The sequence below is a fragment of the Nicotiana attenuata genome, unplaced genomic scaffold (assembly GCF_001879085.1).
Source record: "Nicotiana attenuata strain UT unplaced genomic scaffold, NIATTr2, whole genome shotgun sequence".
NCBI lineage: Eukaryota > Viridiplantae > Streptophyta > Magnoliopsida > Solanales > Solanaceae > Nicotiana > Nicotiana attenuata.
In genome coordinates, this window is record NW_017670316.1 from 591,815 (window position 1) to 656,845 (window position 65,031).

Here is a 65,031-nt window from a genome sequence, read left to right on the forward strand (position 1 = left end):
TTGCTAAGGTGTGTTGATGCAAAGAAAGCATCTAAACTGCTAGAAGAAATTCATGCCGGGACCTGCGGTCCACATATGAAGCGGTTTCGTCTTAGCCAAGAAGATACTCCGGGCAGCTGATTTTTGGATGACTATGGAGACGGACTGCATCCAGTATGTTCGAAAGTGCCACCGCTTTCAGATCCATGCAGACGTGATAAAAGTGCCTCCAAATGAGCTTAATGCAACAAGCTCGCCCTAGCCGTTCGCCGAATGGGGAATGGATGTTATTGGACCAATCGAACCTGCCGCATCAAATGGGCACAGGTTTATCCTAGTAGCAATTGATTATTTCACCAAATGGGTTGAAGTTGCATCGTACAGAGCAGTGACTAAGAATGTCGTGGCAGACTTCGTCCGTGACCGTATTGTTTGTCAATTCGGGATTCCAGAATCAATCATTACCGACAATGGCTCCAACCTCAACAGTGATTTGATGAAATCTATGTGTGAAACCTGCAAGATCAAACACAAGAATTGCACAGCTTACAGGCCTCAACTGAACGGAGCGGTAGAAGCCGCCAATAAGAACATCAAGAAGATACTGAGGAAGATGGTAGAAAAACATAAGCAGTGGCATGAGAAGCTATCATTTGCTTTGTTGGGGTATCGCACCACAGTCCGCACATCGACTAGTGCAACTCCTCATATGTTGGTTTATGGTACAGAGGCAGTCATTCCCGCCGAGGTAGAAATTCCCTCCCTAAGGATCATACAGGAAGCAGAGCTCGATGATGCAGAATGGGTAAAAAGTCGTTACGAGCAGTTGGCTCCTATAGATGGAAAGAGAATGAATGCAGTTTGCCATGGTCAACTTTATCAGAACAGAAGGACCAGAGCCTTCAACAAGAGAGTTAGACCAAGACGATTCACACCAGGGCAGCTGGTGTTAAAGAAGATTTTACCACATCAAGATCAAGCCAAAGGGAAGTTCTCTCCCAATTGGCAGGGTCCATACATGGTTCATCGGGTCGTGACAGGAGGAGCCCTCATACTTGCAGAAATGGACGGAGAAGTTTGGCCAAAGCCAATCAATGCAGATGCAGTCAAGCGATACTATGTGTAACCGTTTATGATTTCCTTATGTAATTTGAACTACGTCTATCCTGATTCCCATTTAAGAGGGGATACGTAGGCAGCCTTATGGGTTCGGTCACAATTCAATAAAAATTTTCATTTCCCCCGCAATTGGAAACTGGGGCAGAATTTTTAAGAGGACCCTCAAAATTCCGCAGTAGGAGAGGTTGCAATGTCCCGAACCACGTCACAGTCGTCGGTTCATCTAATAACTATTTCTTAAATATATATGTATGTCATATCTTTGACAAACTCATGTATGTTTATTGTCGGAATTTCTTTGTTTAGCAATGCTACCCCAAGGATACCCACAGTATCACCAAATCAGAGCCAAACAATCAAGCAAAGGCAGCGGGGTCACGAACTAACCATTCCCTTTACAAAACTCACGATTTTTCTTTGGATGCAGGCACCCAAGTCACAAGCTTATATATTACGCACTCCTACTGCTCAGGAATACGACTCTCGAAATTATCGCTATCCGCATACGATATCCCCAGTAGCTACAATATCACAATCAGCAACAACCTATCAGCCATCAGCTAAGAAATATTTTACTTTCATCTTTAGCATAAGGCTACTATTCTGCCTTCCGAGGTCAAGCGCTACCTCCATTTGCATTTCCCCAATTGCATAAGGCTACTGTTCTACCTTCCGAGGTCAAGCTCTACCTCAATTTGCATTTCCCGCATTGCATAAGGCTACTGTTCTGCCTTCCGTGGTTAAGCTCTACCTCCATTTGCATTTCTCGCATTGCATAAGGCTACTATTCTGCCTTTCGAGACTAAGCCCTGTCTCCACTTGCATTTCCTGCATTGCATAAGGCTACAATTCTGCCTTCCGAGACTAAGCTCCGTCTCCATCTGCATAGCTGAAACATCGCCACTTCATTTAAATCCTGTATCGGCTGAAAGGTCACCATTTTATTTACATTTTTTCGCATGGCTGAAATATCGCCAGTTCATTTAAATCCTACATCGGCTGAAAGATCGCCATTTTATTTACATTTTTTGCATGGCTGAAATATCGCCACTTCATTTAAATCCTGCATCGGCTGAAAGATCGCCATTTTATTTACATTTTTTCGCATGGCTGAAATATCACCACTTTATTTAAAATCCTGCATCGGTCGAAAGATCACCATTTTATTTACATTTTTCATGTTGCCACTCCATTTGAATCTTGCATCGGCTGAAAGATCGCGACCTTCTGCTTTCCATGGGCTGAAAAATCACCAAATTGTCCAAAGGCGTCATTGTTCGGAGGCACCATTTTCATAGCCCGAGAATGGCATGCCATGGCCTGAGGACCCCTTTTATCTTTTGCATATCATTATTCAAAGGCATCATTGTTCGGATACATCATTCTCATAGCCCGAGAACAACATTTCATAGCATGCGAGTCCTTTATTATATGCTTCATGCCCCAGGACATCATGGTCCGAGGACGTCATCCTAACCGTCCAAAGACAGCATTCATGGTCCAACGAGAACTTGCACCACGTTTAAATTTATGCACAATATATGTGCTCGTATTGTTTATTTGCAGGTAAACCAGCGAGCAACGGCCATCCCAGCAGGAGCGATCTCGCTCCGGTTCCCGCAGCCCTACTAAACTCATAACCACCACCCCAACCCGAATATCTCGTTCGTTCTTGAAAAATCTCCATCGGCATGTTCCGCTGACGGATCCGGAACTACATACGGCCTGATTCGTGTAAGACCAAAGATATGTAGGAAGCTCAGGAACCAGAGCACGGTCAATCGCTACAAACCATTCCGTTCGGTCATAATTGGCCATTATATCTTTACCCGATAACTCTTCCATCCTTCCCGGGTAAAGATGGGTAGCTGTTGATGCCCAATTTTTCCCTATATTTTTTTATATACGAAGCACTTTCAAAATAACGTATATATGCATATATAAGTATGCCTAAAAATTTTGGTATTTTTCCCAATTTTTTTAAGATTTTTAGAATCAAGTTATTGTCCATTTTAGCAGTACAAAATTAGTGATTATTCCCAAAAAATATCAACTTTGGTGAATAATTTATTTTATTCCCACCTTTATACCAAAATATAGTTAAGGTGATTTCTGCACATTTTTACAATTTTATTTGGTATTTTAAAAATTTAAATTGCATATAATTGCAATTCTAGCCTATTTTAAGTTCAATAGCATTTTAATTATAAAAATTGGTTCCAGCATTTTTAAATTAATATTTATGTGTTATTAAGTGACTTAGTACTATTAATTTGCTTTTAAAATCATTTTTACTATTTTTATAAAAAAAAGGGAAAACTGGCTATTTAACATTTAGCCTCATTTCTTTGCAATTACAGCCTATTTTACATTTCAATTATAGCCCTAAAATTGACCCAATCCTAACCCCAATTGGACCGGCCCAATTCCAATTTTACCCAACCCCTTAACCCATTCGTTTAACCCGCCTGGATTTTCTTTCAATCCAGGCCGTTGATCATTTTGATCAACGGCCAGGATCACCCCTTTCCATTTTAATTCACCAACCCCACGCTAATCACCCCATTTCATTTAGTCCGTCGCCCTTGAATACTCTCCACTCCCAAAATTCTCTCGAAGGAACCCTAACCGTCTCTGACCCTTTTCCACCGTAATCCATTCTCAGGCCATGGATGGTCCGTACCTACCCCCCTCCACCATTAGACCGTGGGTGTTCGAAGCTTTGAGGTCTGACCTCGATGATTCTCTTTCAGACCTTCTTAGATCTATGGTTCTATTGCCTCTCTGGCCATGCTCAGGCGTATTCAAGCATTAGGAGCCTATTTCCCACCTCATCCGACTCCAGATCGGAGTTTCTTCCAAGCCTTTCTCATTTCTAGGGTTTCTCCGAAATCCTAAGCTATTCGAGGTTTTTCTTTGTTTGTTTTCTTAGATGTGTCATATATTTGTGTTCTATTGGATTTTTTAAGTGTTTTCCCCATTCTTTTCTTTCAAAATTGTTTCTCTTCGATTTAGGGTTTCTGAAAGGTTTTCAAAATATCTTTCTGATTCTTTTCTTTATGTGTTTTTGTCTATATTATGCTCGTGTGTTTTCCTTCTCTACCACGCATGTGTTGTTCTTCTGTTTTCTTCCTACTATACACGATTCTTCTATATCTTTGTATTCTACTGTGCCTTTAGACTAGGCTCGCATGTTAATCTTTGTTATGTTCTTCTATCTTTTATTTGCTATATTTTCAGTATTTTTCTACTGTACGTGTTTCCTACTGAGTTCTTAAATTTTGTTTGCTTTACCTGACTTTGTTTGAGTTCTAAGCATGCTTCCTTTATTATTTCTTAAGTTTACATCACTTCTTCTTTCTGCTGAACTTGCTTAAATTTCGAAGCTTTTCTCAAACATGTTCTTTATGCTTTCAAACCTGCTATCATGTTTGTTGGTCTCTTATGAGTCTCTGAAAGAGATCTCTGAGTCTGTTTCAATGGCTTGCCTTCTCATCTCTGTGCCTGATTCAAGTGAAAACCCTAGAATTTGGGGGTTTCTTTGGCAAGTTCGATTTTGTGCTTAGACTGGGGTCCTACTTTGAAACCCTGAACTCTAAAACTCATTCTGAGTCTATAAATTGGACCTGAACCTTTTTTATGACTGTTTCCAGGATAGTCTTTTCTAATCAGCATGACAACTCCTTCTTGTTTGATATTTGTGTGCCTTATATATGAGAAATTCATCTTTCAGAAAAGGTTTTGCCAATTATGATTGATTCCGAATTCCTTTTAGTAAGGTTTGATTGACTGTTATTGATTTTCCTTAAGTAAAACCCTTTCCTCTCTTTTCCTAACTTGGTTCATTCGAAGAAAGCCTGCGATTTTGATTTTACTGACTGTTTGATTGATTTTCACAAACCGTGTACCAGTGGACTTTTTTCCTTAAATAAACTCCTATATATTTACCCTCTTTGTGTTACCTTAGAAAAGGTTTCAGTCAAATTCTTTCCTTAACTGTCGTTTACCCGTTTGAAATCAAAATCCCTTAACTAAAGGGAGACTTTATGTGATTGATTGTAAAACTATTTTCTTACCTTTTCTTACTTGCCTTCTGCACTATAAAAGGGGACTACCCTTCTGCACTTTCAGGGACACACGATTGAATACTCTTTAAGACAACTTCGAATTCAATACTTTTACACACCTTCAGCTTACGCTACTCACGTCACACTCTCAATTTCAATACTTTCACATTCTCATCTGAGTTTCTTCTGGCTGTTTGCTTGCAATTTGGGCTTTACTACTACTTTTTCTCAGCTTATTTCTGAAACTGGTTTGTCCTAATTTAGTTTCAGCCATCACACCAATGTGTTTATTTACAGCTTTTGCAATCCTGTTTACTTTACTCTCCATGCTCATTGATTGATCTGTATATTATTCTCTTTGCACCTATTTTCTGTTGTGAATCCTTATACCCCTATTCCCTCTATGTGTTCGAGTTAAGTTTCAGGCATGGCAGTATCCAAATTGCTGCTCATGTTTGGACCTGGTCCATTATGGATCCTAACTCCCAAACAAATGTGGCTAACAGGCTGGTCAGGGGTGTGCCAGCACTCCTAATTGCTGGGTATGACCACCAGCCTGCCATGGCCTTCCCAGAATCCCCTCTATTGCACTTACTCTCATTCCTAGTTTCTATGTTCTGCCCCCCTCCTATGATCCTTGCTTTGGGACCTTGAGTTCCCTCCGAACTTGGACATCTGAGGGCTGGCCCTTCCACACTGCACTTTCATCTATGAATATCATATAGAAATCTTGCTTATAGTTCTTCACTTATGCATGTCATATAGAAATCCTATCTATAGTTCTGCACTTATGCATTTCATATAGAAATCCTGCTTATAGTTCTGCACTTATGCAAGCCATATTGAAATCTTGTCTATAGTTCTGCACTTATGCATTTCATATAGAAATCCAGCTTATAGTTTTGCACTTATGCACATATAGGTACCATGCCTTTGAGGTTCTGCACTCATATAGATACCATGACTATATGCTTCTGCATTCTTGCATCGTATAGATAATCTACCTATAGGATCTTTTAAACTCTGCATTATGCATCTGTCGTTAGGCAAACGGTTGATAGGTTTAAAAAAACAAAATCGCATTATAAATACCATGCCTATAGGACTCTCGCGTTCCTATAAACGTTTTAAAATCAATCACGCCTAGAAAGCATGTCTATAATGGTAATCAACTGAATATGAATCAAGCCTAAAATCAACAATTTCGATACTCAACATCTGCAGAGTTTATGTTTGCTTTCTTTAAAAATCAGTATACTTCGCATTGCTAGATATCATGCCCATAGGTCTCACCTAGGCAAGCCATTAGGTAATTAATTAACTACACCAGTCTTTAATAATTACAACCAGCAGGCAAGCCTAATTTGGACTTCTTATTTGAAAATATGTGATAAATCAGCCACGCCTTAACGTTTAAGTTTAATTAAAGACCTAATCAGTATCTGAAAGACATGCTAAAACAATATGTTCTTTATGTTTTAAGGAGGTTTGTTTGAGCCTTGTTTGTTATGTGCTTCCCCATATTTGTCATGTATGTTTTGAATGTCGCCTTAGACTTTTGTCCTTTTTAAACTCTAAAAGCCAATTTTCCCTCCCCTTTAGGACTAGTAGTCCCTAATACCTCCGGGGCTGATAGGATTGGGACGGGTAATAGCATGCAATAAGTAACGAGACCATTCCGCGATTTAATACCTTAACAGGGTGGGTTTGGGTAGACATGTATATGATGACCACGCGATAACACCACGTGTATAAATGGTTACCGGGTGTTGTGTGGGGTCATCCGTGTTATTTATAAACCTAGGACCCCCCTCCCTCTTTACTTGTTTACTTCCTTTTTCCAGAATTTTAAAGCTGTTTAGTTTTAAGTTTCTTTAACTTCTTCTTTTACTTCAATCACTTGTACTTATTATGCAAAATCTCTCTCTTAATTGTCTGATTTTCATTACTGTTTCTCCTGAAACTTCCGCCTCTTTCACTTTTTTTCGAATTACTTGCATCAGTTATTTGACCCATTCTCCTTTACTTGTGTATCTTTCATTTTATAAAACTACCTTCTTCCAAATTTCAGCACTCTTTTAACCTCTTGTACTTCTTTTATTTGCAACCGTTATGTGAAAGTTACCTAGTATTTACTATGCTTGCTTGATTACTTCTTGTTTGTATTTAAAGTCACAATTGTAGCATGGCCGGGAACCACACTAGTGGATCTTGAGGGGTGCCTAACACCTTCCCCTCGAGATAATTTCAAGACCTTACCCAACCTCTAGTTTTCTAAATCAAATTCGTTTGTAGTGTCCTAATGCACTTAATCATTAGGTGGTGACTCTTCTAAATTGCAAACCCAATTCCCAAAAGGAAAAGAGTTGTCCGCCCAAATGTCATAAACCCGATTTTGCAAGCAAAAGGGGGCATCGACAGTTAGCCTTCACATTATTTTTGAAATGTTGCAGGCACAACAGTAGGCTATTGCTCAGTTGTAAAGTCACCAAAAAACTCCTAGCGCGGGAGCATCGGGGACAGCACTCCCAACCGAACAGGTAACGGAGAGATCAAGCAACAACGGGTCGATGGCCGATCCCGACATCGTAAAAATGCTCGAGGATCTCACCAGAAAGGATCAAATCGGGTGAGAAAAAGATATAGGCCAATGGCAAGAAGGTCAAGACCTACAATTCTAGGGTCGACCAAATTCCGGGCGCTCCCCCGATCCTAAAAAGTGTGGATTTGAAGAAGTTCATACAAAGGTTGTTCCTAGAGGAAGCGGCCCCAAAACCCATTCCAATGAAGTTCAGAATGCCAGAACTCCCGAAATACAACGGGACCTCAGACCCAGATAAGCACGTTACTGCTTACACTTGCGCAGTGAAGGGAAACGACATAAAGGACGACGAGATCGAGTCCGTCTTACTAAGGAAATTCGGGGAAACGCTCTCGAAGGGGGCCATGATGTGGTATCACAACCCAGCTCCTAACTCCATAGACTCATATGCAGTGCTGGCAGACTCCTTCATAAAGGCACACGTCAGTGCCATCAAAGTAGCTATAAGGAAATCTGACGTGTTCAAGATCAAGCAGAGGGAGGACGAAATGCTACGAGAGTTCGTATCTCACTTCCAAGTGGAACGAATAGAACTACCATTGTTCTCTGATGACTGGGCAATGCAGGCCTTCACTTAGGGGCTGAATGAATGAAGCTCAGTGGCTTCCAAGAAGTTAAAAGCATCTCTCGCTTATTGTTGTCATTCTTTAACCAGGGGGATGGCGACCCTTCCCCCTCTCCAGAGGAGCGCGACATAGCCTCGAAGGGCTCTTCGATGCCTGCAACAGCAAGTTTAATACGCATAAAGGGAAATGCCTCTCCGAATGAAGGAAGGGAGAGGAAAGAATAGCACAACACTCATCACAGGTCGAGTGGGTCGCCAACTTTTGGACCCAATCCGACAAACTAGGAACCTCGCCCGACGCCCATGAAACCGCTGTAGAAAAAGAAAAGAGGGCACGGTAACGAAACCAGTTTTCGCCATAGGCAAAACTGAGAAGGCACAAAATACACCACTTGCTTGTATAGTTCCATTACTCAAGGAATGACATAAGCTCCACAGGGATAATATCAGCGGTCCGTACTCGGATGAAGCGACTCACTCACTCCCGATCTCCATCTTCCTTATCATCAACAACGAAGGGCGTGGTCGATCGACATCGCAAGGTTAGCATACCTCGATGGTGAAAAGGCCGGTACATCCTAATAAGATGACTAAGCGTGAGTTCAAGCCTCGCCTTCCCCGCAAAAAATCTCATCATCAACACTGTTCGCCAAAACGACGGATAGATCTGCGCCAAGGTAACCCGATACTTTAAACAGAAGTCAAGCGTAACCCTATCAAGGGGCCCAGTGTGAAAGGATACGTGTACACATTTAAAAATCTATCATCACGATCCATGATGCCCTTATCCGGGGAAAATGTCTGTAACACCACTTTCTCCACCATCCACAGTCTTTTCTCACTGACTCAAGATTATGTTCTCCTATCAAAGAAGTAGTCTCCAAGGTATACTCTCGTTGGTCCTGAATGCCGGAGGCAGAGCTTTCCCCTCCCTGTCGGACTGACCCCAGCGTAGCAGCAATGGCTTTGGCAAATTAGGGAACTAAAGCGGGGATCTGTTCAAGTACGTTAGTACTGAAGTAATGAAAGACGTAATGCAAAAAAAAGAAGGGTAACTACTTAAAATGATGGGATCTCCGAAAGAGCAGAAACAACCCTATTTATATGTGGAAAAAACGGCAACGATCCGCCTACCTAAGAGGTCAACGACATCATAACAAGTCCTGAGGTGGTACCCGACCTCGAGGATCTCCAGCAAGAAGAAGTGAGGCTCCAAGAAGCCAATAACATCATCGCCAGTCCCGAGGTGGTACCCGACCTCGAGGATCTCCAGCAAGAAGAAGTCAGGCTCCAGGAAGACAATAACATCATCGCCAGTCCCGAGGCGGTACCCGACCCCAAGGACCTTCATCGAAAATAAGCCATGTTCTAAGAAGCCAATAGCGTCATTGTCAGTCCCGAGGTGGTACCCGACCTCGAGAACCTCCGTTAAAAGGAAGCTAGGCTCCATGGAAATAAGCATTGAAACTCCACCCGTATGGGCTTGGCCCCGGGGTACCATATGAGTTCGGACAAACCCTCTTCCAGGATCTATCTACAACACCTTAAGGCTATCTACACTATGTTCGAAGCAAGCTTCCAGGTGGTCCAGATTTGAATGAACCTCCGCTCGGGGACTGGCCTCGAAAGCTCAAGGGCAGTCCCTATCCACGGGCCTCCAAGCAAATTTCCCCTCAAAGGTTACCGCGGAGCCCAAGTGATAAATCACTATTTCAAGGCTTGAAGCGTTACTTTCATTCAACTCGAAGTAAGGGTCCCGAGACCCGAGTTTAGCGGTCCAATCCAGGCTCGATCTAAGGGAGCGCAAAGGGTTCCACAAGATGCCGTACAGTGAAAGGACATAAAAAACACTCGCTTCTGGGTTCGACATTGGCAGCAAGCGGTCGAGTCATACATTCAAAATTTTTGTAAACGTAAATAAAAGGGAATACAACAAGCATTGAAGGCAAAATTGAAGAAACTTCTTTGTATTCATAAAAAGAGATTTCGATTACAACAGCCCACGAGGGGTCCTTACATATGATTACAAAAGCCCACGAAGGGTCCTTACACAGAAACAAAGAAGCAAGAAGGTATACATATAGTAAAAGCCTAAGAGCCTAGCCTACTCTCAAAGGTGCATCCTCGGTAGCAACATCTTCGGATATCATCTCCTCGGGCATACGTCCTCAAAGACAATATCCTCCAAGCGCCATCCCCTCGGGAGTCTTATTTTCGATCCCCCAGAATGACATTTTCAAAAGGGGAGACGGTGAATAGGAAAGCAATGGAGAAGAGCAAAGTGACGCACAAAAGGCAGAAAGGGTGAAAAATCTCGCTAGTACGGATTTCGCAAGGCTACTACTGTAAATCCATTTCTTGGGACGTTGCCCCGGTGCGGGATGAAACAATTAGTAGATAGTACCACTTCACTCCACGGAAAGCAAAGGGAGTGAGGCGCCGCTTCGGGTAATCAGGGAGGTGAGCAGCGGTGTATAGTCCGAGCTCCCTCTTGAGCAGCAGTGTAGAGTCCAAATATTTCCCTGAGTCAGGAGAAATCGCCCCATGCTTCGTTGTCCCGAGCCAACGGCGAAAGCAACAACAAAAAAAACAACAACAACAACAACAACAAAATGACGTAATCTCGCTAGACTAGAGAAAGTCCAGGAGATAGGCCATGGCATGGCTGATAGAAATGCCGTCGTACAATCTTGAGGCCATGGGCCTCAAACATGGTGAACGACAATGGATAAGGATAGTAAGAAGAGAATAATGGATGTATACGGGAAGATACTTGGATGAAAGGTTGACCCTAGGAGGCTCCAATTTATAAAAAGGGATGCAGCGTAATTGACGGTGCCATTATCACCCTCGAAAGACGTAAAGACAGGCGCATTTAATGCATCCTTGGAAGCTGAACCGGCAGCGGCATTATGGCTTTAAAGAACGAGAAACCGTAACGCTTTGAATGATCTTGAGAAAGCGAAACAACAGGATGTTTTAGTAATCACGGAAGCTTGCGTCATCGGTACGATGTCATCACGCGAAGTCCGAAGAGTCAGAGGTCAAGATCGTTTCTTATCGCTCCTCTCTAAGAAATGCGGAGACTATCTATATACGGTGAAATCGGGGGGACCAATTTCTCGTCATCAAGGCACCTCAGAAGATCATCTCGAAGTCTCAAAACTACACGGCTATGATCGAGTTTCTTCCCCTGAGGTTCGTCGACGGCCGACCTTGGGATAATGTTGGACGCGACTACAATAGATATGGGGAGTTCCCAAAGTACACGGCTAGGACTGACAGAGCCTGCCAGTCTACTCTAAACCTGAATCATGACATCAGCTAGCTGTCCCATCCCCACTTCTTTGTCATTAATGTATTTTTTACGATGTTGGGATTCCCCTCCTACATAAAGAGGGTCTTTGACACTTTGTAAAGGCATGTTGCTTCAGTTATTCTACGCGAAATATAAAAGAACATTCTATTTTCTCTCTAACATACTCTCTTGATATTATTGCTTTTATTTACTATCTCTCCATTTGTTCATCATTTATTGCTTACCATTATCCATAAAGAGCCTTTGTTTATTATTTGATAAATGTTAGCCCTATCCCAACCACCTCCGATAGCCCAAAACCGAGCTCCGCAATCGACCTCGGGGCCCCCAAATGGACCAGCTCGAGGCCCCGATTGTCAGCCCATCGGTTCGATTATCACTCTATCCTCAACTCTTATTTCGTTTCTAAGTCTCAGACACATAGCATCAACTGCTTAACAACTAGCATAAAAATAGATCATGTATTTTTAGAGTGCCATCAACAAATTTAATTGTTATTACCATTTTCACGGTAAACAGCTGTACTGAACTCAACCAGCGTGCCTAACTCACGCTGTACAATCCTCTAGAAGTGCGATGTGAACTGTGTACCTAGATAAAAATGATAGACACGGGCACATAGTGAATACGAATAATCTCGCGGATGTAAATCTCAGTTAACCGCTCTAAAGAATAGGTAATTTCCACGGGAATTAAATGTGCCGACTTGGTCAACCTATCAGCAATGACCCATATCGTGTTGAACTTCTTCTGAGTCCGTAGGAGCCCAATAAATAAATCCGTAGTAATACGCTCCCACTTCCACTCAGGAATCTCTAGCCTCTGAAGCAAATCACCAGACCTCTGATGCTCGTACTTTACTTGTTGACTATTAAGACATCGAGATAAATATGCAACTTTATCCTTCTTCATCATCCTCCACCAATAATACTTCTGCAAGTCCTGATACATATTCGCGACACCCGTATGAATAGAATATCGGGAACTGTGGGCCTCCTCAAGAATCAATCATGAATCCTGTCCACATTGGGCACGCAAATACGACCCTGTATCCGCAGAAACCCATCACCTCTAACAGTAACCTGCTTGGCACCACCGTTCCGCACCGTGTCCTTAAGGAGAAGAAAATGTGGGTCATCATACTGACGCTCTCTAATGCGCTCAAACAAGGAAAATCGAGAAACTGTGCAAGCTAGAACACAACTGGGTTCTGAAATATCTAACCTCACGAACTGATTAGCCAAACCCTAAACATCTGATGCTAACGGCCTCTCCCCCATTGGAGTATTTGCAAGGCTTCCCATACTCATTGCCTTCCTACTCAAGGAATCGTCCACCACATTGGCCTCCCGGGATGATGCAAAATAGTGATATCATAGTCTTCAACAGCTCCAACCACCTCCTCTGCCTCAAGTTGAGATCTTTTTACTTGAAAAAAATACTGTAGACTACGATGATCCGTGAATACCTCTCACAACATGCTATAGAGATAGTGCCTCCAAATCTTCAGCGCATGAACAATGGCTGCTAACTCTAAGTCATGAACATGGTAATTCCTCTTATGAACCTTCAACTGTCGCGATGCTTATGAAATCACCTTTCCATCCACCATCTGTCATGCCCCAACCTCGGGAGGCGCAACCGGCGCTCGATCTAGTGAACCCAACCGAGGAAGCCTCATTACACACTTCCTACCCAACTCTTCATGAATAAGATAGCCATGTTTTCTCTTTATTTAAGCAGGGAAAGATGGTACATTCAACAATGTTAATTCATTTTATATTACTAACTTAAACTGTAGTTTAAGTTAGCTTCCGAAATTCCCATAAAGTTAAAATTCATAGATAACATGAATTTAGAATTACAACATGGTTCATGGACCCCTCAAACACCCGTACATAACCCAAACATGTGTCTACGGAGCCTCTAAGGATGTAAGAAAAGACAAGCATGACAGTGCCGGCAACAAGGCCCCGGCTATACCTCAAAAGTAGGAGTCTATAACAAAAGATGTGTAATCTAACCCCTTGAAAGAGAAAGGGCCTCACCATGACTTCGGAAGAAGGTACTCCGCTACTCACGTTCAACACTATCTGTAATGGAGCCACCTACATTCATTAAACAAGTGTAGCGTCCCCGGCTAAAAAGACGTTAGTACCATGGAATAGTACTAGTATGTATAGCTAAACTCCATCTAATTAGAAAGAACTATCAAACAAGAATAAAGAGGAATTCATATAGACAATCAGAGTTTTAAACAAGCACTATGTCAACAATATAAGGAGGTTTAAAAGATTTTCACATGGTTTCTGAAATTTTAGATTGTAGCATCCCACATTGTTGCATCATCATTCACTTAGCCACCGCTTCTTTGAGCAGAGTCCGATCACGGCCCGATCGGCTAGGCTGTCTCTCGGAGATGTTACCATTACTTCATTCATACCTTCCAGTTTCACTCATCAATATATTGCCACCACGTATATATATCATGGCGTCCGATCACGGCCCAATCGGCTAGGCCGCCTTATCGAGGCGTTTCCATTTTCCATCTCTCATCTCATACCAACCATTGTTTCCCATAAATCATTTCATAGGCACTCGGGGCCGCAGCTATCACATCATATGTTTGGCACTAGGCCATATCTCACATTGTTTCCAATTTCAATGATATATTCGCAATTTAGATAAATATGGGCTCACAATACCATTTAGGACTGTAAGCATATATGCGACTTCATATGGAATACACACATAAGCAGCTTCAAACTCAAATTTAAGGTGTAAGCATCTCAATACGTAATACATATCTTTTGCCCCTTTTCAAGTTATCAAGATAGCACATCAATCATGTTGAAACACATATTTCCCGCATACAAGGTTACATCACAAATTCATGTAAAGTATCAATCAATGCAAGTAACCAATTTCAGTCTTACCACATTTACACAAGCAACAATGGAGCTCAATTTCTAAAAGACGGGGTTTTAGCCATACATACCTCTACCGAGCTTTCCTTAATCCAATAATGTTCCGGAGTGTTCGCACTTCAATCTATTTGAGCAATGTAGCACAATTTAACTCATAATCAAGAAAAGATCATAATCTAATCTCTCTTGAGCATTTTATCAAGCGTCTAGTGTTCATTAAGGCTTTATTGTTCTTTTATGCAAGATTACACTAGCCCATCCTCCATGCCTCATCATTTATAATTACCCATATTCTTCAAGAACACATGCATGCGATGTAATCCCCTTTATCCCTATGAATTACCTCACTAATGACCCCCTTATAGCTATGTGTAAAAATAAGAGCTAAGGTGATGAAGTCTTACCTCTTGGAATGAAGTTTTAGGTCCTTCACTTGATTATCTTCAATGATTTAACAAGGATTCATGGAGTAATTTGATGGGAAATACTTTCCCTCTCTTAGACCTCTCTTTCTCACTCTAGAAGTGTCAGGAATTAAGCTCAAAATGAGCTATTGCCCAGGATATAACGACAGGTGTCGGGTTTAAAATTTAGAAAACTGGAGCCCCGACTCAGATCTGCGATCGCATTTGCGATCACAAAGCTGACATGCGGTCCGCAGAATGGACCGCAAAATACTCCCCAAAACCTGAAGACACTGTTTGGCTATGCGATGGAAATGCAGTCCGCATACCCGTTATGCGGTCGCATAATGCACCGCAAAACTGACCTTTACAAAAATCCCAAGGGGATTATGCGACGACTATGCAGTCCGCATATCGATTATGCGATCACATAATTGACCGCATAGTTGACCTCAAATTTTCCCAACACACTGACTCACTTTGCGGCAGATATGCGGTCCGCATACCTGATATGCGACCGCATTCTAGACCGCATAATTGCACTTTTTTGGAAAACTTTTATTCTTGGTTTTTAAATGCATAGATCAGTACAAAAGGGTCCGAACGGCGGCTCGCAAGCTCGCCGCGAAGAATTTTACACATTCCTAACACATATTACTAATTTGGCACTACGAGCTTTTGAGTTTGGAGTACAAGTTTTCACGGGGCCATACATCCTCCCCCACTTAAAATCATTCGTTCTCGAATGAGGATCAAGGTTAACATATTAGAAATTCTTTATAGAATCTTCTGCCTTTTACAACCTAAAACCTGTTAAAAGTCTCCAGATTTGGCTAACTCCCTAAATTTCCAAAAATTTTGCTAGAGTTTCGTTTGTATCTTGGCCTATCCACCTGCAGAGAGCCCCAGAATCACATCCTAACAACATATACATGTTCCATAAAATAACATGACTTGTACAACACCAACCATTGCCATATAGGCAACATATATAACCAAAATGGAACAATTTTTTTTCATAGCTTAAATCACAAGATAAGAGTTCGTAGGAATCAAATGCATAAAAGCTATTACATGACTATTCAAACAAATGTGGGTACTTCTTTTTCATTTCATCCCCGGCTTCCCAAGTGGCTTCCTCAACTTGCTGGTTCTGCCATAATACTTTCACGGATGCAATTTTCTTATTTCTCAATTTCCGAACTTGCCTATCAAGAATGGCAAATGGAACTTCATCATACGACAACTCTTCATTAACATCAATAGTCTTAACTAGCACAACAGTGGAGGGATCTCCCACTACCTTTCTCAACATAGACACATGAAAGACCGGGTGTACCAGTGATATCTCGGGTGGCAGCTTGAGCTTGTATGCCACCTGACCAATCCTCTGAATGATTCTATATGGTCCGACATACCTCGGACTCAATTTTCCCTTTTTCCCAAACCGCAGGTTACCCTTCATAGGGGAAACCTTCAAAAATACCCAAACATCTTCTTTGAACTCCAAATCTCTTCGACGAACATCCGAGTAAGACTTTTGGTGACTCTGAGCAGTTTTCGACCTTTCCATAATAATCTTGACTTTCTCCATGGCCCGATGCATAGGGTCCGACCCTATCAATTCCGCTTCTCCAACCTCGAACCACCCAATGGGAGACCTGCATCTCCTACCATACGATGCCTCAAAAGGTGCCATCTGGATACTAGCGTGAAAGCTGTTGTTGTAAGCAAATTCTATGAGTGGCAAATGGTCATCCCAACTACCCTTGAAATCAAGAGTACAAGCACGCAACATATCCTCAAGCGTCTGAATAGTCCGCTCTGCTTGCCTATCGGTTTGAGGATGAAAAGCTGTGCTAAGATTTACCTGTGTACCAAAGCCTTGCTGAAACTTCTTCCAAAAGTTGGCTGTGAACTGAGCCCCTCGATCTGAGATGATTGAGACTGGTGTGCCATGTAACCTAACTATTTCCTTGATATACAACTGAGCATACTGTTCCGCTGTGTCGGTAGCTTTAAATGGGAAGAAGTGCACTGATTTCGTGAGTCGATCCACGATTACCCAAATTGAGTCGAACTTGTACAGAGTGCCCGGCAACCCTACCACAAAATCCATGTTAATCATTTCCCATTTCCACATCGGAATTTCTATGCTTTGAGCCAATCCTCCGGGCCTTTGATGTTTGGCCTTCACTTGCTGATAGTTCGGACACTTCGCCACAAAGTCCGTCGCATCCCTCTGCATATTGTTCCACAAATAAATCTCCTTGAGATCATGATACATTTTCGTAGAACCTGGGTGCACGGAACACCTAGAAGTGTGAGCCTCTGCCATGATCCTTTCTCGAAGGCCGTCAATATTAGGAACACATAGGCGGTCTTGGTACCGTAGGGTACCATCGTTCATGACTAAGGAAAAAGTTGTGGTCTTATGTTTATGAATTCCCTCCTTCAGCTGTGCCAATAATGGATCGCTGAACTGCTTTTCTTTCACCTCCGCCATGAGCAACGATTCGGCTCTATTCAACACAATTATACCTCCTTTACTAGAGTCCGCAAGGCGAACTCCCAAACTAGCCAACTGGTGAACCTCTCTCGCCAACGGCCTCTGGTATGCCTCCATATGAGCTAAGCTCCCCATAGATTTTCGACTAAGAGCATCCGCTACAACATTAGCCTTTCCCGGGTGATAGAGAATATCGATGTCGTAGTCCTTGAGTAATTCTAACCATCTTCTCTGTCTCAGACTCAACTCCTTCTGCTTGAAAATATATTGAAGGATCTTGTGGTTTGTGAATACCTCCATATGGACCCCATATAGATAATGTCGCCAAATATTCAGCGCAAACACCACTGCCGCCAGCTCTAAGTCATGAGTTGGATAATTCTTTTCATGATTCTTGAGTTGCCTATAAGCGTAGGCTATAACCTTGCCGTGTTGCATTAACACACACCCAAGCCCGATCCTTGAAGCATCACAATACACCACAAACCTCTCTGTACCCTCTGGCAGGGCTAATACCGGTGCTGATGTCAACCTTGATTTTAATTCATGGAAACTCCTCTCACAAGCATCAGACCATTAGAATTTAACTGCTTTCTGCGTCAATTTGGTCAATGGAGAGGCAAGAGTTGAAAACCCCTCCACAAATCTCCTGTAGTACCCAGCCAAGCCCAAGAAACTGCGAATCTCTGTTGGAGTGGTAGGTCTAGGCCAATTTTTCACTGCAGCAACCTTTTGAGGATCAACCTTAATCCCTTCCCTGGAGACGACATGTCCCAAGAACGCGACAGATTCAATCCAAAATTCACATTTTGAAAATTTTGCATACAATTGATGTTGCTAAAGAGTCCGCAAAACTACCCTAAGATGGTCAGCATGGTGCTCCCGACTTTTGGAATACGCTAGAATATCGTCAATGAACACTATCACAAAGGAGTCCAGAAAAGGCTTGAAGACCCGATTCATAAGATCCATGAAAGCTGTCGGGGCATTTGTTAGCCCAAAAGACATCACCATAAATTCAAAGTGCCCATACCGAGCCCTGAAGGCTGTTCTTGGAATATCCTGCTCCTTTATCTTCAATTGATGATACCCGGACCACAAGTCAAACTTTGAGAAACACGTTTCACCTTGCAAGTGGTCAAACAAGTCATCTATTCTTGGCAGAGGGTATTTGTTTTTAATTGTGACCCTGTTGAGTTGGCGGTAGTCAATACACATCCGCAAAGACCCATCTTTCTTCCTTACAAATAAAACCGGTGCACCCCACGGTGACACACTTGGCCGCATGAAACCCTTTTCCAGCAAATCCTTCTATTGTTCCTTTAACTCTTTCAGTTCTATCGGTGCCATTCTGTAAGGTGGAATTGATATAGGCTGCGTGCCTGGCATCACATCGATCCCAAAATCAATCTCCTTGTCTGGTGGAATCCCAGGGAGCTCATCCGGAAAGACATCCGGAAATTCATTCACAACGGGTACAGACTCAAGGCTGAGCGCCTCGGCATTGATGTCCGTAACCCGAACTAAATGGTAGATACACCCCTTCTTGATCATCTTCGCGGCCTTAAGGTAGGAAATAAATCGACCTCCAGGCACTACATTATCTCCTTCCCATTCTATAACTGGATCATTAGGAAATTCAAGCCTCATAGTTCTAGTCCGACAATCAAGTTTGGCAAAGCATGAATAAAGCCAATCCCTTCCCATTATTACATAAAAGTCGACCATTCCTAACTCAATATGATCGGTCGTGGTATCCCTACCCCGAACCGTAACAACACAACCTCTATAGACTCGAGCAGCCGTGATAGACTCACCAACCGGAGTAGACACCAAAAATGGCTCATGATGCTGATCTAGTTCTATCCCAAATTCCATGGCAACAAAAGGGGTAACATAGGACAAGGTGGAACCGGGGTCAATAAGTGCATACACATCATGAGATTGAACAGTCAGAATACCTGTAACAACATCTGGAGAAGCCTCGGCAGTCTGGCGACCACTTATAGCATAAAATTGGCTGGGTCCTCCTGAACTCTGCGCACCACCCCTAGCTGCACCACGCCCTGCGGGTGCTGGGGCACCTCGAGCTGGAGAAGGGGCTGAAGATGTGGCAGCTACTGGACTGGATGGTTGTGCCGTGCCCCTACCCGCTCCCTGGCAGGATACACGACAATGTCTCTGAATATGACCCCTCATCCCACATCCATAACATACAGGTAACTCCAAATAGCAAGTCCCTAAGTGCATCTTCCCGCACCTGGGGCATGGGGACCTCTGCTGCTGCTGGGACCTCTCTCCTAACCGACCCTGCTGATGGGATCCCCTGCTGCCCTGACCGGGCCTGAAACAACTCCATTGCTGCTGCTGGCTGGGCCTTGATGGCGGTGCACTGGCTGAAGACAGAACAAAAGACTGGGATGGCCCTGATAACCCTCCCCGAAAAGCTGATCTTTCCCCGCTTAGAGACTCGCCCATATTACCCGCAGACCTGGTCTTTCTGACCCTCTCTCTCCATTCTATTCTTCAGTTTGCGATTCTCTATGGCCTGAGCAACTGCTACCATCTTCCCATGATTTATGTCAGAATTTAGTGCAATTGTAGAAGCCTCATTAATAGTCAAAGGATTAAGGCCTTGAACCAACCGGCGCACCCTAGCCTCCATTGTGGGCAACATGTGAATAACATATTTGGACAGGCGGGCAAACTCCATATAATACTCCCATACACTTTTGCTACCCTACTTCAGATTCTCAAACTCAGCTGCACGGTCTGCCCTTGTCTCGGTAGGCAGGAAATGGTCTATAATTGCGTCGGCAAACTCGCCCCACCTTGCCGGAGGGCTCCCCTCCTCACAGAAATCTTCCCATAATTCAAACCACGAATAGGCTGCCCCATTCAGACGGTAAGCACCTAACTCCACTCCCTCTGTCTCAGTCGCACGCATAACCCTGAGGGTCTTGTGCATCTCATCAATAAAATCCTAAGGGTCCTTTTCTGGATTGGCACCCGTAAACACTGGATGGTTTAACTGAAGAAATCTGTTTACCCTAGAACTGGTGGAATCCCCTTGCTGGCTAGATGAACTGGGTACAACATTTGACCTCTAGGCCTGAGAGGCAACTAGCTGGGTCAGCATCTGGATAGCTCCCCTAAGATCCCCATCGGAAATACGAGAATCAGAAACTAGGGCTGGAGGCGGGACAGAGGTATCAACAGGGGGAATAGTAGCATCCCCCGCAGGTGCAGGAGCTGGGTGTTCTGCTTTGGAATAGAAGGATCGGGCAGAGCGATAGTAGGGCGGCAACCCTTACCCACAGTATCAAGCAACGATTTATCGGCCACTCCTGAGGTGGCATTGGTTCCTTGGCCAATTTTTGCATTCTTCTTAGGCGCCATTTACTGAAAGATAGAGCAATGTACTAGTTAGAGGAAAAAATAGTATCACAATTTCCGCACGATACGGAGTACCAAAGAAGGGTTTTATTCCGAATCCCCAAATAGCCTCCAACTTATAGATGTGGTCGACTTCACACCGATAACAAGGACTCTACTAGACACGGCTCAGTGACATCATAGGACACTTTAAAGCCTTAGGCTCTAATACCAAGTCTGTCACGCCCCAACCTCGGGAGACGCAATCGGCGCTCGATCGAGTGAACCCAACCGAGCAAGCCTCATCACACACTTCCTACCCAACTCTTCATGAATAAGATAGCCATGTTTCCTCTTTATTTAAGCATTGGAAAGGTGGTACATTCAACAATGTTAATTCATTTTATATTACAAACTTAAACCGTAGTTAAAGTTAGCTTCCAAAATTCCCATAAAGATACAATTCATAGATAACATGAGTTTAAAATTACAACATGGTTCATGGACCCCTCAAACACCCGTACATAACCCAAACATGTGTCTACGGAGCCTCTAAGGATGTAAGAAAAGACAAGCATGACAGTGCCGGCAACAAGGCCCCGGCTATACCTCAAAAGTAGGAGTCTATAACAAAAGATGTTTAATCTAACCCCTTGAAGGAGAAAGGGGCTCACCAAGACTTCAGAATAAGGTACTCCGCTACACACGATCATCACTATCTGCAATGGAGCCACCTACCTTCATTAAACAAATGTAGTGTCCCGGGCAAAAGGGACGTTAGTACCATGGAATAGTACTAGTATGTATAACTAAACTGCATCTAATAGAAAGAACTATCAAACAAGAATAAAGAGGAATTCATATAGACAATCAGAGTTTCAAACAAGCACCATGTCAACAATATAAGGAGGTTTACAAGATTTTCACATGGTTTCTGAAATTTTAGATTGTAGCATCCCACACTGTTGCAACATCATTCACTTTGCCACCGCTTCTTTGAGCGGAGTCCGATCACGGCCCGATCGGCTAGGCCGTCTCCCGGAGACGTTACCATTTTCTCATTCATACTTTCCAGTTTCACACATCAATACATTGCCACCACGTATATATATATATATATATATATATATATATATATATATATATATATATATATATATATATATATATATATATANCACCACGTATATATATATATATATCATGGCGTCCGATCACGGCCCGATCGGCTAGGCCGCCTTACCGAGGCGTTTCCATTTTCCATCTATCATCCCATATCAACCTTTGTTTCCCATAAATCATTTCATAGGCACTTGGGGCCGCAGCTATCCCATCATATGTTTGGCACTAGGCCATATCTCACATTGTTTCCAATTTCAATGATAGATTCGCAATTTAGATAAATATGGGCATAGAATAGCATTTAGGACTGTAAGCATAGATGCGACTTCACATGGATAACACAACATATGCAGCTTCAAACTCAAATTTAAGGTCTAAGCATCTCAATACGTAATTCATATCTTTTGCCCCTTTTCAAGTTATCAATATAGCACATCAATCATGTTGAAACACATCTTTCCCGCATACAAGGTTACATCACAAATTCATGTAAAGTATCAATCAATGCAAGAACCCAAATTTCAGTCTTACCACATTTACATAAGCAACAATGGAGCTCAATTTCTAAAAGACGGGGTTTTAGCCATACATACCTCCGAGCTTTCCTTAATCCTATAATGTTCCGTAGTGTTCGCACTTCAGTCTATTTAAGCAATGTAGCATGATTTAACTCATAATCAAGAAAAAATCATAATCTAAGCTCTCTTGAGCATTTTATCGAACGTCTAGTGTTCATTAAGGCTTTATTGTTCTTTTATGCAAGATTACACTAGCCCATCCTCCATGCCTCTTCATTTATAATTACCCATATTCTTCAAAAACACATGCATGCGATGTAATCCCCTTTACCCCCATGAATTACCTCACTAATGACCCCCTTATAGCTATGTGTAAAAATAAGAGCTATGGTGATGATGTCTTACCTCTTGGAATGAAGTTTTAGGTCCTTCACTTGATTATCTTCAATGATTTAACAAGGATTCATGGAGTAATTTCATGGATAATACTTTCCCTCTCTTAGACCTCTCTCTCTCACTCTAGAAGTGTCAGGAATTAAGCTCAAAATGAGCTATTGCACAGGATATAACGATAGGGGGTCGGGTCTAAAATTTAGAAAACTGGAGGCCCGACTCAGATCTGCGTTCTCAAAGCTGACATGCGGTCGGCAAAATGGACCGCAAAATACTCCCCAAAACCTGAAGACACTATTTGGGTATGCGACAGAAATGCGGTCCGCATACCCGTTATGGGGTCGCATAATGCACCGCAAAACTGACCTTTACAAAAATCCTAAGGGGATTATGCGACGATAATGCGGTCCGCATATAGATTATGCGATCGCATAATTGACCGCATAGTTGACCTCAAATTTGCCCAACACACTGAGTCACTTTGCGGCAGATATGCGGTCCGCATACCTGATATGCGACCGCATTCTAGACCGCATAATTGCACTTTTCTGGAAAACTTTGATTCTTGATTTTTAAATGCATAGATCAGTACAAAAGGGTCCGAACGGCGGCTCACAAGCTCGGCGCAAAGAATTTTACACATTCCTAACACATATTCCTAATTTGGCACTATGAGCTTTTGAGTTTCGAGTACAAGTTTTCACGGGGCCTTACACCATTAATTCTGCACAAATTCCAATACGAGATGCATCACAATATAGGATCCTAAAACTATGGGCAACACCAACACTGTCTCCGTAGTCAAAGAGGTCTTGAGCTTCTAAAAGCTCAACTCAGACTCATCCAACCATCTGAATGGGGTACCCTTTTATGTCAATCTAGTCAATAGGTATGCTATGAATGAAAACCCCTCCATGAACCGTTGATAATAACCCACTAAACCTAGGAAACTTCGGATCTCTATAGCTGAAGTAGGCCTAGGACAGTTCTGAACTACCTCAATCTTCTTAGGATCCACCTTTATTCCATATACAGATACACCATGCCCCAAAAAGGCGACTGAATCTAACTAATTAATATAGTCGCAAAATGATCCAAATAGGGCTTGAACTCCCAGTTTATCAAATCCGTAAATGCTACTGGGGCATTTGTCAACCCAAGTAACACCACTAGCAACTCATAATGCACATACCGACTCTAAAAAGCTGTCTTAGGGATATCCGATGCCCTAATCTTCAACTAATGGTAGCCAAACCTCAAATGGATCTTTAAAAACACCTTGGCACTCTGAAGATGATCAAATAAGTCATCAATCCTCGGCAACGGATACTTGTTCTTGATAGTGACTTTGTTTAACTGCCGATAGTCCATACACATCCTCATCAAGCCATCTTTCTTCTTCACAGAAAACATGGGTGTACCCTAGGGCGAGATACCGGGTCTAATGAATCCCTTATCAAGCAAATCTTGCAACTGCTCCTTTAACTCCGGTGGGTCCATACGTGACACGACCCAAACGTATGGGCCGCGACGGGCACCCGGTACCTTACTTAACCGAGTAACAATGTAACGTATCTTTCATATCATTCTATCACAGGTAAATGAACCAGAGTAAAACATGAGGGTATACAAACTTATATATTCAATATACTGTCCTATAAGACCAAAATGATCACTTGTACAGTAAACATAGGCCGACAAGGCTATACAATCTTTCACGTACACGACATATGTCTACAAGCCTCTAAGAGTACATAAATGTCATAAAGGTCAGGATAGGGCCCTGTCATTCTAATAAATATATGTCCTAATCATACTGATCAAATAAGCAACTCTGGATCAAATGGAGCACACCAACACCTTCTGCTAAGCTGATAGCCTACTTGGAGGACTCACATCCTATCTATCGGGACCTGCGGATATGAAACACAGCGTCCCTAAGCAAAAGGGACATCAGTACGAATGATGAACCGAGTATGTAAGGCACATAAATAAGTATATAAAAGACATGGAAGAAACATGGAGTAAATGGCTTAACTTGTAAGTCTGGATAACTCTATCAATCATGAAATACTTATAGTGTGATGCATATGCGTATTAATGTCTTGTCGTGCATAGGTACATGTGTTCATAACATCATCAAGCCTCTAAGGGCATCTCATCAAATCATCTCGACCACTGTGGGCAAAATCATCAACGTATACCAGCTGATCAGGTGGTGGTGCGTATATAACGCCGTAACCTTTTTCCATATCCCATATATTATATATATATATATATATATATATATATATATATATATATATATATATATATATAAATATAAATGCGTGTAACGCCATCTGGTCATGGGTCAATGTACATGTATAAATGAATGCAATACATGAGATGTACGTCAATAAAATCTCTCGGAATGTCATAAGACCATTATGCCTTTGAAAAATATAACGAAATAAACTTTTTTCAACTTATTTATTTTTCTGAGACCCATGAACAGAAGATGTAATAATAAGACACATGGGAATTGAAGAACATTTGCTCATTTCGTTTGTATAGTATGGATCATGCAAAAAGGAAAGAAGGGATAGCCTTAACATACCTGAGCCGGTTCTCTTGACAATCCCTCTAATATACGTCAATTGCGACGACATGTAATCGGCAGGATCGGAGTAGGGAAAAATCCGTATGATATTCTTGAGAAAGAATGCACCTTACTCCCTTAAAATTTTAACACCTCACATTGCTAAGATGCTTAAGAGATCTTATTTTGAATTTTCGTTTCAATAACATCACGTTATTAAGATGCAAACTTTTGTTTTAATTTGCTGGAACCTTCATCAACATCTCACTTAATAACTTAGGAAGATCTCTTATATTCTGTGGGTTGTGGGCCCCAAATATGAATGACTTGGCCACCAATAATTCCTCCAATTTTGCCACCTTTCAATGTGACTTAAGAGTCACTTAAATGATCATATGTTGCTGCCACGTTGGGGCTTCTTAAGACTATCCACTCATTTTCTTAATTAATTTGATAATTCCTCACTAATCCAATAATTACCCAATTATCCACATAATTAATAATTATCTCAAACTACTTAAAATACTACTTACTTTTAACACACTTTATACACCTTACTATCATAGTCATGTGGTACCTTGTATGGTACTAGTCCATAAATACCGGTTATTATAGCTCGGACCGTATTTTATCTCAAAACGACAAACTTCGACGAAAGTCATTTTCTTCGATTTGCTTACCCTGTCACCTTCATGAATTTATTTGAAACAACATAATACTTATAATTTCCAAATAATCTCATCCTTGAACTGATGTCAATTATCTTACGACAAATTCAATGTATCATACTATAGGGTGTAATATCATTGTAATATAGTATTGCGGGGCATAACATCGACGTAATACTGTAGGGAATAACATCATTCCCCCCTTATTCGTCCTTGAATGTTGACTGATGCACTTATCATTCTCATAACCCATTGCTCTTGCGAATACTTTAGTATTCTCTTTTCCATTTAGGCAACTGATCTTTGAGTAAATCCAAAGGCCAAGGCATTACCCCCTTTAGGCCTCTTTCTCACACCATGACTTGTGGTCGGAATCATTCCAATCCCGTAACTGTTGCTACCTTCTATCATGCAGTCTGTGTGACTTTGACCTTGTAAGCGCGCCTATGTGACTCTTCTTTCCTATTTCCTCTGATCTTTAGCCATTATTGAAGTTCTTCGCTCGGTACCTTGTCGAACTTACAAATATTGCTATGTCTTATTTCATAGACCTAGTTATCCATCCGCATTATTTTACTGCATCTAGGCAGGTCATACTGTACCATAACTCTTACTTAGATTTATCGTTACTGAGGTTTGCTTCCAAACTCCAGGTTACTCTTTCGCTGCTTATCATATACTAGCGAGGGTATGCCCGGGCTAAGCCCGGGCCCCACGGCTAGAGTGAAGCTTGATGTTAACAGATCCATTGGAATTATCAAACGAATGACGGAAGTAGTAACTACATGTAACATTTTGCTGGTGTTGTTACTGAAGATAACATAGATTCGAGATGCATGTAACATTCTGCTGGTGTTGTTAATGAAGATAACATAGATTCTTTTCTCCATTTTCAGCGGCCTGCTAGGATCAATTCGTGAACTTCACAGAAGAAGACAATAGAAATTATACACATTGTGAGGTTTCCTTCCTGAATTAATAAGCATGGCGTAAACCTGAGAGCACAAAAAGTGGTAAGGTTGCATCCAACTTGTCGTTTCCCTGAAAATTCATAAATGATGTCCACATGAAAGTGTCTTGATCTCAAGGAAGAACAACTTTACAAGAAAATACAACGGAATAATCAATAACGTAGAAGAAATAACACCCTTCAAATTGCAGAAGATAGAATCTAAAGCACTATGTCTGTAATATGCAGGGAGACAGATCTGTTCTCATACACCAACACCTAACAAGGAATTAGGGGAGGGTTTATGAAACTTGAACAATAAACAAGTAAAAAAATAATGATCTAACCATATAGATATATAGTTAAAGAACAAGTTGGTAACCCGAGATAATTAATATTGATGACAAATAAAGCATGCACGTCGGCAATAGAAAAGACGAAAACTTACTCTTTGAGATAGAAGCATACTGTAACCTGGTAGACTTGATCAATTTGGACTGAAGTCTACAACTTCGTTATGAATGTTTTCCAGTCATAAATATTATTGACAAAACCAGAGATACTAAAAAAAGCTTATCAGAGAAATGCACAAGCAAGTCATACATATTAACAACAGTAAATAAAAACTCAAGAGTTGGGTACATGTTGGAAGAATTTGTGTAAAGGGTATAAGATTCTGCCCTTCTGTTAACAGGTTTGTCAAGTACAGACTACAAGAAATTAAAACGCCAAAAAATAATATAATTTGCTGAAGAATCAATCTTGCATAAAGGTTTTAAACTTAAGTTTCAAAAAGAAAAGAATGCAAGCTCTTGGTTTGTCCTAATATGAAGAGTAACAACTCTAGCAAGTGAGAAATTCAAGTTATAAACAACCAAAGCAGATAGGACTGTAGCTGCAACTTCTTCCCCTCATACTTTCGCTTGTCTGCAATCTCAGACATTACAGTAACCAAAACTCACAGGAATAATAAAACAAGGAGCAAAATACAATTTTTTCTTCTTCAGAATAGGACTAATCTGAGGCAAAATGAACAAAATGCAAGTACTGATGAAGTTACCTTGAGACAGTGGTAAAGTAAAGACATGGCTAAACAGATTGTAGACTAAGTGTCAACCTATCTATCTGACAATTGTATCAGTTGTAACTCTAAAATTTTTATTAGTTAATATTTATTTACAGAATTTGGAGTTATAGAGATGCAATACTGAAGCTAAAATTACCTGTAACCTTTTTTGGATGTGCATTTTTTTGGGCCTTTTGCAACACATTCTGGAGGCATATCCATGAAGACCTGGGAAGTGATAAGAAAGGAAATAGTTAAATAATAGAAATGACTTTTCCTTTGAATCTAAATGCAAAAAACTTCAAAAAAATACACAAAACTTGTATTTCCCTCAAATGAGCTCTTAAGTTGCGACTTCCAATTCTGCCTGAATCTATGCACTCTTCACGTTTATAATCAAGTTGAGAATAAAAAAATAAAATTAAGATTAAATCATGAGAAATGCGGAAAAGGTAGTTTGATAGATTTCATATTCACTTCCCAAAGGTTCATTTTCAGACTAACTTTTTCGATCAGGATTTTAACATTTTATATGTAATATTTTTGGCACAGTGAACACAATCAAGCTTAGCATCGCCAGAGAAGAGCAAAAGAGGCGGACCAAGGAAAAAAAGAAGTTGAGGAACTCCGAAAATTTTCTTAGAAAGAGCATATCGAAGACGGTGTGGTCCATTCGGCTACGCCTTGAATCTACCAGCCACCTTAAACTACCTAACCAATGCAAATAAAATAAAACATCAAGTAGTCTACCGGAAAATATAATTGCTCCCACTGTAACAGTTCTTTCTCAATTAGATGTGGTTGTATAGCACAAGCAACAGCACATATAGTAAATAGGTTACGTGGTCTAAACTACCAACATTATCAAATCATTTTATATCAAGGAGAGAGAATTTTTTTTAGAAAGTAGTCATAATATTTCTTGAACATTCAAAATAAAATACAAAGGCAGAGACAGTAAATACCTGTAACTTACTTCAAAATGTCGTCGATCGTTTACATCAAATCTAAAGTGTAGAGTTAGAGTAATATCTTTGTTTTGTAAGTCATAAGCATGTTACCTTTCTAGTATGTTGTAAAATTCATGAAAATGCTTTTCGAGTATCTTCATCGTAAACTACATTATATGTAGAGTGATCATCATGATTATCTGATGTAGGTGGTCAAATCAACAATCTAACACACTCTGAACTTTTAGCTCTCGATAATGCGACATAGAGTTGACTATGTGAAGAAACAGGCGCGTAAATAAATATCAACAAAATTTAATGTTTGACCCTATGCTTTATTTATAGTCATTGCAAAACATAGTCTTATCGGAAATTGTATTCTTTCGAATAGAACATGCACTTTTTCATCATTTGACGATACTAGTGGTATTCAAGGAATAAATACATGTGTGTCCTTAAACTCACCGCTGGCAATTTTAGCGCTTATGATATGCGTTTTGAAATTACAACATGTTAATCGTGTGCCGTTACATAGCCCTTCACAAGGATTTAGATTTCGCAGTAATATAACTTTTTTTAGAGTTAACTAATACAGAGGTAAGCCAGGGGGATTTAAATTATGCAAAAAATCTTCAAATTGACTTTGATCAGTGCGTTCAATAGTTTCATCAATAGCAACATATGTCTTTGATCTAAAAGGAAATTTAGCAATAAGCATATCATATAGTTCATCAACAAAGTCATTTTTTGTTGTTAAAATAACACGAGAAGTTGCTGAATATGAATCAGAAAAGAATATACTTACATTTGGATATGCGATGTTAAATAATTCATCTAACGATTCTTCTTCAAATGTAAAAGGAATAACTATAGAATCTGGAATTTCAATTTTGTTATCACAATTGACTTTTGCTGTTCCATTTCCAATTCTCATCAGATAGTTACATAAGGTAGGATCAGTTTTTGCATGCATATTTTCAGATAAATGTGATTTTTCAAGTCGATTCCAAATATTACAATATAACAAGCTTTCACGGATAAAGTCTTCCTTTTTTCTATTTCGAACTACGGGAAGGGTTTGTCTAAAATCACCTCCAAAAATGATGACTTTTCCACCAAATAGTTCATGTGTACCCATAATATCTTTCAAAAGCAAATGGAAGACTTCAATCATCTTACTCTTCATCATTGATACTTCATCCCATACAATTAGCTTTGCATCTCGAATTAAATATGCTAGCACACTTTGTTTGCTAATGTTACAACTGTAGTTTTGATCAATATCAACAGGGATTTTAAAACGTGAATGAGCAGTTCGTCCTCCAAAAAGGATAGAAGCTACAACACCTGAGCTTCTTGTTGCTAGCGCAATGAATCCTTTAGATTGCACGGTAGCTAACAAAGCACGATATAAAAAAGTTTTCCCCGTTCCTCCAGGACCGTCAATAAAGAAGTCTCCCCCTTTATTTGAAAATGTTCTGGCAATAATTACATTGTATGCTCTTCGTTGTTCAACGTTCAGTTTTTTTCTAACAATATGCATGCCTCAAACATAGTAATTGTTCTTTCCAAGTGAACTTCTCTTGCTTCTTTTCTTTCTCTAGAAGTCTAAATAATTTCAGAAATAATTTTGTACTCATTAACATTGTGTCCCGTCAAATGTAAAATCTCGTTAATATGGCTCAAAACTTTATGTTGAATATCTTTAACTCGAAGATCTGAAAGTCTTCTGACATCGCATCGTCAAACTTTTTCCATATGTCTCTTGGATTAGTAGGACAACAATGTACCAACAATGTGGCAAATAGGTGTCTTAGACTGCAAGGCATCTGATAGCTCACCGCCTCAGATATACATTCAATCAAATTTTTATCACAATATAATAATCTTCTTTTCTCTGCGGCCTCTCTAAATTTATCACAACATACTCCATTCACTGTTTGTATATCCTCATATGATTTAGGACCTCTTATATTCATTAATAATAATCTAAGATAATATCTTTCTCCTTCAGTAGGGTGACATGTTACCACACGTCCAATAGTACATTGTAGTTTGCGGCGACTCCACATTTTTTCACTTACTGACCACTCAAAGTGTTCTAGAAATTTTTTGTATAGAAAGTTAAGCTCAATAGCATCATCATTTGTTTCATTCATATAGAAAAATTCAGTTAGCATTGTTTTTCTAATCATTGGGTTGTTTACAACCGTGTCTATATTTGCAGTGCTTTTAAAAGAAATAAATTGTTGTCTTTCAAGATGTAACTGAAGATGGTAAGCACTTGGATTCATTTCACTTATAGAGAAACCAAATAAGCGCCACATAGCTTTAGGAGGTGACACCCATCTAGTTGATCGATATTCTTTTATTTCATCTATTTCTATAGTCGTGTCATGGTGTAGAAAAAATACAATTTTATCATGCCCTTTACAATTATATTTGTAGAGATACTTGACGACTTTGATATCCGAACATGTTTCAACATTCATGTGACAATTGAACTTACCAAGTAAATAGGGATTACAGGGAACAACCCAAGAATTGTCTAAAAAGTATCCTCTGACTTTTACCTTTTCTCCAGTATTTCTTCTCCTGTAAACTGGGTATGAGTTTATTTCCCTTTGACGTTTGATCAGAGTACTCTTTTGGACATTCAAATTTACAGCAATCTTTTTTTCATGCATAAATTAGTAGGATTTAGTTCTCCACATGGACCATGCATCATGTGTTGAAGAACAAGTGAATAAAGATCAAGTTCTGTATCTTCATTAGGTATTTTAGCATTGATGATATTATCATAAGAGTCAGCTATCAGCAATTTATATTTGTCAGTCAATATGATTAGAAAATGAGCATGCGGAAGATCTTGCTTTTGAAATTCCACGGTAAACATAAAAGCGACAACTTTTCCAAATATGCTTCGTGTTTCACTATGTACTTTTTTAGTTCTTCTACTTTGGCTCTAAATACTCTACTAATAAAGTCGGGTCTATTTTGAACTTCATCAGTTGACAGTAAATGTTCTTTTATTTCTGGCCAAGATGTGTTGCATGTCATAGTTAAAAACATATTAGATTTTTCAAATCGTTGCACTAATGCTATAGCATCCATATATCGTCGACGCATATCCCTTGGTCCACCAATAAATGTAACAGGGAGGAAATTTTGTCTTCCAATGTTAGCAGCTTACCTCTCACCAAATCGCAAAGCATCGCCAATTCTCTGTAACATATCGACTCTGAACAAATCTAGATTAAATGAGATAAAGTCTAATCTTTGTGTTTCAAGTTTTATATATTCATTTACAGAATATTGTTGAAATAATCTTCCTATGTGTAAAACATCATCTTCATCGTCATTTCTCATTTGAAGTTTAAAATAATAATACTCGCGAATAGAACAATTGTCTCTTTTTTGGTTTTTCTGTTGTAGGACATGCTCTTCCATTTGATATCCATCATTGAACAGATGTTCCTAATATTTGGTATGACTTCATTTTCACAAGAATAGTTTGTCCATGAATTCTAGTTGCAGGCATCATCTATTCAGTTTCACAATGCCATCCCCCTTGTCCATATGAAAATAATAATGGATACTATAAAGGATCATAACAACCATATAATAATTCACTAATTGTGACCTGTTACTATTAGTCTAAATTCGAATATGAGGTGCTCGAATAACATTACTACTATTAACCCATATTGCAGCAACTTCTGATGTAGTAGGGAGGTTATATACTCGTTGATCCAAGCCCGCATTACATTTAAGCGCAATATAGAAGCTTGGCAGGTTTGGAACACTAGTCAACGATCTTAAAAATATAGAATATGGATTATTTCGCAGCAACTCCATCAAATTTCAGACTATACTTTCATCAATCCTATCGGAACAAGTCATTCTGTTTGCTAGTTCATTATCATTGTCATAGAAGTATAATTGTAGATTTTTTGCATTTTGGTTCGCAGGGAATAGATCATCTATGAAATGATACATTTGTCCTTGAACTCTAAAAATATAAATACCATGATTTCTTCTCGCTAAATCTCTGTCCTAGCTCACACCAAGTGATATAAATGCAAAGATATTATTGTATGTTCTAATTATGTGTGAAAGCATTTAGATTCCTCAGTGTTTCCTACATATAGATTCTGCAATTCTGCGGGCATTTTGTGTGCAGTTAAGCTAACTAAACCAATGCTACAACAAAATGCAGGAGGTTCAAACTGAAATTTCTTAGCTCGACAGAACTTGCAACGTGAAATTAGTTTAGTGGGACGTTTCTAATCGAATTTGGCTAATGGCTATGTTGCCTGTTTTATTTTCCTTTGGACCTGCAGCTACCAGAAGGTCACAATGAATAAAAGGAAAGGCAAAGCCAGATTTGTAAGAAATAATACTGCAATATACACCGACCTTTATTCAGAATAGTAAAAGAATTCTGATTTCGTTCATTAGCCGTACCAGACGTTGACCCTAGCAGAAGATAATTTTAGGAAATATAATAAATATTTTCTCAATTGAAAAATTGTGAAAACTTTTTCCATAGAGGATTGTACTTGCGTAACTCAAATATTGAGTATGGACGGGCAGAACCTTTTGCCCTGTGAGGGCGGGATGCTAGCGTAGTGGCGTGATGCATGTTAGCTAATAATTGTAACAAAAAATGTGGCTAATGTCAAAGTAATCAAATAAGCTTGACGAAGTAAGCATATTTATGAGCACATGCATACGAACATGTAGAACATTCTACACGAAACTGGAAAACACACATGCTTAGTATTCTAACCTGTTTTAGATAAAAAGGACCATGCAACGGAATTTTTTCCTCGTAGTCGGCATTTTAGCAGCAGAGCCTGTTTTTCTGTGGATGCCATTTTTTTATACCTCTCACACCGTCTGAAATTCATTTCTTCATTTTGTTCTGCCGAGTAGGAAGAACTACTTTTGTTATGAGAATGCATCTACTTCAATGTAGTTTCTATCTCCCATTATGTGTACTTGAGACCATTTTAGAGACTAAATATTCTAAAGTATAAAAATAAGGAAATAACAGCATTAGAGTTGCTGGAGCAAATATAATACCCATTATAGATTGACCCAAATCTACTGCAAATTTTTCAAATTAGAGACCATGACTCACAATTGAAATTTTGAGAGAGATATTGTATGGTGAAGAGCAAAAGAAAACCAGATACCCCGAATTAAATAATTCCAAGTATAAATAATTGGAGAATAAGAGTGGAACATGTTGAGAGAATGCAAGTTTAGTTAATCAAGCAGAGCAGAGAATTAAAGAGGGAGAAATTAAGTAGAAGAACCACAGAGTAACTGTGCTCACCAAAAGGCCAAAAAGTCACAAAGGCATAACAGTTGACACTGAATGTCAAGGGAAGAACATAGACTTAAAAAGAAAATTGAAAGAGTATTGAAGGAAAATTTCTTGAAACAAGGCTGGTGAGAGTTTCATCGTTCAATTCAAGGATAAGAATAGAAAGCCACCGTTTAGTTGGGCGGGAAATGTCTAATAAATCCTCATCATAAAGTGTTCCTTAATTTCTTTGAAGGACAAAAGTGGTAGATCGACAATATAACTTTTTACCGTAGTTCCACCTACGCAAATAAAGTCGCAGGTGTTGGGCCCTTAATCTCAGTTCAATCTTCAAACATAAGCACATGAAAAACAATATAATTCTATTTTAACTCTTGTTAAGCACAGATGACGACGAGGAGCTGCTTTCCTTTCCTTTATGTATACTAGTAATGTATACTAGTAATGTATAAATCTAACACCTTTAATTCTTTCTCATTACTGTTTATCTTAAGAATGACGTCCTATCTCATCTCATACTTTGTAGATCTTATACATACATTGTTGATTCACCTCAATATTGATCTATAATCTACCATTGAAAACTTGAAATTTTATGTAACACTGCTGCTAGGGCTCACGTCTCATCGGTGAACATCTGAAATGATTAGACTGATCCACCTAGGGTGATACCATGTTTCCTTAGCCATACTTCATAGCATCCCAATGTGATTCACCTTATGTGAGTATTTTAATCCTGCACAATTCATGAAATCCCTTCTTTTTTTTTCTTTTTTCAAATCATTACTCAATCGAAGGACCAAACATCATCCTTCATCCATCACAATTGCACCCTCATTATACTACCAGGGTAGCATTCCATCTCTTCTAAATGCTACTAGTCTTAGACTCCTCTGAGTTCATCCAGGATATACTGAGCTTTCTATAACTTAGAGAACCCATCAACTCTCTTATTTTCACGGGCTTAATCTCGAGGTCTTATCCACTTTCATCACCTTCCCACTCTCCTTTTCTTATCCTTACTCCTATCTTCCGAAAACCTTGTCGCTCTACCACACTTTAGCTTGCAAGCTACACATATCTTTTTATACAACTTGCAACCTCCCTTCAACTTGCTTACACCATAGATTTTCTTATGTTATTCTGGAACATCAATAGAGACATCACAACGTCTCTAACTCCTCTTTACTCTCTTAACTAAACCTCTCCATACCTAGAACCCATAGTCTAGAAAATATGCTATTGACGATGCTGCCATCGTTCCTGGATACTGAATCCTAGTGCTTCTAGACATTTGTCCGAAGTATGGACAATTCACAACCTTCTGCATTTGAGTATCTCGTATGTTGTTCACCTTTACCTTACTTACCTTAAAAATCTTGCATCATATCTTCTATCTCTTTTATGACCTCCCTTCCACATAGGTATAATTCACATTCGCAACTCAAAGCTCTATTATAATACTTGTACCTCTGGTGCATACACATCCTGGTGAGAGCTTCATACTGACTTTTTATGAGGTTGGTACTCTTCTAACTGGCTTTATCATAGAGCCGTTGTAGAATATGGTTGTTGTACTATCTCTCTTGTACCTCTAATATTAAGAGTGATTCTACAATGTTCTCAATCACGATTTTTATAATCTTCTGGTCCAATAATCAGACTCCTGATTCACTTAGTTTATGTAACTCCTTAGTTTCCTCTTCCTTCTAATCAACCTTTATGTAGGCTTCTACTATCTTCTTTTAGCCCCTCATAGACGCTATGGAATATCTATTTTACAATCTTCTAACAGTTCAATCGTTTGTCTATGACCTGGGCTCAATTCGTTCTTTTAACTTATATCAGAATCTTCTACGGCTGTATGATTGTCAACATATATGTTGTATGGGTAATGCTCCAGAATCCTAAGTGCGTTCATAATGTAACTAACTCTGGATCATTGATCGAATAGTTCCTTTCTCTCCACCATTATCATATCGTTTTCCATTTTCAATATTCATCTTGCAAGTTGTGATCATAGACATATACAAGAGTAATTTAAGTTGCAAGCACGGGTAAGTGAGCACATAGCTAGCATGAATAATTCTCAGTTTCAATCTTGGCCTATAGCCTAAGCATTTCAACACATAATTGTATAGTTCATACTTCTCTAAATTTTCAAGAATGGTACATTGCATCACATTGAGGCACATCCTTCACGTATATGTGTAGATAATTGCAAATCAATTAACGCGTAATGACAATCAATACATTAACCAATTAAAATGTTACCACACTTTCGTAAACGCCCACGGAGCTTAATTTCTAATAAAAGGGGGTTTTAGCCATACATACCTTAATATAGCTTCCCTTACTCTTTACAAATTTCCGGAACTCTTATCGCTTCGATCTATTATGCAAGAATTACAAATTAATCCGAGAATTAGAGACGAGGTTGAGATTCTAGCTTGGTTCGAGCATTATATCAAACACTAAAGGTGCATTATGATCTTAGGCCCCTTTTGAGAGAAATTTCTATCCTTTTATACCCCAATTGCTCCCTTTTTAGTTTACTAGCTCCCAATACTCTAAGTTTTGATATGCATGCAAGGAATTAATTCTTATACCCATGAATTACCTTACTAATGACCCCTTATAGCTGAGTGTAGAAATAATAACTAAGGTGATGAAGCCTTACCTCTTGAGATGAAAATTTAGTTGCCTTTTGTTTGATTATCTTCAAGGATTTAACAAGGTTTCATGGAGTAATTTGATGGGAAGAACTTTCTCTCACTTAGACCCCTCTCTCTCACTCTAGAAATGTCCAAAAAAATGCTCAAAATGAGCTATAATACCGAATATATCGATAGGGGCGTCGGGTTAAAAATTAGAAAATTGGAGCCCCGAGTCGGATCTGCGATCACATTTGCGATCGCAAAATGGAAATGCGGGCTGCAGATTGGACCGCAAAAAGGTTCCCAAAATCTGAACACTCTCCTTGGGTATGCGACGGAAATGCGGTCCGATACCCGTTCTGCGGTCTCATTACACACCGTAGAACTGACCTTCACAAGATCCCAAGGAAATTATGCGACGACTATGCGGTCCGCATATCAGTTATGCGATCGCATAATGGACCGCATTTTTAACCTCAAATTAGCTAACACCCTGACTCATTCTGCGGCAGAAATGCGGTCCGCATACCTGGTATGCGACCGCATTCTAGAACGTATATTTGTACTTTTCTGTAAAACATTGATTCTTGGTTTTTAAATGCATAGATCAGCTCAAAGGGTCCGAACTGCGGCGACTGCTCGCCGCGAAGAAGTTTTGTGAGTTTCTATCACCTGACCTAACAAGGCACTACGAGGTTCGGGCTTTGAGTGAATTTTTTTTTCACGGGGCCTCACATCCTCCCCCACTTATGATCATTCGTCCTCGAATGAGGATCAGGGTTCGCTTACTAACAGTCTTTGTGCAATCTTCTGCCCTTTATAACCTGAAACATATTGTTAGTCCCCAAATTTAGCTATCTCCCTAAATTTCTGAAAATTTTGCCAGAGTTTCCTTTGTATTTAGGTCTATCCACCTGTCAGAGAGCCCTAGAATCATATCCTAACAGCATAAACATATTTATAAACATAATGTAACTTGTACAACATCAACCAAGGCCGTATAGGCAATCACATTACCAAAAAGGGGATGATTTTACATAGGTCAACCCAAAAGATAAGAGTTCATAGGAACTAAATGCATTAAGGCTGTTACCTGACTATACAAAAAAAAAAAAAGCGGATATTTCTTTTTCATTTCATCCTCGGCTTGCCAAGTAGCTTCCTAAACTTGCTGGTTCCGCCATAATACTTTCACAGATGCAATTTCCTTATTTCTCAATTTTCGAACCTGCCTATCAAGAATGGCGACTGGAACTTCTTCATATGATAGGTCTTCATTAACCTCAATGGTCTCAACTGGCACAATGGTGGAAGGATCTCCCACTACCTTCCTCAACATAGACACATGAAAGACCGGGTGTACCAATGACATCTCGGGTGGTAGCTCGAGATTGTATGCACATGAAAGAATTTTTGTTAGTTTCTATCACCTGACACTAACTAGGCACTACGAGGTTCGGGCTTTGAGTGAAATTTTTTTTTTCACGGGGCCTCACATCCGAGTCCAATATGCGAAGCCGATGTCCCATCTTTTCACTAACTCAGGTACTTTTCTATGTCCGTTCGAGGACGAACGGTTGTTTTGGAGGTGGAGAATGTGATTACCTGAAAGTTCATCTTTTGTTTTAGAGTCCATTTGTATGTTTTGAAGCCTTGAAAACCTCCTTGTATGTCTCCTCGATTTGCATGCACAGTCCGGGTGTGATACCTAAAAGCGTTTGTATGAAAAATATTAAGAAATAATTATTTTGGCTTAAAAATATGATTTTAGTTGACTTCGGTCAACAGTTTGGGAAAACAGACCAGGACCCGTGTTCTGATGGTCCCGGAGGGTCCCTTGTAAAATATAAGATTGGCGCATATGCTCGAAATCAAATTTCGAGGCTCCTAGCCCGAGAAAAGAATTTTGAAGAAAATTGTTTACTAGAATACATAAAGACTTTTGGAAATGATATGGTTCAAGTTCTTGATGGTATTAAGCCCGTATTTTAGTTTCGGGGCCCGGTACAGGTTTAAAATAATAATTAAGTCGAACCTATGAAATTTGGAAAGAGTTGGAGTTGATTTGGTATAAATCAGACCTTTAGCCGGGAAAATGGAAAATTTCAATTTTACTAAGAATTTCATGAAATTGAGGCTAAATTCGTAGTTGTTGATGTTATTTATGATTTGATCGCACGAGCAAGTCCGTATGATGTTTTTAGACTTGCGTGAATGTTTGGTTTAGAGTCCCGAGGGCTCGGGTGAATTTTTGATAGGCCACGGAGTGAGTTTGGACTTAGAAATTTTTGATTTTCATCTGGTATTTATTGCAGGCTCTGATCTCGCAATTGCGAGGTCAGGCTTCGCAATTGCGAGCCTGTCAGGTTTGGTAATTGTGATGGGGCTGATCGCAATTGCGATGAATGCCCTAGCCAGCCTTGTTTGTATTTGCAAGCATTTCTTTGCAAATGCGACGTTCTCAGTAGTCGCAAATGTGACCTATTTTTCGCAAATGCGAAGGGAGCAGAAATTCCTAGGGTTCGCGATTGCGAATCCCTGATAGCAATTGTGATAACTACACTTGTTAAGTGAAATTTCAGATGGGATTTTTCATCATTTTCCACTTCTCTCAAACCCTAATCATCTTTAGGCGAATTTTCAAAGGCTAAAACTTCTCCAAATCATAAGTAAGTGATTTCTAACTCATCCTCTTCAATCTAATTCATCGTTTTACATAATTTCACTTAAAAATCTAGGGTTTTTCATAGGACATTTGGTGTTTTGGGTAGAAGTTAGGATTTTCGAATTTTAGGGATTTGGACCTCAAATTGAGGTCAGATTTCAAAAAAAAAAATTTATATTTGAGTTCGTGGGTGTTTGGGTGATCGGGTTCTGGTTCGAAATTTGGTTTTTGACCAAGCAGGCCCGGGGTCGATTTTTGACTTTCTGGGGAAAACATTGGGAAATCTATTTTCATGCATTAGAATTAGTTTATTTAGCATTTATTGATGTTATTGAATTAATTATGGCTAGATACGAGTGAATTGGTGGTGGAATCGAGAGGTAAAGCGGTGGTTGAGTGTTGAATTACCCGTTGGCTTGAGGTAAGTGTTTTGTTTATCATTGACTTGAGGGAATAGGAATCCCCGACTTATGTGCTATGTGAAATCTCATGTGTGTGGCGTATAGGTGAGGTGACGAGCACCTATGCGCCACTAAATTTCCATTTTTAGTTCGTTCCCTTCCTCGTTTCCTATTATGCCATTTCTTGTCTTAATTGTTACCTACTTAAACTGTTTCCATGCTTTAATTATTTTTTGCCAATAAATGTCTCGATGCCTAATTGTTACATATTAACTATTGCCCTCTTTTCTGAAGTATCTAATTGTTTCATGGTTCCGCTTTATTATACTGTTGGATTATGTTGAGTTATTGGTGCCTTAAGGTGCACCTTGGTTGGTCTTGCTGATTAGCCTTCATGGGTGAAGTGTTGTAATCGTAGTGATATCCCTTTGTGTGAGTTGAAGTATAGAAATGTGGAAATTAAGTTAACCTGTGAAACACTTTGTATTTACTCTTTGTGATTGGTGTTGATGTATACATATGTTGGGATCAGGTTGCACGCTGCAATAGGAGGAATAAGGGAGGAAAGTGATTCTCTGGTGGGATCGAGTTGCACGCTGCAACAAGGAGTAATAAGGGAGTACAGGTGGGATTAGGTTTGTTTACCGTGAAAATGGTAACGACAATTAAATTTATGAAATTGGATTCTAAAAATACGTGATCTATTCCCAAGCTAGTTGTTAGAGAAGAGGATGCTAGTATTATGAATTTTAACGATGGGGCGGGAGATAAACAAGGTAACAACCAAACCAAAGAGCCTGCTACCCGGGCATAAGCTTGGTCGATTGGGACTTCGAGGTCGACCTCGGGTTGTCGGGGACACTCGGGAGTAGTATAACAGCTAGAGATATAATCAAACGAAGCTATTTATAACCGAATTGAGCTTGTATGATGAAGAACACATATAAAATGAAGAACACATATAGAGGCAAAGGATATCGAGATATCCTCAGTATCAGTGAGATCCAATAAGTTCTAGTAAGAAGAGAGAGAGAGAGAGAGAGAAAGAGAGAGAGAGAGAGAGAGAGAGAGAGAGAGAGAGAGAGAGAGAGATTATTGCACTTCGTAGAATTGAGGGAGCAACATCAGTTCCTTACAAGGTAGGGTGAGTCTCCTTTATATAGGAGAGGAAACTCGGTTACGAATACATGTATATTTAATTTATGATATATGAAGATGTGATGGCTTGACTCGACGCCCCAGCATAAGCTATGGATAGGCCGGCCTGTCAGACTCAATCGCGTGTCTTAGGGGCTTCCCCCCTTTGTCTTTATCTCGGCCTCAAATCGGGCTCCGTGTCCTCGGGGTCTCGAGGTACCTCCCCGAGATGGTTGATGGCAAGAAATCGGGCCCTCTGATTTCACCGCGTATAGATAGTCTCCGCGTTTCTTAGAGGGTAGCGATAAGAAATGTTTTTGACACCCCGTTCTGCGGGTTCTTGAAATGACATCATGCTGTTGGTGTAGCCCCGGACACAAATGACGAGGCATTTCACCTTTTCGCTCTTCCAGGGTTATTCAAAAATATCATGACTCCTTGCTCCTTGGGGTCATATTGTCGTTTATCGGTTCAGCTTCCATGAAAGCATTAATTGCGCTTGTTGTTACGCTTTTCGAGGGCAGTAATGGCGCCGTCGGTTACTTTGTACCCCCCTATATATGGGGATTCTCGCGATCAACTTTTATTCAAACTTCCTTCGATATCCATCCTTCTCTCCTTTCCTGCCATTTTTTAGTCTTTGTTATGTTTGAGGCCCATGGCCTCAAGATCTTACGCCATATATGCCATGGCCCAAAATAAGAGTCGGACCCTTCGTATTGATCTAAGCTTGTAAAAATCAAAAGAATCAATTTTTCCAGAAAATGCCATTCTATGGCCCAGAATGCGGTCGCAGATCTAGTATGCAGACCGCATTCCTACCGCAGAGTGAAACTGAAGAGTTGTCAAAATAAATGTTGAAAATATGGTCTATTATGCGATCGCATAACCAATATGCGGACCGCATAATCGTCGCATAAGTTCCTCAAGGATATGTGAAGGTAAGTTCTGCGGTGCACAATGCGAACAGACTCCTCAGAGTTTTGGGGGCACTTCTGCGGTCCAATCTGCGGACCGCATTTCGGTTCTGCGATCGCAGAATGCGACCGCAAATCTTGCTCGGGCTTCTATTTTTCTAAACATTAAAACCCGACCCCTTTGAAATAAAACACCCATCCCCCTCATTCTTTAACGATCTTCTGCACAAAATAAGAGAGAGGAAGAGAGGGTCTTGAGAGAGAAAGTCATCTTCTCCAAAATTTGATTCTTCAAAACTATCCGGGCCGGGAAATTTCAAGCTTATCTTCATCCCCCTTTCCTTGCAGGTAAAATCCCTAACCCTTTTCATTGAACTTCAGGTTTAAACTAAGGGGGGGTCTCATGCATTGGTTCTTGAAAATAATGGTTGAACTCATACATGCATGCCTTTCTATAGCCTAGAATCTAGTAGGAGTAGTTGGGTGGGAGCAAAGACTTGTACAAAGAAGGGGCTGATAACCTAGATAAGTTTGAGAAGCATTTGTGAACCCCAATTCTAAGTTATGTGTATTAAATTGTGCACTAGATTGACGTTGCTAGATTATTTGGTGAATTGGAAATAGAAGTTAAAAGGGAATTCGGCTCCAGGTATGTATGGCTAACTTTGATCTTTGTAAAATCACCTTGCTTGGTGTTCAATATTTGGTACGTGTTGTCTACGTGGGTTATTTGTGAAGTTAAACTCTTGCTAGTAATATGTGTTTACTTGTGTGAACCATTTGTGAATTCATGTAAACGTTGTTGGTTAAGACGTCCGATATGATTGTGCAAGTAAATGGCAATAAACCAAGTTGTTATTGTGAATGTGTTATGTGGTAAGAACTGTGGAATAAATGATGGAAAGGAATCGGGATTGGTGAAATTGAGATAACTGTGGTAACATCCTTTGTGGCTAGTTGTGGAAAATTATTGTTGTGATTTAAATGGTACAACGGGCTGTTGAAAAGGATGGAAATGGCATTGATAGTCATATATACCTTGTGTGAGTTGTGTTGTTGTTCCTTGAGATGTGTTGTCGTTGTTATTGGGATTTGTTGTTGTTGTTCCTGAAACTTGTTGTTGTTCTCCTTGTAAATTGTCATTGCTGTGGTATTGTTTGTGAATTGTGATTGCTTGGTGGAATCGGGTTGCGCGCCGCAACACGAAGTAATAAGGTGTGGGTTGTGGTGATAAGGGTGGCCGAGGTAATAAGGGTGGCCGAGGTAATAACGATGGCCGAGGTAATAAGGGAGGAAAGTGATCGAAATCACTATTGAAATGAAATTATGAACAAATTGTGAAATTATTGATGTGGAAATGTGGAAGGGGAAACAGGAGAGATTGTAAACTTGTTGGTTTGATTGCTCTTTCTTCCTTCTTTGTGTATTTGATTGTTATTTCTATTACGATTACATACTTGCTTATAAATTGTGAAATTATTGATGTGGAAGTGTGCCTGTTTATGGAGGAAAGATTGTATACCTGTTGGCTTAATTGTTCCCTCCTTGTGGATTTGATTGTCGCTTTTATTACTGCTACTTACTTGCTTATGGTTTGAGTTTACTTGGAGCAAATTTTGTTCATACATACCAGTACAATTCAAATGTACTGACGTCCCTTTTGCCGGGGGCGCTACATTCGTGTTATGATTGTAGGTGGATCCGTAGCAGGTACTCCAGTCCATCGATCGTAGCTCCCCTTCGTCCTCCATCAGCTTTTTGGTGAGCCCCTTTCCTCTCGGGGCCCTGCGTGGCTCAGGCCGCTTGTTTCCGGAGTTTTATTTTGATTTTTGTGTAAGGTATAGCCGGAGCCTTGTTACCCGCAAATACTATATTATCCTGTTGTACTATTAGAGGCTCCGTAGACAGTAGATGTGGGTTAGAAACTTGTGTATACCGTGTTTTCATACATTGGTATCGAGTTGGTAATTTCACTTCTATTATGCAAGTATGTATGTGCTTTATAAATTAAAATGTTTTTTTAATTAATTATTTGGCAAATTCTTGGAATAATTGAGTAAGGAAAACATGGGGTGACATGTGGGTTAGGAAAGGCATCCAGGTTCGCTTGGCTGGGGCTACTCGATCGGGCACCGGTCATGTCCCTCGAATTTGGGGCGTGACAAACTTGGTATCAGAGCCTACGGTTTTAAGGAGTCCTAGGATGTCACGGAGCCGTGTCTAGTAGAGCCTTACTTATCGGTGTGAAGTCGACCACATCTATAAGTGGGGGGCTGCATGGACATTTAGGAAATTTCCCACTTCCTTGTTATTCTGTATCGTGCGGTCAAGTGAAATGTGAAAGCATCCATGTCTAACTCGTGCTTTGTTCCGAATTTTTCAGTAATGGCACCTAAGAAGAGAGCTAGACTCGGCCTTGGGGCCAATGCCACCCCGAGGGAGGCTACGAATCATATACCTGATGTCGTGGGTGAGAGTGACTCCTCGGCCTTGAACCTACCTGGCCCGTCTGTCCCAGACCAGCATGTTCCTGATCCTGCAACGGCAGAGGGTGCCACCATCCCTCCCGCCGATATTCCTGAACCTGGCACCATTCCAGCTCCTGGTCCCGAGGTTTCTGATGTGGACCTTAGGGGAGCCATCCGCATGTTGACCCAGTTAGTGGCCGCTCAGGCCCAGAGATCTCAGGATGCCCCTACATCCTCTAGCGGACAGGGAGATTCTACCAGCTCCAGAGTTAACCAGCTTTTGCGGTTAGCCCCTCCAGAGTTCTCAGGCACAGACCCAGAGGCCGATCCGCAGGAATTTCTTGATGAAATGTATAAGACCCTCCGAGTGATGAAAGCTTCAGAGACAGAGGGAGTTGAATTGGCATCATACAGGTTGAGGGGAGCAACGTATTCATGGTTCGAGATGTGGGAGGACTCCCGTGGGGAGGGAGGACCTCCGGCCGGATGGGATGAGTTTGTAGATGCGTTCATGGACCAGTTCTTGCCTGCTGAGACAATAGCAGCCCATGCCACGGAGTTTGAGACCCTCAAGCAGGGCAGTATGAGTGTTTGGGAATACCACATGGAGTTCGTGAGATTGTCCAAGTATGCTCCTCAGTTAGTGTCGACCATGGCAGCTAGAGTTCGGCGATTTGTTCAGGGCCTTAGTCCCTTGGTAGTAAATGAGGCTGCTACAGCGGCCTTACACTCGGATATGAACTATGGAAAGATTGTGGGATTCGCTCAGGCCACAGAGGCTAGGAAGTTCAAGATTCGGGCGGAAAGGGAGAATAGCAACAGGGCCCGATCAACAGGTCACTCAGGGAGATCAACTCAAGGAAGAGGGTCATCAGGGCCGTCCCAGTCATATGCTCAGTCCTCAGCGAGCGCACCATCATCTCTGCACAGTTATCAGCAGAACAGCCGCATGAGACCAGGTTCAGACGGTAGGAGACCCCATCAGTCCGGTCGTTCAGGAGGGAGATCACAGCAGCAGGGGAGGGCTCCATGCCCCAAGTGTGGGAGATTTCATACAGAGGCTTGCTACTTGGATATCCCGGTGTGTTTCAGATGCGGGGTGAGAGGTCATATTCAGCGAGACTGTCGTGTGCCCAGTCAGGGCATGGGTAGGGGATCTGCTCAGTCGTCCGGTTCTTCAGTCGCCACATCATCTGGGCATCCTCCAGCCCCAGCAGGACGTGGTACAGTTAGGGGTGGAGCTCGTGGTAGAGGTGGACCCAGCCGGTTCTACGCTTTGAGTGGTCGTCAGAATGCAGAGGCTTCTCCAGATGTGGTTACAGGTATCTTGTCTGTTCAGGCCCTTGATTGTTATGCTCTTATTGATACGGGGTCCTCTTTGTCTTATGTCACCCCATTCATTGCTTCAAGCTTTTGGATAGAACCCGAACAGCTTCATGAGCCGTTCTCTGTATCGACTCCGGTTGGTGATTCTATTACAGCCGCGCGAGTTTATAGGAATTGTGTTGTCACGGTATGTGGTCGCGTTACCACGGCCGATCTTATCGAGCTTGGAATGGTGGATTTTGATGTGATTATGGGGATGGACTGGCTTTATACGTGCTTTGCTAAACTTGACTGCCGAACGAGAGTCATGAGACTCGAGTTCCCTAATGAGCCGGTTATCGAGTGGAAAGGGAATGATGTGGTGCCGAAGGGTAGGTTTATTTCCTACCTTAAGGCTTCAAAGATGATTAAGAAGGGATGTATCTATCATTTGGTCAGGGTGGCGGACACCACTTCAGGAGTGTCTACCCCCGAGTCCGTGCCAGTCGTGAATGAGTTTCTCGAAGTGTTTCCGGACGAGCTTCTAGGGATTCCGCCAGATAGGGAGATTGATATCGGGATTGATGTATTGCCATATACGCAGCCAATATCTATTCCACCATACAGAATGGCTCCAGCGGAGTTAAGGGAGTTAAAGGAGCAGCTGAAGGATTTATTAGAAAAGGGGTTCATACGGCCGAGTGTGTCGCCGTGGGGTGCTCCGGTTCTCTTTGTCAGGAAGAAGGATGGGTCGCTCCGGATGTGTATTGATTATCGGCAACTCAACAAAGTCACCATCAAGAATAAATATCCTCTGCCTCGAATAGATGATTTGTTCGACCAATTGCAAGGTGCAAGGTTCTTCTCCAAAATTGATCTACGGTCCGGGTATCACCAATTGAAGATTAGGGAGCAGGATATTCCCAAGACCTCTTTCAGAACTCGCTATAGTAACTTTGAATTCTTGGTCATGTCTTTTGGGCTAACCAACGCCCCGGCAGCCTTTTATGGATCTTATAAATCGTGTCTTCAAGCCATTTGTAGACTCCTTCGTGATTGTTTTTATTGACGACATCCTTGTTTATTCGCGGAGCCGAGAGGATCATGCCGGTCACCTCAGGGCAGTTCTGCAGACTGTTCATCAGCACCAGTTGTATGCTAAATTTTAAAAATGTGAGTTTTTGTTGGAGTCCGTTGCCTTTTTGGGTCATGTTGTTTCTAGTGAAGGGATTCAGGTAGACCCCAGAAGATTGCAGCAGTAAAAGATTGGCCTAGACCCACGACGCCGACGGAGATTCGTAGCTTCTTGGGTTTAGCAGGGTATTATCGGAGGTTTGTGGAGGGATTCTCTGCCCTCGCCTCCCCATTGACTAAGTTGACGCAGAAAGCAGTTGAGTTTCAATGGTCCGACGCTTGTGAGAAAAGTTTTCAGGAACTGAAGTCAAGGTTAACCTCGGCACCAATATTTACCTTGCCAGAAGGCACGGAAGGATTTGTGGTTTATTGCGATGCCTCCAGGGTTGGTTTGGGGTTTGTGTTGATGCAACATGGGAAAGTTATAGCGTATGCTTCGAGGCAGCTCAAGAATCACGAGAAAAATTATCCGACACATGATTTTGAGCTTGCGGCAGTTGTGTTTGCTTTGAAAATATGGCGGCATTATCTTTATGGGGTCTATGTGGATGTGTTCTCAGACCACAAGAGTCTCCAGTATTTGTTCAAGCAGAAGGAATTGAAATTAAGGCAGCGACGGTGGTTAGAATTACTCAAGGATTATGATATGAACATTTTGTACCATCCAGGGAAGGCGAACGTGGTGGCCGACGCTCTCAGTCGGAAATCTATGGGTAGTTTGGCTCATTTGGGAGTGGATCAAAGGCCCTTGGCTCCGGAGGTTTATCAATTGGCCAGTCTAGGGGTTTGTATTTCGACATCAGACGAGGGGAATGTTATGGTACATAATGGAGCAGAATCGTCACTCGTAGCGGAAGTCAAGGAAAAGCAGTTTATCGATCCAGCATTGGCTCAAATGAAGGAAGCAGTTTTGAGTAACAAGACTTCGGCATTTTCACTCGGCAGCGAGGATGGTGTATTGCGGTGTCAAGGTAGGCTGTGTGTTCCGGATGTGGATTAGCTTCGGGAGAGGGTAATGGCGGAGGCACATAATTCCAGGTATTCCGTGCATCCAGGTTCTACGAAAATGTATCATGACCTCAAGGAAGATCTATTGGTGGAACGGTATGAAGAGGGGTGTGGCGGACTTTGTATCTAAATGTCCGAATTGTCAGCAAGTGAAGGCTGAGCATCAGCGGCCCTGTGGGTTAACTCAGCTTATGGAAATACCAATATGGAAATGGGAGATGATCAACATGGATTTCATGGTAGGATTACCTCGCACTCAGCGCAAGTTCGACTCAATTTGGGTAATAGTGGATCGACTCACCAAATCAGCTCACTTCTTGCCAGTCATGTCCACCGATACTGCAGAACAATATGCTAAGTTGTATATCAAGGAGATAGTAAGGCTTCATGGCACTCCACTTTCTATTATCTCGGATCGAGGGGCCCAGTTCACAGCTAATTTTTGGAAGAAATTTTAGCAAGGTTTGGGTACTCAGGTTCATTTGCTTACAATAACAGCTTTCATGCTAGCATTCAAATGGCCCCATTTGAGGCATTGTACGGAAGGAGGTGCAGGTCTCCGATCAGATGGTTTGAAGTGGGTGAAGCAGAATTAATAGGACCGGATCTTGTGCACCAGGCTATGGAGAAAGTTAAAGTCATTCAGGAAAGGATGAAACTGCTCTGAGTCGCCAGAAATCCTATGCGGAAGTTCGTCGAAGAGAATTGGAATTTCAAGTTGATGATTTGGTGTTCTTGAGGGTATCTCCTATGAAGGGAGTCATGCGATTCGGGAAGAAAGGTAAGTTGAATCCTAGGTACGTCGGGCCGTACCGGATCGTTCAAAGGGTAGGGCAGGTGGCCTATAGGTTGGAATTGCCTCCTGAAATGTCATTAGTGCACCCGGTGTTCCATGTGTCTATGTTGAAGAAAGTAGTTGGAGATCCGTCCACTATCGTGCCAGTCGAGACTATCAAGGTTAATGAAGAGCTGTCGTATGAGGAAGTTCCGGTTGCCATTCTTGATAGACAAGTTCGTAAGTTGAGAAATAAGGAAGTTGCCTCAGTTAAGGTGTTGTGGCGAAGTCAACAAGTTGAGGAAGCTACATGGGAAGCGGAGAAGGAAATGAAAGAGAAATATCCCCATCTGTTTGATCAAGTCTAGAAGAAATTATGTGGCCTTTCTATCTCTAAAACAACTATTATTGTGTCCAAATTGGTTCGTTCCTAAATGCTAGTGAAGTCCCTCTAGTTGTGCAAGACTTATAGGTGTTGTGATTGTTTTAAGTCATGTGAACATCTCTTTGGTAAATGAAAATTTTACAAAGAACTCTTGTGATAAGTAATCAATTAATGGTTGTATATGTTAGTAATGAATTATTTGTATGCATGTAGTATGTTGAAATGGCTAAATTATGTGAAACTCATTGAAATAACTGATTCATAAGCAAAACGTATCAAGTGATCAAATGTGTGCAATTGTTAAGGTAGGAAATTGTATGACAGTTGTAGGGATGGTTGTAATTCTATTATGGTGTTTGGAATTTGTGTTTCGGGGGCCCTCTGTCAGGTAGAGATGTCCAAATTACAAAGGAAACTCTGGCAAAACTTTTCTAAGAATATGGGAAATAGTGAAAAGTACAGGAATCTGCGTAACATGTTTTCAAAACCAACTGGTCTTTGAAATACTGAAAAGATTGAAATAGGTCCTCATTCGGGGACGAATGATTTTAAGTAGGGGAGTATGTGAGGCCCCATAAAAAAAATTTGGCTCAAAACCTAGTATCTTGTGGTGTCGACTCCGAATATGTGTTAGGAATGCGTAGAATTCTCGCGGCTCGCAAGCTTGCCGCAGTTCGGACCCTTGGTATTGATCTAAGCTTGTAAAAATCAAAAGAATCAATTTTTCCAAAAAATGCCATTCTGCGGCCCAGAATGCGGTCGTAGATCTAGTATGCGGACCACATTCCTACCGCAGAGTGAAACAGAAGAGTTGTCAAAATTAATGTTGAAAATGCGGTCTATTATGCGATCGCATAACCAATATGCGGACCGCATAATCGTCGCATAATTTCCTCAAGGATTTGTGAAGGTCAGTTATGCGGTGCACAATGCGACCGCATAACAGGAATGCGGACCGCATTCCTGTCGCAGACCCGAACAGACTCCTCAGAGTTTTGGGGGCACTTCTTCGGTCCAATCTGCAGACCGCATTTCGGTTCTGCGATCGCAGAATGCGACCGCAGATCTTGCTCGGGCTTCTATTTTTCTAAATTTTAAAACCCGACCCCTTTGAAATAAAACACCCATCCCCCTCATTCTTTAACGATCTTCTGCACAAAATAAGAGAGAGGAAGAGAGGGTCTTGAGAGAGAAAGTCATCTTCTCCAAAATTTGATTCTTCAAAACTATCCGTGCCGGGAAATTTCAAGCTTATCTTCATCCCCCTTTTCTTGCAGGTAAAATCCCTAACTCTTTTCATTGAATTTCAGGTTTAAACTAAGGGGGGGGGGGGGAGTCTCATGCATTGGTTCTTGAAAATAATGGTTGAACTCATACATGCATGCCTTTCTATAACCTAAAATAGTAGGAGTAGTTGGGTGGGAGCAAAGACTTGTACAAAGAAGGGGCTGATAACCTAGATAAGTTTGAGAAGCATTTGTGAACCCCAATTCTAAGTTATGTGTATTAAATTGTGCACTAGATTGACGTTGCTAGATTATTTAGTGAATTGGAAATAGAAGTTAAAAGGGAATTCGGCTCCAGGTATGTATGGCTAACTTTGATCTTTGTAAAATCACCTTGCTTGGTGTTCAATATTTGGTACGTGTTGTCTACGTGGGTTATTTATGAAGTTAAACTCTTGCTAGTAATATGTGTTTACTTGTGTGAACCATTTGTGAATTCATGTAAACATTGTGCCTTAAACGTTGTTGGTTAAGACGTCCGATATGATTGTGCAAGTAAATGGCAATAAACCAAGTTGTGATTGCAAATGTGTTATCTGGTAAGAACTGTGGAATAAATGATGGAAAGGAATCGAGATTGGTAAAATTGAGATAACTGTGGTAACATCCTTTGTGGCTAGTTGTGGAAAATTATTGTTGTGATTTAAATGGTACAACGGGCTGTTGAAAAGGATGGAAATGGCATTGATAGTCATATAAACCCTGTGTGAGTTGTGTTGTTGTTCCTTGAGATGTGTTGTCGTTGTTATTGGGATTTGTTATTGTTGTTCCTGAAACTTGTTGTTGTTCTCCTTGTAAATTGTCATTGCTGTGGTATTGTTTGTGAATTGTGATTTCTTGGTGGGATCGGGTTGCGCGCCGCAACACGAAGTAATAAGGTGTGGGTTTTGGTGATAAGGGTGGCCGAGGTAATAAGGGTGGAAAGTGATCGAAATCACTATTGAAATGAAATTATGAACAAATTGTGAAATTATTGATGTGGAAATGTGGAAGGGGAAAACAGGAGAGATTGTAAACTTGTTTGGCTTGATTGTTCCTTCTTTGTATATTTGATTGTTATTTCTATTACGATTACATACTTGCTTATAAATTGTGAAATTATTGATGTGGAAGTGTGGAAGAGGAAGCAGGAGAGATTGTGTACTTGTTCGGCTTAGTTGTTCCCTTTTTGTTGATTTGATTGTAGTTTTTATTACTGCTACATACTTGTTTATGGTTCGAGTTTACTTGGAGCAAGGTTTGTTCATACATACCAGTACAATTCAAATGTACTGACGTCCCTTTTGCCGGGGGCGCTACATTCGTGTTATGATTGTAGGTGGATCCGTAGCAGGTACTCCAGTCCACCGATCGTAGCTCCCCTTCGTTCTCCATCAGCTTTTTGGTGAGCCCCTTTCCTCTCGGGGCCCTGCGTGGCTGAGGCCGCTTGTTTCCGGAGTTTTATTTTGATTTTTGTGTAAGGTATAGCCGAAGCCTTGTTACCGGCAAATACTATAATATCCTGTTGTACTTTTAGAGGCTCCGGGGACAATAGATGTGGGTTAAGAACTTGTGTAAATCTATGTTCTTGTGTTGGGCAAAGAATTTGTAATTTCATTAACTATTATGTACGTATATATGTTTTGCAAAAAGGTGTTCTACGCTAATTATATGGCTAATTCTTGGAATATTGAGTAAGGAAAACACGGGGGTAACACGTGGGTTAGGAAAGGCACCCAGGTCCGCTTGACTGGGGCTACCCGGTCGGGCGCCGGTCATGTCCTTCGAATTTGGGGCGTGACATTCCGCCTCCCTCTTCTATATCCTTCCTTTTGGAGATTCCATTTTGGGAGGATTTAGGATGAGATCCCCGAGGGGATCGGACATGGAAGATATTGTCTTTGAGGTCATACGCCTGAGGGGGTGGTAATGGAAGCGCAACATAAACAGGCTAGATCCTTAGGCTTGCATATTACGTGTATTTCTTCGCTCTTATTGTGTATAATGTAATCGTATGTAAGGATATCTCGGGGATTGTTGTAAGTGAATACTTGTGCAAATACAAAAGACTTTCTCTTGGTTTCTTCCTTCGATGTTTGCCGCATTCCTTTATATTTTCTGGCGGCTTCGAGTGCATGTTTCTGTTATGTCGTCTACGGTACTGGCCTCGGGCACGAGTGTTGCATCCGGCCTCATGCTGACGAACTGGCTGTATGCGGGGTCCTTTTGTGACTTCCCCAAATAGGCCTAATTTGGGCCAACACCCTCGGGCCGTCGGAGCTCTTTCTCCGTGCGAAAGTGCGATCGAAGACTTTGGTCCTCGTTAAATGGTTTGAGAAGAGACTCGTCTAAGGATCCGCGGTCTCGAAACGCCGGTAACTTCCTGGAGGTGATCTCTGAATGGAGATCCGGTTGCGCTTCGGGCCGTCCTGGTCATTACCCGGAGTCCGTTTTGCGCGAGCGTTTTTGTTAAGTACGCCTCCCCCTTTGTAAATCAGCCTCCTATGGCGAAGCCCTCTAGGGGCTATATGCCAATTTGATGGAGACATTGTTGGTCTAATTTTTGGCATTGTCTCGTTATGGCAGAAGTCCTTGGGGTCGGATTTGGTGTCGGGGGTCGTCGCCTTTGATTGGTGCTTGCTCGTTCCGGCCTTCTTCTTATGCGCTTGTGAAGTTGCTTCCGTCCGGGGATTCACGGAGCTTGCTAATTTTATGGAGCTTGGCAGATCATGCCCTTGGTAGATGCTTGCTCGGGGTACGGCATAAACCGGGCATGACGATAGATGAGATATGTGCTGCATACTTCTGAAGGAGCTTTTATTGGGGCGAGGTTGGCCCGAGCCTCCGAGGAGAGTGCGTTGTCCGAGCCTAATGTTGTTCCTTAAAGCCAACAAGGGTAGGGCTACTCAGGAGGGTGTTTGGCCGTTGAGTAGGCCTTGTCGGCTTCCCGTTGTGGCAGGTTTTAGCGCATCCCTCCGCGTCTTGGATCTTTGAGCTTTGATTCGAGTCGATATGGCCATAGAACTGCAGTTTGATTATTCGAAGAGTCTGGATTGGGAACAGCCGGTGTTCGGACTGGCATAGCACTAAGCTAAACTATGGATGATGAAGGAGTGGTGACTTATCACCGATGATTTGAGCCAGGCCGGATGTCACGCCCCAAAAACCGAGGAGCACGACCGACGCTCAACCGAGTAAACCCAACCGAGCAAGCCTGTTAAGTTTCATTCTACCCAAACTAATTCATGAATAAATAGGAAATGGATTCCATTAATCATACTTATCAAGTATTTCATTAACAACTTTCATTTCATTACCATTAGCAACTTCATTCATAATTTTCAAAAATATTACAAGTTTTATACATCTTTGCCAAACATCAATATTTCTACTTTAATTCCAATACCCGACACTACCCACAACCTGTCTATGGAGCCTCTAAACACAATAAAAGAGTAATGTAATATGGAAATGCTGGTAACAAGGCTCCGGCTATACCTCAAATACAAAGTACATGATGAACAGATGAAACAGGACCCCAAAACGAAGTGGGCTCACTAAGTCAGCTGAAAGGATGATGCGGCACCAGCTGCGACCAACACTGCGTGCCATAAAAACACCTACATCCATTTAAAGACGTAGCGCCCCCGGCAAAAGGGACGTTAGTGCCATCGAATAGCACTAGTATGTATAACTAAACGCCATCTCAATAGAAAGAACTATCATACAAGGACAAAGAAATCATAAACACCATCTCAATAGAAAGAACTATCATACAAGGACAAAGAAATCATAAGGATTCAACAAAAGCTTTAAACAATCACCACATCATCAAATAAAAGGGATTACATAGCAATCAAAAGCTTTAAACAATCACCACATCATCAAATAAAAGGGATCACATAGCAATCACGTAATTTCCATACCTCAAGGTTGGGACATTTCAAAACTTTGCATCATGGTTCACAATAATTCACAATGTCACTGTTCATAATACCATTGTTCACAATATGGACATCATAACCAACTTCCAATTTCAATCACGATTTCTGTGCCGATATATATATACATATTCCACTGTGAATCTTAGCACGGAGTCCGATCTCGGCCCGATCGGCTAGGCCGTCTTATTTGAGACGTGTACCTCAATTACAATTTCATTGTCACTATCTCAATATCAGCATAATACCACCATGTGTGCAGCATGACGTCCGATCACGGCCCGATCGACTAGGCCGTCTTACCAAGACGTTTTCCCTTTTCCATCAATCATCTCTTTTCAATATTTATTTCACATATCAATTCATCGGCACTTGGGGCCACAATCATTAGATCATACTTGGCACTTGGCCATATTTCATAATTCGAGTTCTTTTCACATATTTCACATCAATATCAATCTCAACAACAGGCCATTCAATTCAAGAGGTCAAGTACACATGAGAGGAAACACGAATCATGGTCATATAGAATATTTCAGAAATAATACACCTCAAGTTCATTATCAATGGGGCTTCAAACACAAAGGGTTCTTCCAAAAAGGAGGGGACACACCAAACCATAATAGAAACACACATCAAGTCATAAACAAGCAATTACACAAATTATTCTTGAATTACTCATTTTCAATCACGACAATATACAATTTAAACATTGGTGTATGCAATAACTCGGATCACATTGGAGGTACTTATAAAGAAAATCATTATCTCGAACAGCCACTTATGGGCATAAATTGAGTACAAAGCATTTAGGCCACTTTATTGTTGAAGTCATTTACGGAAAGTGAAGTCAAGGCTCATTTCATAATCTATTTCATATTTTCTCATGTCATATGTATCACCAGGCACAATTATAACTCATGCTCTTGGCACGTTGGCCACACTCTATTTCCCAAAGTCATTTGATTTATTTCAAACATCTTTATACATTACCAACAACTAGACACAATCAATCAAATACATTTGGTACACATAAGAACAATTAGGAGGATCAATAATAACGAGTTTTCTCACACAACTTGGCATAACAATCTCAGTTTAAACTTGACTTGAAGTCTAGGCATTTCAACACATGGTTCACATTGTTCTCACATCCATAAATTTCCAAGGATAGCATATTGAACACATTGAGACACACCTTTACGTATATATTTTGCAACACTAATTCATATGAAGTAACAATCAACACATCAATCAAATTTCGGTCTTAACAACATTTGCATGGACACCAAAGGAGCTCAATCTCTAAGAAGAGGCGGTTTTAGCCATACATACCTCGTTTAAGCTTTCCTTAAGTTACTACGACATTCCGAAAATTCTAGCAATCCCAATCTACTTTGAGACATAACAAAATTGAACACAAATTAGGAAGGCATTCATGGTTTCAGCTAATTTGAGCATTTTATCAAATACTAGACGAGCATCTTGATTTCAAATTCCTTTTACAGGATTTCCTTCATTCCCCAACCCAATCTTTACTTATTTATGTTCAACAATCTTCCCACAAACCTAATTTGTGCATGCATGTATTCATAATACTATTACACAAAAGAATCATACCTCAATAACCCATCTCACAGTCTCTACAACACCAACACAACCCAGGTTAGGCACCTATGGCTTCCAATCACCATCCCATGAGTTACAATACTTAATTCATACTCATATTCCCATAATATATCTATATATGTAAGTCTAAGGGTGTAGGATTTACCTTTTCGAAGAAATCTTGCAAACCCTCCTTTGAGTTCTTCAAGGAATTTCTTGAAGATCTATGTGTTTTATAAGTAGATTTCATCAATACTAGTGTAGGAATGATGGAATTTCACACCAAGTTAATGGAGGTTTCTTACCTTGAAGATTGGGGGAGTTGAAGGTCTTGAGAGGGTGAAAGAAGACCCCAAAGTTCGACCAAGATGAATAAGTAAAAATGAACCCCACAATGAGTATATAAAATGTTTCGGGCGCCACAGGTGGCGTTGGGCACTGCCTGTGGCGCTGATTCCAGTAGCTCAAAAATTCCTGGCGCCACGGCTAGCGCCCGGCGCTACCGAGGGCGCTGGCGACAGAAGAGACACAAAAATGGTCATAACTTTGTGTATACACCTCCAAATGACGAATGGTTTGATGCGTCGGAAACTAGACTCAAAGAGCTTTAATTTGATTGGTTGTTCATCATACAACACCTTATATAACTTTAGATATGCTTGCCCAAATTGAGGTCTTGCGCGAACTCATTTGGAATTTTAGACAATTATGAACTTTTCCAATTTGCCTTGGAATTAGGCCTTTCCTTGGACCCCAAATTACTTACCATAAGACTTATACACATATTTACCAAATCCAATTAATGCCCATCATGTTAATAGCACGTAAAATATTATAATCAGCCTACTTGGCACCACGAAATCCTAATTTTACTTAGCGAAATTTCCGGGGCCTTACACCGGAGCGGGCTTTCGAAGGGAGCATTTGCTAGCAGGGACATATGCCCGGGGTACCGTTTTTCTGGAAGAATTAGCTTGAGCGAAGGTAGTCGGGCGTGGTGCCCAGCTCATTTACGGCTGATGCCCCGAAGAATGCCCGCCATTGGAGCGTCGATCTTGCCATTTGTGTTTTGCCTTTTGCAGACTTATGCTTGTAGACGGAGAGCGCATTTTTGGCACATATATATGTATAATCGAAAAAAAATGAAAGGAGTCATGAATTTCTTTACCTCCTTTTGTATTGTTTTTGATCCGACGGACTGGTTTCCATGTTTCGCGGGACCCTCGCGGGTTCGGAACCGATCTATTAAGGCCAGGGGACATTTGAGTGTGATTTGCTGATGCGAGCAGGCGTCAGAACCTTTACGTTTTATCTAGCCGTTTCATGCCTTGAGTCATATTTTTTGTCGAACCAGCCTGCCCTTCAATCTTTTTGTGCTGGTGTGGGCGAATGCTCGAGCAGAGGTTGTGATAAATGGTACCAGGTCGGGGCCGAAAATGGTGGCCTACTCGAGGAGCGCCGATGCCGCCAAAGTTGAGTTTGCCGAAGATCCTCGATCGTGCCTGAAATAGCAGAGAGCGCGTGAGGAACAGATCCCGTAGGGAAGTCTTTGAGGAGATTCTTGCAAGGGGTTTTTATCTTTCAGGGAGATTAGGCCAAAGGATAGGAGCGCCAATGCCTAATTCCCGCTGCCCGACGCTGAGGATGATGAGGAGGAGACTGCTGGGCTATGACTATCGGAAAGAAGCAAACTGATCGCTACTTGCCTTCTTTGCTATATATATACGGTTTTGAATATTCTATGCAGGTTGGGGTTGCGCCTTGTCGTCAGTACCTAGTAATAAGAGGGGGAACCCCGCAACGTATATTTTTGTATTTCCGCTTGTTGGACTTTCTATTGCGTCGATTCGATCCCGGACCTGCCCAAAGGCTTGTATGTTTTACTCGCTGTCGGGTTCAGTCTTCGAATCGGGATCTGACTCGAGCTTAATTTACCCTCATGATTGGCGCTCTTCTAGATTGGCGACGATGGCTTTTATTTCTTGCCTTTGGGCGTTTGGTTGTTCTAACTTATTCAGGGTCTAGTCTACAAGTCGCGTTGCGATTTGAGCTTTAATTGACCCTTAAGCTGTCAGTTTTGGCTGGCAACAAGGGCTCTTACGCTTTTCGGTCGTAGAGACCTTTTGATATATGGCCCGTAGGCTTGTTTAGTTAACTATTTTGGATCCGGTCTCCGAATTGAGTTACGATTCGAGCTCACTTTAATCCTCAAGTTGTCAATTTGGCTGGCGACAATGGCTCTTATGCTTTTCGTTCGTAGATACCTTTTGATATATGGCCCGTAGGCCTGTTTAGTTAACTATTTTGGATTCGGTCTCCGAATCAATTTACGATTCAAGCTCACTTTAATCCTCAAGTTGTCAATTTGGCTGGCGACAAAGGCACTTACGCTTTTCGGTCGTAGAGAACTTTTGATATATGGCCCGTAGGCTTGCTTAGCTGGCGATAGTGGATCTTACGCTGTTTTTGCCCGTGGGCTTTTTTGTAGGCTTGTTTTCCGCTCGTTGAGGTCTTTTGAAAGATTTTTGCCTGACCCGTCGTCAGTTCTGGAAAAACCTCAATTTCATGTCGTTATCGATGATATTTCGGGAACCTCGGAAGGTTCATAGACCGTTGTTTGCCTGTTGAAGGAAGCCTGTTTTAACCGGTTCTTTGCGAAATATATTCGAAGTAGTGGCCTACAATTTTTGTTTAGCGACGGTCGGGCGTCCCCGAGTCGTGTTATTTCGGCTGTATCAGCCGTTTTGACCGTAGTCATGTGCATTTGGCCATGGCCATTTTTGATCCTGAGTGATAGTTTAGGCGTCTTCATCGAGGGTATGCCCTTTCGGGATTCATACAAATGCGACGTATAGCCTAACCTTCGGGATTTTCATGCCTGTTGAGGTCTTACAGTTTGTCATGCCTATTGAGGTCTTACAGTTTGTCATGCCTATTGAGACCTCACAGATTGTCATGCCTATTGAGGTCTTACAGTTTTTTTGGTGATGTAGTATGGCGATTGTCGTCAGTCTCCAAGTCATCAAGTTGTTTAAGCGTGAAGATCGCTTCTTGTGGACTTGGAGCTATGTTTTTGGGGCTTTACGAGCCCGGAGTTCCGGTCCTGGAGTTGTGCGAGTGCCCTATTGCAGGCATAAAGTCTCCGAGTATTCCAGGATGCATTTGGTAAAGAGATCCCTACTAGGAATGCACTGCTATTTCCCCGTTCGGAGGACAGAGTGCTGGAAAGTGTCCTTTGATCCGTTGGCGCAATATACCTTGTTGTGTTGGCCCGACCTATATCGGGCCAGGGCTGATCGCTTGCGGGTTTGTCCTGCCTGAAAAACATTGCGGTCTCACAGCCTCGACCCGGAGGCCGTTTGGGGCGTTTTGAGCTTTTGGCACATGTTCTTGCATTTTTCGGGATGTTTCAGGGGAAAGATTTGTTATTTTATTCTGGGAAGGAGTTCCCTCCTCCAAAAAGTATTTTTTGATTTGTTTGATACAATAGGCCTAAATACACCGGTGTTTGGATGCATCGTTTATCTTACAGGAAACCTTGTTTGGTGTTTTCTGAAATGCCCACGAGCGGGCCGCTTTTCGGGGGGAATGCCTTCTCGCTTTCTCAACGGCAACTGGGTTTGTTCTGAAAATCTCGCGTAGTTCCCCTCCTGATGGCTTGCAAACGTTTCCTCATTTAAAACCTTGCCGGTAAAAACTTTTTCTTTTTAGGATAAAAACTCGTTCAAAGGAAAAGAGTGCAACGGGTGCGCCTTTGGGGCTTCGGGGTTCCGCAGCAGTACTAACGTCTGGGCAGCTTCCAATTTGGGTGTCTGCGCAAGGGTTAATCTCGGATTTGAAAAAATAACATAAGAAAAGGAATGATTGTACCTTAAAGTTATATGCGCAGGAGACGTCTTGGGACTTAGCCTATTATAACTTCCCTTGGAGCGGAGGTGCGGCGCGAATTTTACACTTTGATTTGTCAAGTTTGACCTGGGGTGAGACCTGGTCTGCTCGTGGTTTCATTTGGGGGTGGAAGTGTGAGCGCTGGCACTACGTCGTGTATAGCAAACATTTTACTATACGTGTGTTATTCCCCGTATACGGTCTTGATCCCGTCCTTTGTCGGGAATTTTATCACCTGATGGAGGGTGGATGGTACTGCTCTCATGCTGTGTATCCAGGGTCGTCCGAATAAGGCATTATATCTCATATCTCCCTCGATGACATGGAACTTGGCATCTTGGGTTGTGCCGACCACGGTAACCGGGAGGATGATTTCTCCCTTCATTGTTTCGCTAGCCATGTTGAAACTGTTGAGCACCCGAGTGGCGGGCACGATTCGTCCGAGCAGCTCGAGTCGTTCTATTAACTTCGCCCTGATGATATTGGCCGAGCTACCTGGATCCACGAGTACCTGTTTTATCTTGAATGAATTTATAAGAAAGGAGATTACCAGGGCGTCGTTGTGGGGTTGAGATAGGGCCTCGGTGTCTTCCTCGCTGAACGTGAGGGCATCTTCTGGGATATATTCCCGAGTCTATTTTTCCCTGCTGGTGGATATCTTTGTTCTTCTCACTGCCGGTTCCTGCGGGGCATCGGCGCCCCCCATGATCATAGTGATGACATGTCATGGTTTGTTTGCCTCATTTTTCTTGGTCGCCTCCCTCTGTCGAAATTGATTTTTGGCCCGATCGCTGAGAAATTCCCGGAGATGCCCCTTGTTGAGTAGTCGAGCCACCTCCTCTCGTAGCTGATGGTAGTCCTCAGTCCTGTGACCGTGCGTGTTGTGAAACTCGCATACTAGGTTGTAATTTCTCTACGAAGGGTCTGTCTGTATCGGTTTGGGCCGCTTGGCGTCCCTGATCTTGCCGATAGCGAACACGATGTCTGAAACATCGACGTAGAAGTTATATTTTGATAAGTGCGGCGCGTTAGTTGGTGCTATGTCTCAATCGAATCTTGTTTTGTTGATGAGTCCTCGTGGGTCCTGTCCTCGATCTATCCTTCGATCGTCGCGAAGTAGGTTGCGTCTTGGGACGTTCCTCCTGTCTTCGAGGTACGGCTGGTACCTTTGTTTATTTGGTCTCGCTTCTTTTACCGAGAGTCTGCTCGGGTATACTAAGCCCGAAGGGGCTCCCAGTTGGTCGTTCTCAGCCCTGATCTTTGACTAGTACCGGTTGTGGACATCCGACCAAGTCATGGCCGGGTATTCGATGAGGTTCTGCTTCAGCTGCTTCGAGCCAACCGAGCTTTGTTCGTTTAGGCCTTGGGTGAAGGCCTGTACCGCCCAGTCGTGGAGACGGGTGGCAATTCCATTCGTTCCATTTGGAAGTGGGAGACGAATTCCCGCACAATCTCATTCTCTGTTTGCTTGATTTTGAAAATGTCAAACTTCCTCGTTGCTACCTTGATGGCTCCCGCGTGCGCCTTTACGAAGGAATCTAATAGCATAGCGAATGAATCTATGGAGTCGGTAGCCAAGTTGTGATACCACATCATGGCCTGCTTCGAAAGTGTTTCCCCGAAGTATTTCAGCAACACGGACTCGATTTTGTCATTTTCTATATCGTTGCCTTTTACAGCGCAGGTATAGGCGGTGACATGCTCGTTGGGATCGGTGGTGCTGTTGTATTTGGGGAGTTCCGGCATCTTGAACTTTTTGGAAATGGGTTTCGGGGCCGCTTCCTCGGGGAACGGCCTCTGTACAAATTTCTTTGAAACCAGACCTTTTAGGACCGGGGGTGCTCCCGGGATATTATCCACTCGAGAGTTGTAGGTCTCGACTTTTTATCGTTGGCCGCAATTATTTTTTCACCCGATTTGATCCTTTTGGTAAGGTCCTCCAGCATCTTCACAATGGTGGGGTCAGCCGTTGACCCGATATCATTTGATCTTTCGGGTATTTGCTCGGCAGGGGGAGCTGTCTTCGGTGCTGTTGTGCTGGGAGTTCTCGAATGGCTTTGCAACTGAGCAATGGCTAGTTGTTGTGCCTGCAATATTTTAAAAATATCATGAAGACTAACTTCTTGTTATTCCCGGGCCGGGGTTTTTTGAACTTCGTGTCGGTCACTGTGTCGCACTATTCTATCGGCGTGAGAAGTTTCGTTGACTTGTTGTGCATCCTGCGAGTCCGCATCGGCTAGTATTGGTCCGGGTGCGTTATCGGGATCCTGTAGTGGTGCTCCGGCGGCCGGAATAGCTACACCATTTTCTCTGTGATCTTCGAGGCAGTCGTTCTCAGCTCTGTTCACCGAGCCAGACATTTTTACCTGAAATCAAAGGATCTTGAACAAGAAAAAGTGTGAAAAATGATATGCGTTTGCGTGATGAAACTAGCAAGAAAATAATCAATATTATTTTTAGCCCCACGATGGGCGCCAAACTGTTTACCGTGAAAATGGTAACGACAATTAAATTTATGAAATGGGACTCTAAAAATACGTGATCTATTCCCAAGCTAGTTGTTAGAGCAGATGATGCTAGTGTTATGAATTTTAACAATGGGGCGGGAGATAAACGAGGTAAGGACCGAACCAAAGGGCCTGCTACCCGGGCGTAAGCTTGGTCGATTGGGACTTCGGGGACGACCTCGAGGTCGAGCTCGGGTTGTCGGGGACACTCGGGAGTAGTATAACAGCTAGAGATATAATCAAACGAAGCTATTTATAACCGAAATTGAGCTTGTATGATGAACAACACATATAAAATGAAGAACACATATAGAGGCAAAGGATATCGAGATATCCTTAGTATCAGTGAGAGCCAATAAGTTCTAGTAAGAAGAGAGAGATAGAGAGAGATATTATTGCACTTTCTAGAATTGTGGGAGCAACATCAGTTCCTTAAAAGGTAGGGTGAGTCCCCTTTATATAGGAGAGGAAACTCGGTTACGAATACATGTATATTTAATTTATGAAATATGAAGATGTGATGGCTTGACTCGATGCCCCAGCGTAGGCTATGGATAGTCCAGCCTGTCAGACTCAATCGCGTGTCTTTGGGTCTTCCCCCCTTTGTCTTTATCTCGGCCTCGAATCGGACCTCGACAAGCCCTGAAGGAGAGGGACAAGTCGTGGCTTCGTGTCCTCGGGGTCTCGAGGTACCTCCATGAGATGGCTTGATGACGGGAAATCGGGCCCTCTGATTTTACCGCGTACAGGGTTGCGCGCCGCAACAAGGAGGAATAAGGGAGAATGTTGATACTGTTACCGTTGAATGTTGATTCCGTTATTGTTGAATATTGATATTGTTATTGTTGGATAGTGATACGGTTATTATTGGAGTGTTGATACTATTGTTGTTTATATGGTGGGATCGGGATGCATGCCGCATCAGTTATGTTTTTTGGCATTTCTTTCTGTTATAAATCTATTACTGAGATATTGAGAAATCTCCCTACGATTTGTTATAGCTGAAAAATAGTAGAACAGTTGGGTTCTGGATTGATTTAATGCCAAATATTGCTTTTTTACATTCTATATTTCCTCTCTGTTTAGGATAAAAACGGTTGCAGGTTATACTTCTATATTGTTAAGCCCCGCCGTAGCCTCGTCACTACATCGTCGAGGTTAGGCTCGGCTTTCACCAGTACATGGGGTCGGTTGTACTGATAGTATACTATGCACTTCTTGTGCAGATTACGGAGATTGTGGCGGACTGTAGTTCGAGGTTGCTGCCTTCAGTCCAATGGAGACCCGAGATAGTCCTGCAGACATCCGCAGGCCTTGGCATCCCCTTCTATCTAGTTTCTTTTTTGTTTTATCTATTTCTGAGACACATTTGTATTTTCTTGTTCAGACCACTATTATTAATGTGTGTAGACATTCCGTGAAGTTGTGACACCAGTTCAGGGTGGAGTTATATTATGGATTTCGTATTAGTATTAAGTTAAACTGTTAAATTCCGTTCTTCCGCATTTTGTTCCACTGTTTTTCTTGTATTAACTTGTAAATTGTTAAAAGATAAAGTAAAAAGGTAAAATAATCAGTAACGTTAGCTTGCCTAGCGGGTTCAATGTTAGGCGTCATCACGGTCCCGACGGTAGGAAGTTCGGGTTGTGACAGGCAATTTAAGTCAATTCGGTTTATTCGTGTTAAGTTCAAGCAAAAACCGAATATAATATCTCCCATAGGTTTCAAAATAGTGACATATAGCAGCTATGTGAAACAACAATGAAAGCATATAAAGCCACTTAGAGCAACAGTCACTAAAACATTCTCAATAGCTCATCACTCGGCACTCAGCCCTCAACACTCGACCTCAATAGGTACTTGCGCTCACTGGCGGTGTAGAGACTCCGGATGGGCTCTTACAAACCAAGTACTATATTCGCACGGACAACTCACGTGCTATTGTATCATATCAGGATCCACACGTACAACTCACATGTATAAATATCTGGATCCGCATGGACAAATCACGTGTTACGGTATCAATATATCACAATCAGGCCCTCGGTCTCACTAAGTCATCAACCTCTCCAGTCTCACGGGCTCTCAGTAATCATGGAAATCTGCCCAAAAATCGAAACGATATAACTTATCAACTAGGAATAACGGAGACTGAGGTAAGATATGCAACTAAGACTATGACTGAGTACAAGTAGCAATTATCAAGTAATTCTGTATACTGTAAAATCGGAGGGTCAAAATTCTCGTCGTTGTGGTGGCTCGTAAGCATATTTCACAGGTTCGAGACTATGGTCGAGGTTCACCCTCGAGGCCTACCGACGCTCGACCTTGGGGCGGTGTAGATCAGCGGATATAATGAAAAAGTGGGGAGTTCCCAAGGCACACATCTAGAGCTGACAAAGTCTAGCGAGCTAAGCTCAGACCCGAATCATGACCTCAACTAGCTATCCCATCTCTATATATTTTGTAATAAAAGTAATTGAACTATGTTGGGATTCCCCCCCCCCCTATATATATATATA

The 65,031-nt window shown here is 41.6% G+C and overlaps 1 protein-coding gene across 1 annotated transcript; it reads right to left on the reverse strand.

The window, feature by feature from the left end:
• Positions 1 to 29,699: 29,699 nt before the first annotated feature.
• On the reverse strand, positions 29,700 to 44,873 carry LOC109237726 (ATP-dependent DNA helicase RRM3-like). The gene is made up of 2 exons (XM_019404080.1): positions 44,726 to 44,873; positions 29,700 to 30,508 (listed from the first exon to the last, which is right to left on the reverse strand). Exons 1-2 carry the CDS (start codon positions 44,871 to 44,873, stop codon positions 29,700 to 29,702), a joined length of 957 nt encoding a protein of 318 aa, XP_019259625.1.
• Positions 44,874 to 65,031: the final 20,158 nt, after the last annotated feature.

Excerpts from the sequence above, each read along its gene's own strand:
- LOC109237726 (XM_019404080.1), bottom strand. The coding sequence starts at position 44,873 with ATGCGGATGGCTCCCCTAAGGTCCACATCAGAAACCTCGGGACCAGGA. Across the intron at positions 30,509-44,725 it reads GTCTGGGACAGACGGGCCAG|CTACCGTGCAATCTAAAGGA; the intron begins GTAGGTTCAAGG and ends GTGCTTTGTTAG.